Source organism: Schistocerca serialis, chromosome 1 (genome assembly GCF_023864345.2).
Source record: "Schistocerca serialis cubense isolate TAMUIC-IGC-003099 chromosome 1, iqSchSeri2.2, whole genome shotgun sequence".
Lineage (NCBI taxonomy): Eukaryota > Metazoa > Arthropoda > Insecta > Orthoptera > Acrididae > Schistocerca > Schistocerca serialis.
Window position 1 is genome coordinate 61,588,475 of NC_064638.1, and position 72,089 is coordinate 61,660,563.

The window sequence follows — 72,089 nt, forward strand, 5'->3', positions numbered from 1 at the left end:
ATATCCCCGCCATTTCTGTCTTAAGTCGTCAATGTGAGGGAGTGAGGGATGCAGCAAAGAAGAAATAGTGCATCGAAAATGAGATAGTCGTATCCCAAAAGAAATCCTGTCGTTTCCATATAAATGTTACTCGATTTAGAAGGAGAATTCATAGGACCCATTGTATTTCATAGAGACGTAATTCCTATGTCAATTCGTCAATGTGAGGGAGCGAGGAATGCAGTAAAGATGGAATAGCGCATCGAAAAGGAGACACTCGTTTCCGAAAAGACAATGCTTTCGTTTCCATAGAAACGTTACTCGATTTAGAAGGAGAAGTCATAGAACCCATAGTATTTCATATCCACGCAATTTCTGTGTTACTTCCTCAATGTGTGGGAGCGAAAGATGCAATAAAGAAGGAATTGTGCATCGGAAAGGAGATAGTAGTATCCCAAAAGAAAATCCTGTCGTTTCCAATGAAACGTTACTCGATTTCGAAGGAGAAGTCATAGAACCCATAGTATTTCATAGCGACGCTATTTCTGTGTTTATTCGTCATTGTGGAGGACCGAGGGATGCCGTAAAGAATGAACAGTGCATCGGAAAATAGATCCTCGTATCCTAAAAGCAATTCCTGTAGTTTCCATAGAAACGTTACTCGATTTAGAAGAAGAAGTCATAGAACCCATAGTATTTCATAGCGACGCAATTTCTGTGTTAATTCGTCAATGTGTGGGAGCGAGGAATGCAGTAAAGAAGAACTAGTGCATCGCAAAGGAGATACTCGTTTCTCAAAACAAAATCCTGTCGTTTCCATAGAAACGTTACACGATTTAGAAGGAGAAGTCATAGAACCCATAGTACTTCATAGCGACGCAATTTCAGTGTCGGTTCGTCATTGTGAGGACACGAGGAAAGCAGTAAAGATGGAATAGTGCATCGAAAAGAGACAATAGTATCCCAAAAGAAATTCCTGTCGTTTCCATAGAAACGTTACTCGATTTAGAGGGAGATATCATGGAACACATAGTATTTCAAAGCGACGCAATTTCTGTGTTAATTGGTAAATGAGAGGGAGCGATGAATGCAGTAAAGAAGAAATAGTGCATGGCAAAGGAGATACTCGAATAAAAAAGATAATGCTGTCGTTTCCATAGAAACGTTACTCTATTTAGAAGGAGAAGTCATTGAACCCATAGTATTTCATAGCGACGCAATCTCTGTGTTAATTCGTCAATGTGAGGGAGCGAGGGATGCAGTAAAGAAGGAATAGTGCATCGGAAAGGAGATAGTCGTATTCCAGAAGAAAATCCTATCGCTTCCATAGAAACGTTACTCGACTTAGAAGGAGAAGTCATAGAACCCATAGAATTTCAAAGCGACGCCATTTCTGTGTTAATTCGTCAGTGTGCGGGAGCGAGGGATGCAATAAAGAAGGAATAGTGCAGCGGAAAGGAGAAAGCCGGATCCCAAAAGAAAATCCTGTCGTTTCCATAGAAACGTTATTCGATTTAGAAGGAGATCTCATAGAAACATTAGTATTTCATAGCGCTGCAATCTCTGTGTTAATTCGTCAACGTGAGGGCGCGAGGGATGCAGTAAAGAAAGAATTGTGCATCTTAAAGGAGGTAGTCGTATCCCAAAAGAAATTCCTTTCGATTCCATAGATACATTACTCGATTTAGAAGGAGAAGTCATAGAACGCATAGTTTTCCATTGCGACGCAATTTCTTTGTTAATTCGTCAATGTGGGGGTGCGAGGGATGCAGTAATGAAGGAATAGTACATCGCAAAGGAGATAGTCGTATCCCAAAAGAAAATCCTGTCGCTTCCATAGAAACGTTACTCGATTTAGAAGGAGAAGTCATAGAACCCATAGTATTTCATAGTGACGCGATTTCTGTGTAAATTCGTCAATGTGAAAGAGCGACGGATGCAGTAATGAAGGAGTAGTGCATCGGAGACGAGATTCTCGTTTCCCAACAGAATTTCCTGTCGTTTCCTTAGGAACGTTACTCGTTTTAGATGGAGATGTCATAGAACACTTAGTATTTCATAGCGACGCAATTTCTGTGTTAATTCGTCAATGTGAGGGAACGAATGTTGCAGTAAAGAAGGAATAGTGCATCGGAAAGGAGAAAGTCGTATCCCAAAAGAAAATCATGTCGTTTAAATAGAAACGTTAGTCGATTTAGAATTAGATGTCATAGAACCCATTGTATTTCATAGCGACGCAATTTCTGTGTTAATTTGTCAATGTGAGGGATCGAGGGATGCAGTAAAGAAGGAATAGTGCATCGGAAAGTAGATACTCGTATCCCAAAAGAAAATCCAGTCGTTTCCATAGAAACGTTATTCGCTTTTGAAGGAGATGTCATAGAACCCATAGCATTTCATAGCCCCGCAATATGTGTGTTAAGTCGTCAGATTGAGAGAGTGAGGGATGCAGTAAAGAAGGAATAGTGCATCGGAAAGGGGATACTCGCATCCCAAAAGAAAATCCTGTCGTTTCCATAGTAACGTTACTCGATTTAGAAGGAGATGTCAAAGAACCAATAGTATTTCATAGCGACACAATTTCTGTGTTAATTCGTCAATGTGAGGGAGCGAGGGATGCAGTAAAGACGGAATAGTGCATCGGAAAGGTGATACTCACTTCCCAAAAGAAAAACCTGTCACATCCATAGATACGTTACTCGATTTAGAAGGAGATGTCAAGGAACACATAGTATTCATAGCGACGCAATTTGTGTGTTAAATCGTCAATGTGAGGTAGAGAGGGATGCAGTAAAGATGGAATAGTGCATCGGAAAGGAGATACGCGTATCCCAAAAGAAAATCCTATCGTTTCCATTGAAACATTGCTCGATTTAGAAGGAGATGTCACAGAACCCATAGTATATCATAGCGACGCAATTTCAGTGTTAATTCGTCAATGTGAGAGAGCGGAGGATGCAGTAAAGAAGGAATAGTGCATCGGAAAGGAGGTAGTCGTATCCCAACAGAAAATTCTCTCGTTTCCACAGAAACGTTATTCGATTTAGAAAGAGATGTCATATAACACATAGTATTTCATAGCGACGCAATTTCTGTGTAAATTCGTCAATGTGAGGGAACGAGGGATGCAGTTATGATTGAAAAGTGCATCGGAAAAGAGATACTCGTATCCCAAAGGAAAATCCTGTCGTTGACTTTGAATTGTAACTCGATTCTGAAGGAGATGTCATAGAACCCATAGTATTTCATAGCGACGCAATATCTGTGTTAATTCGTCCATGTGAGGGCGCGAGGGATGCAGAAAAGATAGGAATAATGCATCGGAAATGGGAGAGTCGATTCCCGAAAAGAAAATCCTGTCGTTTCCATACAAACGTTACTCGATTTAGAAGGAGATGTGATAGAACCCATAGTATTTCATAGGTACGCAAATTCTGTGTTAAATCGTCAATGTGAGGGAGCGAGGGATGCAATAAAGAAGGAATAGTGCATCGAATAGGACATACTCGTATCCCAAAAGAATATCCTGTCGTTGCCTTTGAAATGTTACTCGATTGTGAAGGAGATGTCATAGAACCCATAGTATTTCATAGCGCCGCAATTTCTGTGATAATTCGGCAATGTGAGGGAGCGAGAGATGCGGTAAAGAAGGAATAGTGCATCGGAAAGGAGATACTCATATCCCTTATGAAAATCCTGCCGTTACCATAGAAACGTTACTCGATTTAGAAGGAGATGTCATAGAACCCATAGTATTTCATAGCGACGCAATTTCTGTGTTAATTCGTCAATGTGAGGGAGCGAGCGATGCAGTAAAGAAGGAATAGTGCATCGGAAAGGAGATACACGTATCCCAAAAGAAAATCTCGTCGTTTCCATAGAAACGTTACTCGATTTAGAAGGAGACGTCATAGAACTCGTAATATTTCATAGCGGCGCAATATCAGTGTTAATCCGTCAATGTGAGGGAGCGACGGATACAGTAAAGAAGGAATAGTGAATCGGAAAGGAGATGCTCGTATCCCAAAAGAAAATACTGTCGTATCCATAGAAACGTTACTCGATATAGAAAGAGAAGACATAGAACACATAGTATTTCATAGCAACGTAATTTCTGTGTTAATTCGTCATTGTGAGGGAGCGGGGGATGCAGTAAAGCAGGAATAGTGCATCGGAAAGGGTAAACTCATATCCCTAAAGAAAATCCAGTCGTTTCCAGAGAAACGTTACTCGATTTAGAAGGAGATGTCAAAGAACCCATTGTATTTCATGGCGACGCAATTTCTGTCTTAATTCGTCAATTTGTGGGAGCGAGGGATGCTGTAAAGAAGGAATAGTGCATCGGAAAGTAGGTAGTTGTATCCCAAAACAAAATCCTGTCGTTTCCATAGAAACGTTACTGGATTTTGAAGGCGATGTCATAGAACCAATAGTATTTCATAGCGACGCAATTTCTGTGTTAATTCGTCAATGTGAGGGAGCGAGGGATGCAGTATAGAAGGAATAGTGCATCGGAAAGGCGATACTCATATCCCAAACGAAAATACTGTCTCATCTATAGATACGTTACTCGATTTAGAAGGAGATGTCATAGAACACATAGTATTCATAGCGACGCATTTTCTGTGTTATATCGTCAATGTGAGGGAGAGAGGGATGCAGTAAAGAAGGAATAGTGCATCGGAAAGGAGATACTCGTATCCCAAAAAAAAATATTGTAGTTTCCATTGAAACATTGCTCGATTAGGAAGGAGATGTCACAGAACATATAGTAAATCATAGCGATGCAATTTCTGTGTTAATTCGTCAATGTGAGAGAGCGGAGGATGCATTAAAGAAGGAATAGTGCATCGGAAAGGAGATAGTCGTATCCCAAAAGAAAATCCTCTCGTTTCCACAGAAACGTTATTCGATTTAGAAAGAGATGTCATACAACACGTAGTATTTCACAGCGACGCAATTTCTGTGTTAATTCGTCAATGTAAGGGAGCGAGGGATGCAGTGAAGATGGAATACTGCATCGGAAAAGAGATACTCGTATCCCAAATGAAAATCCTGTTGTTACCATAGAAACGTTACTCGATTTAGAAGGAGAAGTCATAGACCCCATAGTATTTCATAGCGACGCAATTTCTGTGTGAATTCGTCAATGTGAGGGAGCGAGGGATGCAGTAAAGAAGGAATAGTGCAACGGAAAAGAAATACTCGCATCCCAAAGGAAAATCCCGTCGTAGCCATAGAAAAGTTGCTCGATTTAGCAGTAAGCATTGAACCCTTAGTATTTCAGAGCGACGTTACTCGATTTAGAAGGAGATGTCATAGAACCCATAGTATTCCATAGCGACGCAATTTCAGTGTTAATTAGCCAATGTGAGGGAGCGAGGTATGTAGTAAAGATGGAATAATGCATCGGAAAAGAAATACTCGCATCCCAAACGAAAATCCTGTCGTTGCCATAGAAACGTTGCACGATTTAGAAGGAGTACGCATTGAACCCATAGTATTTCATAGTAACCCAATTTCTGTGTTAATTCGTCAATATGAGGGAACGAGGGATGGAGTAAAGAAGGAATAGTGCATCGTAAAAAGATACTCGCCTTCCTAAAGAGGTTCCTGGCGTTGCCATAGTAACTTTACTCGATTTAGAAGGAGAAGTCATGGAACACATAGTATTTCATAGCGACGCAATTTCTGTGATAATTTGTCATTGTGAGGGAGCGGATGATGCAGTGAAAATGGAAAAGTGGATCGGAAAAGATATACTCGTATCCCAAAGGAAAATCCTGTCGTTTCCTTTGAAATGTTACTCGATTATGAAGGAGATATCATAGAACCCAAGTATTCCACAGCGACGCAATCTCTGTGTTAATTCGACAATGTGAGGGCGCGAGGGATGCAGAAAAGCAGGAACAATGCATCGGAAAGTGAGAGTCGAATCCCAAAATAAAATCCAGTCGTTTCCATACAAACGTTACTCGATTTAGAAGGAGTTGTGATAGAACCCATAGTATTTCATAGCGACGAAAATTCTGTATTAACTCGTCATTGTGAGGGAGCGAGGGATGCAATAATGAAGGAATAGTGCATCGGAAAGGACATACTCGTATCCCAAAAGAAAATCCTATCGTTTCCATAGAAACATTTCTCGATTTAGAAGGATATATCACAGATCCCATAGTATTTCATTGCGACGCAATTTCTGTGTGAATTCGTCAATGTGAGAGAACGAGGGATGCAGTAAAGGAGGAATAGTGCATCGGAAAGGAGATACTCGTATCCCAAAAGAAAAACCTGTCGTTTCCATAGAAACGTTATTCGATTTAGAAGGAGATGTCTTATAACCAATGGTATTTCATAGCGACTCAATTTCTGTGTTAATTCCTCAATGTGTGGGAGCGAGGGATGCATTAAAAAAGGAATAATGCATCGGAATGCAGATACTCGTATCCTAAAAGAAAATCCTGTCGTTTCCATAGAAACGTTACTCGATTTAGAACGAGATGTCATAGAACACATTGTATTTCATAGCGACGCAATTTCTGTGTTTAATCATCAATGTGATTGAGCGAGGGAAACAGTAACATAGGAATAGTGCATCGGAAAGGAGTTAGTTGTATCCCGAAAGAAATCCTGTCGTTTTCATAGAATCGTTTTTCGATTTAGAAGGAGATGTCATAACTTATAGTTTTTCATAGCGACGCAATTTCTGTGTTAATACGTCAATGAGAAGGATCGAGGGATGCAGAAAGGGAGGAATAATGCATCGGATAGGGGATAGTCGTATCCCAAAAGAAAATCTTGTCGTCTCCATAGTAAGGTTACTCGATTTAGAAGGAGATGTCATAACTTATAATTTTTCAAAGCGACACAATTTCTGAGTTAATTCGTCAATGTGAGGGTGTGAGGGATGCAGAAAAGAAGGAATAGTGCATCGGAAAGGGGATAGTCGTATCCCAAAAGAAAATCCTGTCGTCTCCATAGTAAGGTTACTCGATTTAGAAGGAGATGCCATAGAACACATAGTAATTCATAGCGACGCAATTTCTGTGTTAATTCGTCACGGTAAGGGAGCGAGAGATGCAGTAAAGAAGGAATAGTGCATCGTAAAGTAAATAACCGTATCCCCAAAGAAAATCATGTCGTTTCCATTGAAACGTTACTCGATTTAGAAGGAGATGTCATAGAACCCATAGTATTTCATAGCAACGCAATTTCTGTGTTAATCCGTCAATGTGAGGGAGCTAACGCTGCAGTAAAGAAGGACCAGCGCATCAGGAAGGACATACTCGTATCTCAAAAGAAAGCCTCGTCGTGTCCATAGAAACGTTACTTGATTTTGAAGGAGATGTCATAGAACACATAGTATTTCGTAGCGACGCAATATCTGTGTTAATCCGTCAATGTGAGGGAGCTAGTGCTGCAGTAAAGAAGGAACAGTGCATCAGGAAGGACATACTCGTATCCCAAAAGAAAATATCGTCGTGTCCATAGAAACGTTACTTGATTTAGAAGGAGATGTCATAGAACACATAGTATATCATAGCGACGCAATATCTGTGTTAATCCGACAATGTGAGGGAGAGCGGGATGCAGTAAAGAAGGAATTATGTATCGGAAAGGAGATACTCGTATCCCAAAAAAAATACTGTCGTTTCTGAGGAAACGTTACACGATTTAGAAGGAGAATTCATAGAACCCATAGTATTTCATAGCGACGCAATTTCTGTGTTAATTCGTCATTGTGAGGGAGCGGGGGATGCAGTATTGAAGGAATAGTGCATCGGAAAGAAGATACTCGTATCCCAAAAGAAACTCCTCTTGTTTCCATAGAAACGTCACTCGATTTAGAAGGAGATGTCATAGAACACATAGTATTTCATAGTGACGTAATTTCTGTGTTAATTCGTCAATGTGAGTGAGCGAGGGATGCAGTAAAGAAGCAATAGCGCATCGGAAAGGAGATAGTTGTATCCCAAAAGGAAATCCTGTAGTTTCCATAGAAACGTTACTCGATTTAGAAGGAGATGTCATAACTTATAGTTTTTCAAAGCGACGCAATTTCTGTGTTAATTCGTCAATGTGAGGGCGTGAGGGATGCAGAAAAAAAGGAATAGTGCATCGGAAAGGAGTTAGTTGTATCCCAAAAGGAAATCCTGTAGTTTCCATAGAAACGTTACTCGATTTAGAAGGAGATGTCATAACTTATAGTTATTTAAAGCGACTCAATTTCTGTGTTAATTCGTCAATGTGAGGGAGCGATGGGTGCAGTAAAGAAGGAGTAGTGCATCGGAGAGGGGATACTCGAATCCCAAAAGAAAATACCGCCGTTTCCGTAGAGACGTTACTCGATTTTGAAGGAGAAGTCATCGAACCCATTGTAATTCATAGCGACGCAATTTCTGTGTTAGTTCGGCAGTGTGAGAGAGCGAGCGATGCAGTAAAATAGGATCAGTGCATCGGAAAGGAGATATTCTTATCCCAATTGAAAATCCTGTCGTTTCCATAGAAACGTTACTCTATTTAGAGGGCGATGTCGTAGAACACATAGTATTACATAGCGACGAAATTTCTGTGTTAATTCGTCAATATGTGGGAGCGAGAGATGCAGTAAAGAATGAAGCGTGCTTCGGAAAGGAGATACTCGTATCCCTAAAGAAATTCCTGTCGTTTCCATAGAAACGTTACTCGATTAAAGAAGGAGATGTCATAGAACCCATAGTATTTTATAGCGACGCAATTTCTGTGTAAATTCGTAAATGTGAGGGATGCGAGGGATGCAGTATAGAAGGAATAGTATATTGGAAAATAGATACTCGTATCCCAAAAGATAATCCTGTCGTTTCCATAGAAACATTACTCGGTTTAGAAGGAGATGTCTTAGAATACATAGTATTTCATAGCGACGCAATCTCTGTGTTAATTCGTCAATGTGAGGGCGCGAGGGATGCAGAAAAGAAGGAATAGTGCATCGGAATGGGGAGAGTCAAATCCCAAAAGAAAATCCAGTCGTTTCCATACAAACGTTACTCGATTTAGAAGGAGATGAGATAGAAACCATAGTATTTCATCGCGTCGCTAATTCTGTGTTAAATCGTCAATGTGAGGGAGCGAAGGATGCAGTAAAGCAGGAATAGTGCATCGGAAAGGACATACTCGTATCCCAAAAGAAAATCCTATCGTTTCCGTAGAAATATTACTCGATTTAGAAGGATATTTCACAGAACCCATAGTATTTCACTGCGACGCAATTTCTGTGTGAATTCGTGAATGTGAGAGAACGAGGGATGCAGTAAAGGAGGAATAGTGCATCGGAAAGGAGATACTCGTATCCCAAAAGAAAAACCTGTCGTTTCCACAGAAACGTTATTCGATCTAGAAGGAGACGTCATATAACCCATAGTCTTTCATAGCGACGCAATTTCTGTGTTAATTCGTCAATGTGAGGGAGCGAGGGATGCACTAAAAAAAGGAATAATGCATCGGAATGGAGTTACACGTATCCCAAAAGAAAATCCTGTCGTTTCCATAGAAACGTTACTCGATTTAGAAGGAGATGTCATAGAACACATAGTATTACATAGCGACGAAATTTCTGTGTTAATTCGTCAATATGTGGGAGCGAGAGATGCAGTAAAGAAGGAAGCGTGCTTCGGAAAGGAGATACTCGTATCCCTAAAGAAATTCCTGTCGTTTCCATAGAAACGTTACTCGATTCAGAAGGAGATTTCATAGAACCCATAGTATTTTATAGCGACGCAATTTCTGTGTTAATTCGCCAATGTGAGGGAGCGTGCGATGCAGTAAAGACGGAATAGTGCATCGGAAAGGAGATACTCGTATCGCTAAGAAAAATCCAGTCGTTTCCATAGAAACGTTACTCGATTTAGAAGGAGATGTCATAGAACCCATAGTATTTCATAGCGACGCTAATTCTGTGTTAAATCGCCAATTTGAACAAGCGAGGGATGAAGTAAGGAACGAATAGTGCATCGGAAAGGAGATACTCGTATCCCAAAAGAATATCCTGTCGTTTCCATAGAAACGTTAATCGATTTAGAAGGAGATGTCATAGAACCAATATTAATTAATAGCGACGCAATTTCTGTGTTAATTCGTCAATGTGAGGGAGTGAGGGATGCAGTAGAGAATGAATTGTGCATCGGAAAGGAGATACCCGTATCCTAAAAGAAAATCCTTTCGTTTCCATAGAAACGTTACGCGATTTGAGTGGAGAAGTCATAGAACTAATAGTATTTCATAGCGACGCAATTTCTGCGTTAAATCATCAATGTGAGGAAGCGAGGGAAGCAGTAAAGCAGGAATAAAGCATCAGAAAGGAGATACTCGTATCCCAAAAGGAAATCCTGTCGTTTCCATAGAAACGTTACTCGATATAGAGGGCGATGTCATAGAACACATAGTATTTCATAGCGACGCAATTTCTATGTTAAATCTTCAATGCTAGGGAGCTTGAGATGCAGTAAAGAAGGACAGTGCATAGGATAGGAGAAACTCGTATCCCTAATGAAAAACCTGTCTTCTCCACAGAAACGTTATCCGATTTAGAAGACGATGTCATAGAACCCATAGTATTTCGAAGCGACGCAATTTCTGTGTTAATTTGTCAATGTGAGGTAGCGAGGGATGCAGTAAAAAAAGGAATAATGCATCGGAATAGAGATACTCGTATCCCAAAAGAAAATCCTGTCGTTTCCATAGAAACGTTACTCGATTTAGAAGGAGATGTCATAGAACCCATAGAACTTCATAGCGACGCAATTTCTGTGTTTAATCGTCAATGTGAGGAAGCGAGGGAAGCAGTAAAGAAGGAATAGTACATCGGAAAGGAAATACTCGTATCCCAAAAGAAAATCCTGTCGCTTCCATGGAAACGTTACTCGATTTAGATGGAGATGTCATAGAACACATAGTGATACATAGCGACGAAATTTCGGTGTTAATTCGTTAATGTGTGTGAGCGAGAGATGTAATAAAGAAGGAATGGTGCATCGGAAAGGAAATACTCGTATCCCTAAAGAAAATCCTGTCGTTTTCATAGAAACGTTACTCGATTTAGAAGGAGATGTCATAGAACACATGGTATTACATAGCGACACAATTTCTGTGTTAATTCGGCAATTTGAGAGAGCGAGGGATGCAGTAAAGGAGGAATAGTGCATCGGAAAGGAGATACTCGTATCCCAAATGAGAATACTGTCGCATCCATAGAAACGTTACTCGATTTAGAAGGAGAATTCATAGAACTCATAGTATTTCATTGCGACGCAATTTCTGTGTTCATTCGTGACTGTGAGTGGGTGGGGGATCCAGTAAAGAAGGAATAGTGCATCGGAAATGAGATACTCGTATCCCAAAAGAATATCCTGTCGCTTCCATAGAAACGTTATTCGATTTAGAAGAAGACGTCATACAACACATAGTATTACATAGCGCCTCTAATTCTGTGTTAAATCGTCAATGTGAGGGAGCGAGGGATGCAGTAAAGAAGGAATAGTGAATCGGAAAGGACATACTCGTATCCCAAAAGGAAATCCTATCGTTTCCATAGAAACATTACTCGATTTAGAGGTATATAACACAGAACCCATAGTATTTGATAGCGACGCAATTTCTGTGTGAATTCGACAATGTGATAGAACGAGGGATGCAGTAAAGGAGGAATAGTGCATCGGAAAGGAGGTACTCGTATCCCAAAAGAAAAGCCTGTCGTTTCCACAGAAACGTTATCCGATTTCGAAGGAGACGTCATAGAACCCATAGTATTACATAGCGACGCAATTTCTGTGTAAATTCGCCAGTGTGAGTAAGCGAGGGAAGCAGCAAAGAAGGAATAGTGCATCGGAAAGGGGATACTCGAATCCCAAAAGAAAATCCTGTCGTTTCCGTAGAGACGTTACTCGATTTTGACGGAGAAGTCATAGAACCAATTGTAATTCATAGCGACGCAATTTCTGTGTTAATTCGGCAGTGTGAGAGAGCGAGTGATGCAGTAAAATAGGATTAGTGCATCGGAAGGGAGATACTCGTATCCCAATTGAAAATCCTGTCGTTTCCATAGAAACGTTACTCTATTTAGAGGTCGATGTCGTAGAACACATAGTATTACATAGCGACGAAATTTCTGTGTTAATTCGTCAATATGTGGGAGCGAGAGATGCAGTAAAGAAGGAGGCGTGCTTCGGAAAGGAGATACTCGTATCCCTAAAGAAATTCCTGTCGTTTCCATAGAAACGTTACTCGATTTAGAACGAGATGTCATAGAACCCATAGTATTTTATAGCGACGCAATTTCTGTGTAAATTCGTAAATGTGAGGGATGCGAGGGATGCAGTATAGAAGGAATAGAATATTGGAAAATAGATACTCGTATCCCAAAAGAAAATCCTGTCGTTTCCATAGAAAGGTTACTCGGTTTAGAAGGAGATGTCTTAGAATACATAGTATTTCATAGCGACGCAATCTCTGTGTTAATTCGTTAATGTGAGGGCGCGAGGGATGCAGAAAAGAAGGAATAGTGCATCGGAATGGGGAGAGTCAAATCCCAAAAGAAAATCCAGTCGTTTCCATACAAACGTTACTCGATTTAGAAGGAGATGTGATAGAAACCATAGTATTTCTTCGCGTCGCTAATTCTGTGTTAAATCGTCAATGTAAGGGAGCGAAGGATGCAGTAAAGCAGGAATAGTGCATCGGAAAGGACATACTCGTATCCCAAAAGAAAATCCTATCGTTTCCGTAGAAATATTACTCGATTTAGAAGGATACTTCACAGAACCCATAGTATTTCACTGCGACGCAATTTCTGTGTGAATTCGTGAATGTGAGAGAACGAGGGATGCAGTAAAGGAGGAATAGTGCATCGGAAAGGAGATACTCGTATCCCAAAAGAAAAACCTGTCGTTTCCACAGAAACGTTATTCGATTTAGAAGGAGATGTCATATAATCCATAGTCTTTCATAGCGACGCAATTTCTGTGTTAATTCGTCAATGTGAGGGAGCGAGCGATGCACTAAAAAAAGGAATAATGCATCGGAATGGAGATACACGTATCCCAAAAGAAAATCCTGTCGTTTCCATAGAAACGTTACTCGATTTAGAAGGAGATGTCATAGAACACATAGTATTACATAGCGACGAAATTTCTGTGTTAATTCGTCAATATGTGGGAGCGAGAGATGCAGTAAAGAAGGAAGCGTGATTCGGAAAGGAGATACTCGTATCCCTAAAGACATTCCTGTCGTTTCCATAGAAACGTTACCCGATTTAGAAGGAGATGTCATAGAACCAATAGTAATTCATAGCGACGCAATTTCTGTGTTAATTCGTCAATGTGAGTGAGTGAGGGATGCAGTAGGGAATGAATTGTGCATCGGAAAGGAGATACCCGCATCCTAAAAGAAAATCCTGTCGTTTCCATAGAAACGCTACTCGATTTAGAAGGAGATGTCATAGAACACATAGTATTACATAGCGACGAAATTTCTGTGTTAATTCGTCAATATCTGGGAGCGAGAGATGCAGTAAAGAAGGAAGCGTGCTTCGGAAAGGAGATACTCGTATCCCTAAAGAAATTCCTGTCGTTTCCATAGAAACGTTACTCGATTTAGAAGGAGTTGTCATAGAACCCATAGTATTTTATAGCGACGCAATTTCTGTGTAAATTCGTAAATGTGAGGGATGCGAGGGATGCAGTATAGAAGGAATAGTATATTGGAAAATAGATACTCGCATCCCAAAAAGAAAATCCTGTCGTTTCCATAGAAACGTTACTCGGTTTAGAAGGAGATGTCTTAGAATCCATAGTATTTCATAGCGACGCAATCTCTGTGTTAATTCGTCAATGTGAGGGCGCGAGGGATGCAGAAAAGAAGGAATAGTGCATCGGAATGGGGAGAGTCAAATCCCAAAAGAAAATCCAGTCGTTTCCATACAAACGTTACTCGATTTAGAAGGAGATGTGATAGAAACCATAGTATTTCTTCGCGTCGCTAATTCTCTGTTAAATCGTCAATGTGAGGGAGCGAAGGATGCAGTAAAGCAGGAATAGTGCATCGGAAAAGACATACTCGTATCCCAAAAGAAAATCCTATCGTTTCCGTAGAAATATTACTCGATTTAGAAGGATATTTCATAGAACCCATAGTATTTCACTGCGACGCAATTTCTGTGTGAATTCGTGAATGTGAGAGAACGAGGGATGCAGTAAAGGAGGAATAGTGCATCGGAAAGGAGGTACTCGTAACCCAAAAGAAAAGCCTGTCGTTTCCACAGAAACGCTATCCGATTTCGAAGGAGACGTCATAGAACCCATAGTATTCCATAGCGACGCAATTTCTGTGTAAATTCGCCAGTGTGAGTAAGCGAGGGAAGCAGCAAAGAAGGAATAGTGCATCGGAAAGGAGATACTCGTATCCCAAAAGAAAATCCTGTGCTTCCATAGAAACGTTACTCGATTTAGATGGAGATGTCATAGATCACATTATATTACACAGCAACGAAATTTCTGTGTTAATTCGACAATGTGTGGGAGCGAGAGATGTAGTAAAGAAGGAATTGTGCATCGGAAAGGAGATACCCGTATCCTAAAAGAAAATCCTGTCGTTTCCATAGAAACGTTACGCGATTTGAGCGGAGAAGTCATAGAACTAATAGTATTTCATAGCGACGCAATTTCTGTGTTAAATCATCAATGTGAGGAAGCGAGGGAAGCAGTAGAGCAGGAATAGTGCATCAGAAAGGAGATACTCGTATCCCAAAAGGAAATCATGTCGTTTCCATAGAAACGTTACTCGATATAGAGGGCGATGTCATAGAACACATAGTATTTCATAGCGACGCAATTTCTATTTTAAATCTTCAATGTGAGGGAGCTTTAGATGCAGTAAAGAAGGAATAGTGCATCGGAAAGGAGATACTCGTATCCCAAATGAAAAACCTGTCTTCTCCACAGAAACGTTATCCGATTTAGAAGGCGATGTCATAGAACCCATAGTATTTCGAAGGGACGCAATTTCTGTGTTAATTTGTCAATGTGAGGGATCGAGGGTGCAGTAAAAAAAGGAATAATGCATCGGAATGGAGATACTCGTATCCCAAAAGAAAATCCTGTCGTTTCGATAGAAACGTTACTCGATTTAGAAGGAGATGTCATAGAACCCATAGAACTTCATAGCGACGCAATATATGTGTTAAATCGTAAATGTGAGGAAGCGAGGGAAGCAGAAAAGAAGGAATACTACATCGGAATGAAGATACTCGTATACCAAAAGAAAATCCTGTCGCTTCCATAGAAACGTTAAACGATTTAGATGGAGATGTCATAGAACACATGGTGTTACATAGCGACGAAATTTCTGTGTTAATTCGTCAATGTGTGTGGGCGAGAGATGTAGTAAAGAAGGAATGGTGCATCGGAAAGGAGATACTCGTGTCCCTTATGAAAATTCTGTCGTTTCCATAGAAACGTTACTCGATTTAGAAGGAGAATTCATAGAACTCATAGTATTTCATTGCGACGCAATTTTTGTGTTCATTCGTCATTGTGAGGGGGTGGGGGATGCAGTAAAGAAGGAATAGTGCATCGGAAAGTAGATAATCGTATCCCAAATGAAAATGCTGTCCCTTACATAGAAATGTTACTCGATTTAGAAGGAGACTTCATTGAACTCATAGAATGTCATAGCGACGCAATTTCTGTGTTAATTCGTCAATGTGCGGGAGCGAGGGATGCAGTAGAGAATGAATAGTGCATCGGAAAGGAGATACCCGTATCCCAAAAAAAACTCCTGTCCTTTCCATGGACACGTTACGCGATTTGAGCGGAGAGGTCAGGGAACCCATAGCACTTCATAGCGACGCAATTTCTGTGTTAAATCGTCAATGAGAGGAAGCGAGGGAAGCAGTAATGAAGGAATTGTGCATCGGAGCGGAGATACTCGAATCCCAAAAGAAAATCCTGTCGTTTCCATAGAAACGTTAATCGATTTAGAAGGAGATGTCATAGAACCAATAGTAATTCATAGCGACGCAATTTCTGTGTTAATTGGTCAATGTGAGGGAGCGAGGGATGCAGTAAAATAAGGAATAATGCATCGGAATGGAGATACACGTATCCCCAAAGAAAATCCTGTCGTTTCCATTGAAACGTTACTCGATTTAGAAGGAGATGTCATAGAACCCATAGAACTTCATAGCGACGCAATTTCTGTGTTAAATCGTCTATGTGAGGAAGCGAGGGAAGCAGTAAAGGAGGAATAGTGCATCGGAAAGGAGATACTCGTATTCCAAAAGGAAATCCTGTCGTTACCATAGAAACGTTACCCGATTTAGAAGGAGAAGTCATAGAACTCATAGTATTTCATATCGACGCAATTTATGTGTTAAATCGTCAATGTGAGGGAGTGAGAGATGCAGTAGAGATTGAATAGTGCATCAAAAAGGAGATACCCGTATCCTAAAAGAAAATCCTGTCGTTTCCATAGAAACGTTACGCGATTTGAGCGGAGATATCATAGAACCCTTAGTATTTCATAGCGACGCAATTTCTGTGTTACATCGTCAATGTGAGGAAGCAAGGGAAGCAGTAAAGAAGGAATAGTCCATCAGAAAGGAGATACTCGTACCCCAAAAGAAAATCCTATCGCTTCCATAGAAACGTTACTCGGTTTTGAAGGAGATGTCATAGAACACATAGTATTACATAGCGACGAAATTTCTGTGTTAATGCGTCGATGTGTGGGAGCGAGAGATGCAGTAAAGAGGGAATAGTGCATCGGAAAGGAGATACTCGAATCCCAAAAGAAAATCCTGTCGTTTCCATTGAAACGTTACTCGATTTAGAAGGAGATGTCAAAGAACCCATACTTTTTTATAGTGACGTAATTTCTGTGTTATTTCGTCAATGTGAGGGAGCGAGGGATGCAATAAAGAAGGAGTAGTGCATCGGTATGGAGATACTCGTATCCAAAAGAAAATCCTGTCAATTCCATAGAAACATTACTCGATTTAGGAGGAGATGTTATAGAACCCATAGTATTGCATAGCGACGTAATTTCTGTGTTAATTCGTCAATGTGAGGGAGCGAGGAATGCAGTAAAGGAGGAATAGTGCATCGGAAAGGAGATACTCGTATCCCAAAAGAAAATCCTGTCGTTTCCATAGAAACGTTACTCGATATACATGGCGATGTCATACAACACATAGTATTTCATAGCGACGCATTTACTATGTTAAATCTTCAATGTGAGGGAGCGAGAGATGCACTAAAGAAGGAATAGTGCATCGGAACGGAGATACTCGTATCCCTAAAGAAAATCCTGTCGTTTCCATAGAAACGTTACTCGATTTAGAAGGAGATGTCGAAGAACCAATAGTATTTCATAGCGACGCAATTTCTGTGCTAATTCGCCAATGTGAGGGAGCGAGGGATGCAGTAAAAAAAGGAATAAAGCATCGGAATTGAGATACTCGTATTCCAAAGGAAAATCCTAGGAAAATCCTGTCGTTACCATACAAACGTTACTCGATTTAGAAGGAGAAGACATAGAACTCATAGTATTTCATAGCGACGCCATTTCTGTGTTAATTCGTCAATGTGAGGGAGTAGCGGATGCAGTAGAGAAATAATTGTGCATCGGGAAGGAGATACCCGTATCCTAAAAGAAAATCCTGTCGTTTCCATTGAAACGTTACGCGATTTGAGCCGAGAAGTCATAGAACTGATAGTATTTCATAGCGACGCAATTTCTGTGTGAATTCGACAATGTGAGAGAATGAGGGATGCAGTAAAGGAGGAATAGTGCATCGGAAAGGAGATACCCGTATCCTAAATGAAAATCCTGTCGTTTCCATTGAAACGTTACGCGATTTGAGCGGAGAAGTCATAGAACTAATAGTATTTCAGAGCGACGCAATTTCTGTGTGAATTCGACAATGTGAGAAAATGAGGGATGCAGTAAAGGAGGAATAGTACATCGGAGAGGAGATACTCGTATCCCAAAAGAAAATCCTGTCGTTACCATACAAACGTTACCTGATTTAGAAGGAGAAGTCATAAAACTCATAGTATTTCATACCGACGCAATTTATGTGTTAAATTGTCAATGTCAGGGAGTGAAGGATGCAGTAGAGATTGAATAGTGCATCGGAAAGGAGATACCCGTATCCCAAAAAAAATTCTGTCGTTTCCATGGAAACGTTACTCGATATAGAGGGCGATGTCAAAGAACCCATAGTATTTCATAGCGACGCAATTTCTGTGTTAATTTGTCAATGTGAGGTAGCGAGCGATGCAGTAAAGAAGGAACAGTGCATCGGAAAGGAGATACTCGCACCCCAAACGAAAATCTCATCGTATCCATAGAAACGTTACTCGATTTAGAAGGAGATGTCATAGAACACAATGTATTTCATAGCGACGGCATATCTGTGTTAATCGGTCAATGTGACGGAGCGAGGGATGCAGTAAGGAAGGAATAGTGAATCGGAAAGGAGATACTCGTATCCCAAAAGAAAATGCTATCGTTTCCATAGAAACGTTACTCGATTTAGGAGGAGAATTTATAGAACTCATAGTATTTCATAACGACGCAATTTCTGTGTTAATTCGTCATTGTCAGGGAGTGGGGGATGCAGTAAAGAAGGAATAGTGCATCGGAAATGAGTTACTCGTTTCCAAAATCAAAATCCTGTCGTTTCCATAGAAACGTTACTCGATTTAGAAGGAGATATCATAGAACCCATTGTTTTTTATAGTGACGTAATTTCTGTGTTAATTCGTCAATGTGAGGGAGCGAGGGATGCAGTAAAGAAGGACTAGTGCATCGGAAAGGAGATACTCGTATCCAAACAGAAAATCCTGTCGTTTCCATAGAAACATTACTCGATTTAGGAGGAGATGTTATAGAACCCATAGTATTTCATAGCGACGTAATTTCTGTGTTAATTCGTCAATGTGAGGGAGCGAGGAATGCAGTAAAGAAGGAATAGTGCATCGGAAAGGAGATACTCGTATCCCAAAAGAAAATCCCGTCGTTTCCATAGAAACGTTACTCGATATAGAGGGCGATATCATAGAACACATAGTATTTCATAGCGACGCAATTTCTATGAAAAATCTTCATAGTGAGGAAGCGAGATATGCAGTAAAGAAGGAATAGTGCATCGGAAAGGAGATACTCGTGTCCCTAAAGTAAATTCTGTCGTTTCCATAAAAACGTTACTCGATTTAGAAGCAGATGTCAAAGAACCTATCGTATTTCATAGCGACGCTATTTCTGTGTTAATTCGGCAATGTGAGGGAGCGAGCCATGCAGTAAAGAAGGAATAGTGCATCGGAAAGGAGATACTCGTATCCCTAAAGAAAATCTCGTCGTTTCCATAGAAACGTTACTCGATTTAGAATGAGATGTCATAGAAAACGTTGTGACTCAAAGCGACGCAATATCTGGGGTAATCCGTCAATTTGATTGAGCGACGGGTGCAGTAAAGAAGGAATAGTGGATCGGAAAGGAGATACTCGTATCCCAAAAGAAAAATCTGTCGTTTCCACAGAAACGTTATCTGATTTAGAAGGAGATGTCATAGAACCCATAGAACTTCATAGCGACGCAATTTCTGTGTTAAATCGTCTATGTGAGGAGGCGAGGGAAGCAGTAAAGGAGGAATAGTGCATCCGAAAGGAGATTCTCGTATCCCAAAAGAGGATCCTGTCACTTCCATAGAAACGTTACTCGATTTAGATGGAGATGTCATAGAACACATAGTATTACATAGCGGCGCAATTTCTCTGTTAATTCGTCAATGTGAGAGAGCGAGGGATACAGTGAAGGAGGAATAGTGCATCGGAAAGGAGATACTCGTATCCCAAGTGAAAATACTGTCGCTTCCATAGAAACGTTACTCGATTTAGAAGGAGAATTCATAGAACTCATAGTATTTGATTGCGACGCAATTTCTGTGTTAATTCGTCATTGTGAGGGAGTGGGGGATGCAGTAAAGAAGGAATAGTGCATCGGAAATGGGATACTCGTATCCAAAAAGAAAATTGTGTCGTTTCCATAGAAACGTTACTCGATTTAGAAGGAGATGTCATAGAACCCATAGTATTACATAGCGACGCAATTTCTGTGTTAATTCCTCAATGTGAGAGAGCGAAGGATGCAGTAAAGAAGGAATAGTGCATCAGAAAGGAGATACTCGTATCCCAAAAGAAAATCCTGTCGTTTCCATAGAAACGTTACTCGATATAGAGGGCGATATCATAGAACACATAGTATTTCATAGCGACGCAATTTCTATCTAAAATCTTCATAGTGAGGAAGCGAGAGATGCAGTAAAGGAGGAATAGTGCATCGGAAAGGAGATACTCGTGTCCCTAAAGAAAATCCTGTCGTTTCCATAGAAACGTTACTCGATTTAGAAGCAGATGTCATAGAACCTATCGTATTTCATAGCGACGCTATTTCTGTGTTAATTCGGCAATGTGAGGGTGCGAGCGATGCAGTAAAGAAGGACAAGTGCATCGGAAAGGAGATACTCGTATCCCTAAACAAAATCTCGTCGTTTCCATAGATACGTTACTCGATTTAGAATGAGATGTCATAGAAAACGTTGTGATTCAAAGCGACGCAATATCTTTGGTAATCCGTCAATTTGATTGAGCGACGTGTGCAGTAAAGAAGGTATAGTGAATCGGAAAGGAGATACTCGTATCCCAATAGAAAATCCTGTCGTTTCCATCGAAACGTTACTCGATTTAGAGGGTGGTGTCATAGAACACATTGTATTTCATACCTGCGCAATTTCTATGTTTAATCGTCAATGTGAGGGCGCGAGGTATATAATAAATAAAATAAAATAAAATATTAAATATTTTATCTGTATGATAGTGATTGGTTGTAATTAATATTTGCTTATCTGGAACGTGGACGTTTAATTATTCGGTATCAGACGCTTGACAATGGCTTTTTCGTAAATGCAATGTTATTCGTAGTTGACCGTGAAATGAGACTCAAATAATCGGACTTCGTATTTAAATCGTTTCCAAAGACTGCTGCGGTAGGTGCGGACTCAAATCTAAATTCTCAATATTAGACTAATTTTGCCAGCCATGTCAATACGTCGTACAGAGGTGACTGTCTACTAAACATAAAAAGTTTACACAGATATATTCAACCAATAAGCCTACAGTTAAATAATTCTGCTTACTTTCATAAATATAAATTCTTTACAGAATCGAGTGCCTAGTAAGTTTGCAACTCGCAGTGTTCTTATATAACATCAAATATGGCGGTGTGCCAGTCAATGAAATATACGTGCTTCCCGCACCACTTATCCAAGCTCTCTTTTTCTTAATGAAACATAAGCATATCGTAATTGTGTTTTTTGTTTTATCAGCGACATAGCGCTGCAGCTCTGTGCCATAGGCTTTATTTATATGTCAGAGATTAATCATTTAATTAAGATTTCGCGTTTCCGAGGAAACTCACGCACGGCATGCAAATGTGCCTTTATATTGCCCCCTGAATTGCGAGGCGAAACGACACACCTGCAGGCGAGCAATTTCGTTGTGACAAAAGGCATTGTTTATTACAGGTCAGACGTGACCCGTCGAGTAATTGGTCCTTATGCAGTTCGTTTTCGATATTCCGTGGAAGCTTGGTTGCAGAACCTCGGGCGGTACATAGCTGGCGTCGATCCTTGGACAGTCCAGGTAAGTGTGTCCGTCACATTTCGAGAACATTCCATTCCCTGAAGTTCCAACCAAAATTCTTCCACTCGTCGTGTTGTTTTCTGGACAGGCACGTTGTGACCATTTAATCCAGTTAACATCTTGAAGTTAGATACTGTAGTAATGTCACTAGACGATGCACCAATTACGCACTTCACATTTTCAGTTTTTTTTTGCTAAATATAGCTCACCTAAATGTTCGTAGTTACTTATCAAAGAAATCGTTCATCGCGTTTACAAAAGTACGATGCATGATGAATGTCATTAACAGTTTCTTTCACATAAGTTTCTGCGTAGTTGCAGACTTAGTAATGTACGTTAATGTCCGTGAAAAGTGGTTCACTACGCTTTTTTTTTTTATATTTTGGCACTCGTTATTGTTCAAATTTTCACATACTAACAGTTACATTATACATCAGTTAAAAAAAACATAATTAATCATACATATACACGTCACATATTTTCTTAGCATAAACATAATACAGTTACACATAAACATGTTTACATCATCATTACATAGCTATAAATTATTACATTGTGTCACATTTGATTACATGAATTGCAGATATTTACGTCCTCTTTAACGGTTTTGCTGGGATTTTATCGATTTTTTTTTTTTTGGGATGTCATCTGAAATTAAGATAGGTTAGACACAAAATTCACTACATCAGTAGGCAAGACCAGGCGTTTTCACTACTCAATAAATATTCAAAATAATAAGAGACGGAAAACTGTTCGATTCCTCGCGTTTTGTGCGTGTGTGTATAGTGTCTGTGTGGCCTTGGCTACTGGTAGATGCTTTTCTTGCTGATAGATGTGCGTCTAATCTATTTCTCGAAGTAAAAGATCGCTTCACAGATGACGTCTGTCGGTTCGTCAGGTGTCATACCAAGTCAGTGGTACCTACAGTCACAAATGTTCCGTGAAAAATTAATATATCCTTCACTGCTACGTAATCATAAATTTTACTTTAATATTCAGTCTTCTCGGTGGTGCCGCGGCGTTGAAAGAAAAGTTCTTCTGTCTTCAACTGCGTCACTGGAACCGCTGAAATGAAAATTTCTATACTACTTATTATCTGTGTTGTAGCAAACAGAGTTTTGCGAGTTGCTTAGCAATGTTTTTATGTGTATGACTTTGACATTATTTAGCATGAAATGCTCTAAGATCTCGGTGTGCGTATAGCCCAATAATTTTGTTAGTTCTGGGACGTTGTTACAGATACGCACCAGGATGCGGGATGTTAACAGTTATATAAGGTCCTTCATATAGCAGACGCCACTTAGCATTGCGTCGTTTGAGTGCTACAGAGTTATGATAAGTACGAAGTAGTACAAGCATTCCTACCTTGAATTTTTGTTTTCTTTTTATTATGTTTGTGTGATGTTTGTTTCGTATCTGTGCGTGATGTGCCAGTGTAGTCAATACTTCTTTTATTTTCTGTTCAGGTGTCATTTCCTTGTCTGACAACTGAGGTAATGGTTCTATCCATTGATCGTTCTGTTTGCAACTGAACATGATCTCGTTAGGTGTGTAATTTGTATTGTAAATATTTAAGTTATTGTGTACGTCTTCGAAAAGACTTAGGTAGGACACCCAATTTGTATGTTTTGATGAAATATAGGTCCTCATGAATCGGTTTAGTTCTCGGAAAAGTCTTTCAGTCGCGTTACAATGTGGACTAAACTTTGAAATAAATATACTTTTAATGTTATTGTCCTTCAAGAAATTTCTCCATTTGTACCCAGAGTAGTATGCTGCATTATCTGACAGAATTGTTTTAGGTTTTCCCACGTGCGTCAGGTAATCACTTGAGAATCTTCGTATTATAGCATTTGCAGTGGCGGATTTTAAAGCATAAAGTTTTACATGTTTAGAAAATATATCGTAAAAAGCTAAGATATATTTGACACCTCCAGAGCTTGCTGGATGCGATCCACTGATGTCAGTATATAGAATTTCCAGGGGTTTACTCGGTGAAATAGAATGTAAATCTGTTTTTGTGGATAAATTCTGAGGTTTTGATTTTTGACATATGACACATGTTTTCAGTTCCCTGTAAATTTTTCTTCTCATATTGCTAAAATAACAGTATGTGCTGAGCTTTGCCAAACACTTTTTCGTCCCATAATGACCCCAAACTAAGTGTGTGTGCCAAATCAGATTACGTTCAAACTCTTTGGGAATGCATACACACCAGTTAGTAGCATTTGGATGTCGGCGATAAAATAACACATCATTGTGTAACTTGTAATACCTAGTCAAAGGATGATTGTGTTTTTCTACCAGTAATGTTATTATCTTATACCAGTGAGGATCAGATTTTTGTAATTTAGCCATGTTTCTGCACATATCAATATAATATTGGTGATACTGCTTGTCTTGCATTAAGAGAATCCTGTAGTCATTTATATTTTCTAGTCACTGTTGGTTTCATTCATACCTTGTGGAAGTCTAGACAAAGCGTCGGCAATGGTGTTGTCCTTACCTTTTATGTACTTAATTTCAAAAGAGTAGTTCTGAAGTGTAACTGCCCATCGTGATAGTCTAGGATGTACAAGTTTACAGGTTAACAAAAATGTCAGGGCCTGGTGATCGGTATAAATAACTGTATGTTTTCCAAATAAATAATAATTGAATTTCTTGAATGCCCAGACTATGGAAAGTGTTTCTAACTCAGTAGTGGAGTATGTACGCTCACATTCAGTTAGAGTACGACTTGCAAACCCAATAATTCTTATCTGTTCCTTTTCTTTATTCTTTACAACTTGAAATAAGCAACAGCCGAAGACAGTACGTGAAGCGTCACAAGTCATACAAAAATCTAAATTGAAATCTGGATGGCTCAATATGTTTGCATTCACTAAAGCATGTTTAATTGTATTAAAGTCATTCTGGCACTGTTCCGACCAGATCCAAACTTGATTCTTTCTGAGTAGATTTAGCAGATGTTTACTGTTCAAAAATGGTTGTGGTAAAAAACGTCTGAAAAATGAACATAGCCCAAGGAATGATTTTAACTGCTTTTAGTTCGAGGGCTAGGAAAGTTTCTGATAGCATCTAATTTACTGGGATCAGGACGTATGCCCTGTGAATTAATGATATGTCCTAAATATTTTATCTCACTGCAAACAAATTTTGATTTTCTAAGATTGGCTGTGACTCCAGCTTGTGCAAATTTTTATAAAATTTTTTGAAGTATGTCAACGTGTTCATTCCAAGACTGTGTAGCTATCAGTATATCATCTACATAGTGTGTGACTGTCTCAACTAAATCATCGCCAAGTACGGTACCCAGGGCTGTAATGAATACCCCAGAACTGACATTCAATCCGAAGGGTAGAACACAAAACTGATAGGTTCGCCCCCCGAACATAAATGCAGTATATTTCCGAGAATCAGGAGTGATAACTACTTGCCAAAATGAATTAGCGAGATCTATTGTGGAAAAATATTTTGCATCTAGAAACTTCTGTAATTGCTCTTCTAAATTTTCAGGTTTTGTGTGAACCGGTAAAATTATTTCATTAATTGCCCGTGCGTCTAACACTAGCCTAATGCTACCATTTGATTTTTTGACAACAAGTAGAGGACTACAGTAAGGTGAGGTGGATGGTTCAATGACCTTTTAGTCTAACATTTGTTTTAATTCTTGCCACACAGCAGGTCGTTGAGATAACGGTACGTTATATGTCTTGTGGTAGAAGATCTTGTGAGGCTTAACTTCAATCTTGTACACATACGTGTTGATAACACCTAATCGTTTGGTAAAAACTTGTAAATATTTGGATAACACTTCCTGTAGTTTTATACGTTCATGTACACTGAGAGCTGTAGCTTCATTTATCTTATGATCAAGCAATGTTTTCAAGTCCATTAGCTCTGTGTCAGATGAGTGTGTGTGCGTGTCTTGAATGTCATTGTCAAGTACTAACTGAACCTTGTACCCTGTACAGTGTTTGTCATGCTTTAGAGTTCTCCTGTCCAAATCAATAATAATTACACTGCCTTTATCATTTAAAATGCATTTACCTTTGGAGAAGTCTATAATGCAGTCCTTCTCGCTCATAATATCTATTCCTAATATGCAATTTGTCACAAGGTTTTGTACAACCAGGAATGGCCATTGTACGGTTCCATTCCCTATTTTAATGTTCACAAAAACTTGCTTCGTAACTCTACATGACTTATTACCTAGAGCAGTAGTTATTTTACAGTTTTGGGCAGGAAACTCAGGCACAGGCTCCAATTCACACATCTTTTTATAGAAATTAAAAGACAAAACGCTCACAGCTGCACCTGTATCTAAGATAATAGTAGTTGGAATCCCACCTACTACACCAGTAGAAGATGCTAAAACAATTTCATTTGTGTTTGAACGACATTGTGTACTGTCTTTCAAAAGTTCATCTGATATATTGTCATTGTGGTTGTATCTTATAAATAGAACAGGTAGTTTTTGTTTAGAATTATTAGGCATATCAATATTTTGTTGTTCAATTGTGGTGTCAAATAACTGATTAACATTGAAGTCGCCCCCCAAGAATTCTTCAGCGACGATCCGGGGCATAGAAGTGACTGTTTCTAGTTTGTTGGATTAGCATTTGTATTAGGTACTGACACAGATTGAGGTTGTGTATCAGGTGTCATTTCTATTATATTCACATTCGGATATTGCCTGTTGTGACTCCAAACTTTTGCGGTTGTTTTTGCTGTTGCGCATTATAACTTACCTGTCGGTCGTAAGGTATACTCCAATTTTGTCCTGGTGGCTGCTGTGGTAAAGCAGTGTTTGAATGAAAGTATTGATCGCTACGAGTCCAGCCTTGATGCTGTCTTGGATCGTAGTTATTATTATTTCTATTTCTGTTTGTGTTTTTGTTGTTACATTTGTATCCGTTGTTACCGTTGTTGTTATTACTGCGGTGCCTTTTGTATGGATTGCCGCATGGAGTGTTATTACTGTTGTAACTGTTGTTCGTATTGGAATACGTGTGTTGATTTTGATTTCCGTATTGAGACGGCATGTGAGTTTGCTGTTTTTGCTGTACCGCGTATCCAACTGTGGGCGCGCCAGAATCGAGTTGGCAAGCCTGCATGTTTTGCATACCACTAGTATAAACATTGTGGCTGCTGTTTTGCCGCGCGAAGCGCTGATCTTCTAGTAACATGTCGACCGAATCTAAAGCTGTTAAAAAATAATCTGGATCGTCATCCGGAATATGTAAGAGTTTTTCTTTAATGTTGAAAGGCAATTTGGCCTTCAACGCACGGAGTACATCACGTGTTGCGACTGGTTCGTCTAAAAAATGTCCCATGTTCAAGTATTTTTCAAAATATCTGCGTAAGTTACTATTTTTACTGTTAAAAGTTTCAGGTTCTAAAATTTGTCTCCTGAGTCGCTCCTGGACGGATTGCGACCAGAATTTGTTCAGAAAGGCATGCTCAAACTCACTGTACGTGGTACATACGTCAGCTTGACTGTATGCCCAGACAGCTGCATCGCCTTGGATGTAACCGATAATATATGAAATCTTTTTCCGGTCACTCCAAGTGCGTGGAAATGCGTTACTAAAAGATTTAAGAAAAATCACCGGATGAATGGTTCGTTTTTCTGGGATAAAAGCCTGAAATTGCCTGTGTTTTATTAAGCTTTCTTCTTACTTTGCATTATGATATGGATTTCTTCCACTGTAATTACTGCAATGTTCAGCTGGCGAGTAATTACGATAATGTTGCTGTGGTTTACCATGATAATAGCTTGTGTTTGTGGTTGCACGTCGTGGTATGTGTTGTAGTCGTGGTGTGTTTTGTTCTTGTGTGTTTTTCGTGTGCGGTATGTGTGCGTCATACTCGAATGTATATTGCTTTCTGAACTGTACATTTTGACTGATATCTTCGTTACATTCAGACTGTGGTTGATCGGTGAATTGTCTCATGGGTGCAGTGACGGATTGTACTGCGTCACTAATCAGCTGTTTGTTATTAGTGATGTATTCTGCTACGGAGTCGTGCACAGTTGTTGGTAAATTTTCACGTATGCATCTATCAAAATGTTTGTCTTTGTTCTCTACCCAATCATGAAATTCTTTATTAATATTTTGAAAATGAGCTGTGGCATCAGATTGTAAGATGTCAGTCAGGTGTTGTTCAACATCGTCAAATTTATTCTGCACGTCAGTAATTCGTTTTTCAAGGTTGTCGTGTACTGAAGGATATGTTTGAATTTGTTCAGTAAGAGCTTCACACGGGACATTAAGGTTTTTTACTTGTGTCTGTAAAAGTGCTACGTCATTTGTAGTCTTTTCTTGTATCGTATTAAGCTTGGAAAATTTCGTACTGAGCTCAGTCATCTGTTTGGTCTGTGTGGCGTCTATAAGTTCTACACGTTTTTATAAAGTGTCATTACCTGTCTTGATTGCTATGAGATCAGATTTAATTTCGTCATTTTGTGTCTTTAACTGTGTCTTTAAGGTTGCCATGTTTTCCGCGTTCTGTTTCATTAGCATTTGTAACATGATGGCAACGTTTACTGTTTGCGAGGTCTCTGCCCCCGTCGCGTCATTAGACGTGACGTCATGTATTAACATGGGCTCTGACTGAGACTTTGAAATTTTTGTGGTGGACGGCCTATTGTCAAAATTTCCGTTAACACTTGCGTCAATATTTGATGAATCGTCACTACCGGTTGCTGTCGTAAAGTCATTTTCTAACACTTGTCTCCCGTCCGAGTCGGATTGCGTCTGAATAGTACGTCTTTGTTGCCGGCCGAAGTGGCCGTGCGGTTAAAGACGCTGCAGTCTGGAACCGCAAGCCCGCTACGGTCGCAGGTTCGAATCCTGCCTCGGGCATGGATGTTTGTGATGTCCTTAGGTTAGTTAGGTTTAACTAGTTCTAAGTTCTAGGGGACTAATGACCTCAGCAGTTGAGTCCCATAGTGCTCAGAGCCATTTTTTTGAGCATGGCTTTGCTGTTCCATCTTTGCGTATTGTTTTCTAGTTATGACCATGCCACACGTGGTATATGTTTCCAGAAAATAACGTTTGACACTGGTTTTAAAATAAAATGCAGTTGAGCATGAATCACTCGTAGCAACAATGGCTGTTTGTTAATTTAGAAATGTAAACTGAATATGGGATTATTGTTAATGGCTGCTGTCCGTGTTACAACGTATCGTACAGAAGTCGGCCATATTGTACACTCGTGTATTGGTATTGTTGCAGAAGTTATTGTTTAAGGAAAAGTACTGAGAATGAAATTTATCACTGAAAACTGCTACGCGCAAAAAAAATACTACAGAATCTACTGAAGAGCTAATACACTGAATTATGCGTCTGGTCAAGCCTGCCAATGCAAAGATGCTGCGTATTACCTTATTTTGCTGGAAGCTTCATTGCGTCTTCCCACAAAATTTTATAATTGGCAAATATCTTCAGATTATTGTTATTTCTCATATAGTCAAGTCCAGGTCAAGAAAGTTGATTTTTCACATGAAACAAAGAGAACAATGTAACAAATAACAAAATAACAAGTCCGACACGCAGTCGCCCATATAAAATATATAAAATAAAATAAAATAAAATATAAATTATTTTATCTGTATGATAGTGATTGGTTGTAATTAATATTTGCTTATCTGGAACGTGGACGTTTAATTATTCGGTATCAGACGCTTGACAATGGCTTTTTCGTAAATGCAATGTTATTCGTAGTTGACCGTGAAATGAGACTCAAATAATCGGACTTCGTATTTAAATCGTTTCCAAAGAGTGCTGCGGTAGGTGCGGACTCAAATCTAAATTCTCAATATTAGACTAATTTTGCCAGCCATGTCAATACGTCGTACAGAGGTGACTGTCTACTAAACATAAAAAGTTTACCCAGTTAGTTAAATCAGATATATTCAACCAATAAGCCTACAGTTAAATAATTCTACTTACTTTCATAAATATAAATTCTTTACAGACTCGAGTGCCTAGTAAGATTGCAACTCGCAGTGTTCTTATATAACATCAAATATGGCGGTGTGCCAGTCAATGAAATATACGTGCTTCCCGCACCACTTATCCAAGCTCTCTTTTTCTTAATGAAACATAAGAGTATCGTAATTGTGTTTTTTGTTTTATCAGCGACATAGCGCTGCAACTCTGTGCCATAGGCTTTACTTATATGTCAGAGATTAATCATTTAATTAAGATTTCGCGTTTCCGAGAATACTCACGCACGGCATGCAAATGTGCCTTTATAGAGGGATGCAGTAAAGAAGGAATAGTGCATCGGAAAGGAGATACTCGTATCCCAAAATACAGTCGTTTCCGTAAATACGTTACTCGATTTAGAAGGAGAATTCATAGAACCCATAGTATTTCATAGCAACGCAATTTCTGTGTTAATCCGTCATTGTGAGGGAGCGGGGGATGCAGTAAAGAAGGAATAGTGCATCGGAAATGAGATACTCGTATCCGAAAAGAAAATCCTGCCGTTTCCATAGAAACGTTACTCGATTTAGAAGGAGATGTCATAGAACCCATAGTATTTTATAGTGACGTAATTTCTGTGTTAATTCGTCAATGTGAGTGAGCGAGGGATGCAGTAAAGAAGGAATAGTGCATCGGAAGGGAGATACTCGTATCCCAAAAGAAAATCCTGTCGTTACCATTGGAACGTTACTCGATTTAGAAGGAGAAGTCATGGAACTCATAGTATTTCATAGCGACGCAATTTCTGTGTTAATTCGTCAATGTGAGGGAGCGAGGGATGCAGTAGACAATGAATAGTGCATCGGAAAGGAGGTACCCGTATCCCAAAAGAAAATCCTGTCGTTTCCATAAAAACGTTACGCGATTTGAGCGGAGAAGTCATACAATACATAGTATTTCATAGCGACGCAATATCTGTGTTAAATCGTCAATGAGAGGAAGCGAGGGAAGCAGTAAAGAAGGAATAGTGCATCGGAAAGGAGATACTCGTATCCCAAAAGAAAATCCTGTCGCTTCCATTGAAACGTTGCTCGATTTAGAAGGGGATGTCATAGAACACATAGTATTACATAGCGATGAAATTTCTGTGTTAATTCGTCAATGTGTGGGAGCGAGAGATGCAGTAAAGAAGGAAGCGTGCATCGGAATGGAGATACTCGTATCCCTAAAGAAAATCTCGTCGTTTCCATAGAAACGTTACTCGATTTAGAAGGAGATATCATAGAAAACGTAGTATTTCAAAGCGAAGCAATATCTGTGTTAATCCATCATTTTGAGGGAGTGACGGATGCAGTACAGAATGAATAGTGCATCGGAAAGGAGGTACCTGTGTCCCAAAAAACAATCCTGTCGTTTCCATAGAAACGATACTCGATATAGAAGAAGATGTCATAGAACCCATAGTATTTCATAGCAACGCAATTTATGTGTTAATTCGTCATTGTGAGGAAGCGGGGGATGCAGTAAAGATGGAATAGTGCATCGGAAATGAGATACTCTTCTCCCAAAAGAAAATCCTGTCGTTTCCATAGAAACGTTACTCGATTTAGAAGGAGTTGTCATAGAACACATAGTATTTAATAGTGACGTATTTTCTGTGTTAATTTGTCAATGTGAGGGAGCGACGGATGCAGTAAAGAAGGAATAGTGCATCGGAAAGGAGATACTCGTATCCCAAAAGAAAATCCTGTAGTTTCCATAGTAACGTTACTCGATTTAGAAGGAGATGTCATAGAAGACATAGTATTTCATAGCGACGCAATTTCTGCGTTTAATCGTCAATATGAGGGAGCGAGGGATGTAGTAAAGAAGGAATAGTGCATCGGAAAGGAAATACTCGTATCCCATAAGAAAATCCTGTCGTTTCCATAGAAATGTTACTCGATTTAGATGGAGATGTCATAGAACCCATAGTATTTCATAGCGACGCGTTTTCGGTGTTAATTCGTCAATGTTAGGGAGCGTGGGATGCAGTAAAGTAGCAATAGTGCATCCGAAATGAGATACTCGTATCCCAAAAGAAAATCCTGTCGTTTCCATAGCAACGTTAGGTGATTTGAGAGGAGAAGTCATAGGACCCATAGTATTTCATAGAGACGCATTTTCTGTGTTAATTCGTCAATGTAAAGGAGCGAGAGATGTAGTAAAGAAGGAATAGTGCATCGGAAAGGAAATACACGTATCCCGAATGAAAATCATGTCGTTTCCATAGAAACGTTACTCGATTTAGAAGGAGATGTCATAGAACCCGTAGTATTTCATAGCGACGCAATTTCAGTGTTAATCCGTCAATGTGAAGGAGCGAGCGCTGCAGTAAAGAAGGAATAGAGCATCGGGAAGGAGGTACTCGTATCCCAAAAGAAAATCTCGTCGTGTCCATAGAAACGTTCCTCGATTTAGAAGGAGATGTCATAGAACACATAGTATTTCCTAGCGACGCAATATCTGTGTTACTCCGTCTATGTGAGGGAGAGAGGGATGCAGTAAAGAAGGATTGGTGAATCGGAAAGGAGATACTCGTACCCCAAAAACGATACTGTCGTTTCCGAGGAAACGTTACTCGATTTAGAAGGAGAATTCATTCAACCCATAGTATTTCAATGCGACGCAATTTCTGTGTTAATTTTCATTGTGACGGAGCGGGGGATGCAGTATAGAAGGAATAGTGCATAGGAAAGAGGATAGTCGTTTCCCAAAAGAAAATCCTGTCGTCTCCATAGTAACGTTACTCGATTTGGAACGAGATGTCGTAGAACCCATTGTATTTCCTAGCGACGCAATTTCTGTGTTAATTCGTCAATGTGAGAGAGCGTGGGATGCAGTAAAGGAGGAATAGTGCTTTGGAAAGGAGATACACGTATCCCAAAAGAAAATCCTGTCGTTTCCATAGAAACGTTACTCGATTTAGAAGGAGTTGTCATAGAACACATAGTATTTCATAGTGACGTATTTTCTGTGTTAATTCGTCAATATGAGGGAGTGAGGGATGCAGTAAAGAAGGAATACAGCATCGGAAAGGAGGTACTCGTATCCCTAAAGAAAATCCTCTCGTTTCCATAGAAACGTAACTCGGTTTTGAGGGCGATGTCATAGAACACATTGTATTTAATACCGACGCAATTTCTATGTTTAATCGACAATGAGAGGGAGCGAGGGATAGAGTAAAGAAGGGATATTGCATCGGAAAGGAGATACTCGTATCCTGAAAGAAGATCCTGTCGTTTCCATAGTAACCTTACTCGATTTAGAAGGTGATATCATAGCACACATAGTATTACATAGCGACGCAATTTCTGTGTTAATTCCTCAATGTGAGGGAGCGAGGGATGCTGTTAAGAAGGAATAGTGCATCGGATAGGTGATACTCGTATCCCAACAGAAAATCCATTCGTTTCCATAGAAACGTTACTCGGTTTAGAAGGAGATGTCGTAGAACCCATAGTATTTCATAGCGTCGCAATTTCTGTGTAAAATCGTCAATGTGAGGGAGCGAGGGATGCAGTAAAGAAGGAATAATGCATCGGAAAGGAGATACCCGTATCCCAAAAGAAAATCCTGTCGTCTCCATAGAAACATTACTCGATTTAGAAGGAGTTGTCACAGAACCCATAGTATTTCATAGCGACGCAATTTCTGTGTTAATTCGTCAATGTGAAAGTGCGGGGGATGCAGTAAAGGAGGAATAGTGCATCGGAAAGGAGATTCTCGTAACCCAAAAGAAAATCCTGTCGTTTTCATAGAAACGTTACTCGATTCGAGAGGAGATGTCATAGAACCCATAGTATTTCATAGCTACGCAATTTCTGTGTAAATTCGTCAATGTGAGGGAGCGAGTATGCAGTAAAGACGGAGTAGTGCACGGAAAGGAGATAGTCGTATCCCAAAAGAAAATCTTGTCGTCTCCACAGAAACGTAATTCGATTTAGAGGGAGATGTCATATAACACATAGTATTTCATAGCGACGCATTTTCTGTGTTAATTCGTCAATGTGAGGGTGCGACGGATGCAGTAAAGAAGGAATCGTGCATCGGAATGGAGATACTCGTATCCCAAAAGAAAATCCTGTCGTTTCCATAGTAACGTTACTCGATTTAGAAGGAGATGTCATAGAACCCATAGTATTTCATAGCGACGCAATTTCCTTGTTAGTTCGTCAATGTGAGGGAGCGAGGGATGCAGTAATGAAGGAATAGTGCATCGGAATGGAAATACACGTATCCCTAACGAAAATCATGTCGTTTCCATTGCAACGTTACTCGATTTAGAAGAAGGTGTCACAGAACCCATAGTATTTCAATGTGCCGCAATTTCTGTGTTAATTCGACAATGTGAGGGAGCGAGCGCTGCAGTAAAGAAGGAATAGTGCATCGGAAAGGAGATACTCGTATCCCAAAAGATAATCTCGTCGTGTCCATAAAAATGTTACTTGATTTAGAAGGAGATGTCACTGAACGCATAGTATTTCATAGCGACGCAATATCTGTGTTAATCCGTCAATGTGAGGGAGAGAGGGATTCAGTATAGAAGGAATAGTGCATCGGATAGGGGATAGTCGTATACCAAAAGAAAATCCTGTCGTCTCTTTAGAAACGTTACTCGATTTAGAAGGAGATGTCATAGAACCCATAGTATTTCATAGCGACGCAATTTCTGTGTTAATTCGTCAATGTGAGGGAGCGAGGGATGCAGTAAAGAAGGAATAGTGTATCGGAAAGGAGATACTCGTACCCCAAAAGAAAATCTCGTCGTTTCCTTAGAAACGTTACTGGATTTAGAAGGAGATGTCATTGAACCCATAGTATTTTTATAGCGACGCAATTTCTGTGTTAATTCGCAAATGTGAGGGAGCGAGGGATGAAGTAAAGAAGGAACAGTGCATCGGAAAGAAGATACTCGTTTCCCAAAGGAAAATCCTGTCGTTTCCATAGAAACGTTACTCGATTTAGAAGGAGATGTCATAACTTAAAGTTTATCATAACGACGCAATTTCTGTGTTAATTCGTCAATGTGAGAGAGCGTGGGATGCAGTAAAGGAGGAATAGTGCTTTGGAAAGGAGATACACGTATCCCAAAAGAAAATCCTGTCGTTTCTATAGAAACGTTACTCGATTTAGAAGGAGATGTCATAGAACCTATAGCATTTCATAGCGACGAATTTTCTGTGTTAATTCGTCATTGTGAGGGAGCGAGGGATGCAGAAAAGAAGGAATAGTGCATCGGAAAGGGGATAGCCGTATCCCAAAAGAAAATCCTGTCGTTTCCATAGTAACCTTACTCGATTTAGAAGCTGATATCATAGTACCCATAGTATTACATTGCGACGCAATTTCTGTCTTAATTCCTCAATGTGAGGGAGCGAGGGATGCTGTTAAGAAGGAATAGTGCATCGGATAGGTGATACTCGTGTCCCAAAAGAAAATCCTTTCGTTTCCATAGAAACGTTACTCGGTTTAGAAGGAGATGTCGTAGAACCCACAGTATTTCATAGCGTCGCAATTTCTGTGTAAAATCGTCAATGTGAGGGAGCGGGGGATGCAGTAAAGACGGAGTAGTGCACGGAAAGGAGATAGTCGTATCCCAAAAGAAAATCGTGTCGTCTCCACAGAAACGTAATTCGATTTAGAGGGAGATGTCATATAACACATAGTATTTCATAGCGACGCAATTTCTGTGTTAATTCGTCAATGTGAATGAGCGGGGGATGCAGAAAAGGAGGAATAGTGCATCGGAAAGGAGATACTCGTAACCCAAAAGAAAATCCTGTCGTTTTCATAGAAACGTTACTCGATTCGAGAGGAGAAGTCATAGAACCCATAGTATTTCATAGCTACGCAATTTCTGTGTAAATTCGTCAATGTGAGGGAGCGGGGGATGCAGTAAAGACGGAGTAGTGCACGGAAAGGAGATAGTCGTATCCCAAAAGAAAATCGTGTCGTCTCCACAGAAACGTAATTCGATTTAGAGGGAGATGTCATATAACACATAGTATTTCATAGCGACGCAATTTCTGTGTTAATTCGCCAATGTGAGGGAGCGAGGGGTGCAGTAAAGAAGGAATAGTGCATCCGAAAAAGATACTCGTATCCCAAAAGAAAGTCCTTTCGTTTCCATAGAAACGTTACTCGATTTTGAAGTAGTTGTCATAGAACCCATAGAATTTCGTAGCGACGCAATTTCTGAGTTAATTCGTTAATGTGAGGGAGCGAGGGATGCAGTCAAGAAGGAATAGTGCATCGGAAAGGAGATACTCGTATCCCAAAAGAAACTCCTGTCGTATCCATAGAAACGTTACTCGATTTAGTAGGAGATGTCATAGAACCCATAGTATTTCATAGCGACGCAAATTCTGTGTTAATTCGTCAATGTGAAGGAGCGAGGGATGCAGTAAAGAAGGAATAGTGCATCGGAAAGGAGATACTCGTATCCCAAAAGAAACTCCTGTCGTTTCCATAGAAACGTTACTCGATTGTGAAGGAGATGTCATAGAACCCATAGTATTTCATAGCGACGCTATTTCTGTTGTAATTCGTCAATGTGAGGGAGCGAGGCATGCAGTAAAGAAGGAATAGTACATCGGAAAAGAGATACTCGTATCCCAAAAAAAATCCTTTCGTTGCCGTAGAAACGCTACTCGATTGGGATGGGGAATCCATGGAACACATAGTATTTCATAGCGACCCAATTTCTTAGTTAATTCGTCAGGGTGAGGGAGCGAGGATGCAGAAAAGGAAGAATAGTGCATCGGAACAGAGATGTTCGCCTTGTATTGTAATTGGTATTTTCGTCCTATGAAAGCATTGAGTACCCTTGGAAAGGCATTCACCTATCTGTCTATTAAATGATCAACTTATAAGATGAGACATATTCTTTGAAAGACATTTGTTTTGTATAATTTACATAACTGTAAAGATGCGCATCTAGCACGGACGCTAATACATCGATTGCGCAGTCAAAGAAACATTTTTACAGAAGTTGAACTGTCGTTCCGCTTCGATATAAATAAAAGATGACAGTAAGGAAAAAAAAGAAAAACTTTTGTAGATCTTCAGATTTTAATCTACGTCTGCTTGTAATGTGAAAACGTAAAGGAGGTCGACTTTAAGTTAAAAAAAGTGAGCGGTCTTGCCAGCGTGCGGACAACATTATTAATTAATAAAATTAATGTATTTTATGTTCGAATCTGTAAATCAGCAAGCTATTGTTATCGGAGGTGTTGAACAGTGCAATAATTGTGACTTTTCATGTCATCAGTCGCGCCTTGTAGCAGTGACAGCAGCAGCTACCACCACCTGATGATGTCGAGCAGTTGTATCGAAGATATATTGTACGATTTACACAATACGATCCGGCGGCAAACCCGAGAAGCGTATTTGCTGCAGTGCAAGAATTGTCTTTAACGAAAGGAGAAAAGTAATGACTGTAATTTGTGACAAAAACGTGTACCAAGGAAACTGCACAGGACAGGCTGAAATCTGATCGCACCATACTGTTAGAAAAGTACTTATGTAAGTTATATTGTTTATAAATATGCCCTAATTTGCTAGTGAGAATTGTTTGAATATATGTAGTGTTTACCTGACTTCTTATTCTGTTCTTTTCCTTTATACCTTTTTATCCTCCATGCCATATTATTTTTATAAATGTCAAACAGCCTTTACTACAGCAGAGAATACTGCGGCATCCCGGTCGTAGACAGAAGGCCGCTCCTTGCTTCTATACAACTCATAGCTGCCCCATTTATTAATGATTTCATTTGCAAATGCAATTTCTTTTACTATTCGTTGTTAAAGGTCCCTTAGGTAATTATAAAATTCATACTGATTATGTAAAGCAATCCGGGTTGTTCTCTTCCAAATAATAGAAGTCTTTGCGTAATCAAAAGCTAGCCTTCTTCTGACAACGATCAGGAGCCGACCAGAAGACGGACGTCTTCGACCGCTTTCGTGTGTCCTGTGGCAAAGCTGTGCCAAACTGGGAACACAGCATTCTAGTATGAAATACAGATTTAAACTGAAAGAATTGAGATATATTTAATAGTAATAATTTTTTTTATCATACTAGATGTGGCGCCCGAACAGGGACCTGATAAAAATTTTTTAATCTGTTCTGTTATTGTTTCATGACATCATCTTGTGGACATCGGGAAGCCGTAAAGGAAGTACTGAACGAAACCGTGGAAGTATTAAAAAAAAATTTCGAAAAATAACAGCAGTGCGCAAAACGGCTGATGTAAGTACGGTTTTCATTACGCATAAAATCTCGCGTCTTGTATAAAAAAAAAAAAGAAAAAGAAAAAAACTGATTTCCGGAATTTCTTTCCTTACTGCTTCATTTTACCCCATCGCTTTTATTTCCTTGCAGAATTGCTTATTTACGTAGTTAGAATTCATTTCTGATCATCTCTTCATGCGAAGTTTATTTGTTAGTATTATCAGCATCTTCATTGTTGCTACGGTTAAGAACAGAAGATGGATGCCATAATAGCAGGATTCAGTGTCTAGTAGGTGTTTGTCACTTATTTTCAAAGTTAGGTGCCATCTTGTCTTCTACCCGGTATGGCTCTGCAATTGTCACCTACCGCGGTGTGACGTTTGACTATCAGCGCTCGCATCTGAGAGTTGACGATCGGCGTGCCGCGAAATATTTCTTTGAGCAGTTACGTCACAAACTTGAAAATAAACATGGCAGATGACAAAGGAAAGCCGACAAACAGTCTGGATGACGGTGATGGCACAGTTGTCAAGTCATACCCACTACGTTCGCGAACGGGAACAGGCAGACCCGATTCGCGAATGGAGAGAACGATAGACGATGATGGTGAGCGTGACGTATCGTCACAGCAATCATCGTCACAGCAAGCGGGAGAAAATTTGATGGTTGAAATGATGAGAATTTTTTTTTCAAGAAAGAGAACAGGAGAAACTGGAAAGGGGAGCTTATAAATTACAAGAACAACGTGATGCAGAACAGGAGAAACTGGAAAGGGAAGCTTATAAATTACAGAAACGACGTGATAGAGAACAGGAGAAACGGGAAAGGGAAGCTTATAAATAACAAAAACAACGAGATGGAAAAGAAAGGGAACAAAAAGAAAGGGAAAAGGAACGGGAGACAGAGCGAAAATGGTTTGACCTAAATACCATGATTGGTACAATGAAAAATAGGTTAGATAATATTGATGCCAGCTTAGAGGCCAGAATAAGGACAGTCACGGTGGAATATATCTCGGAATTAAGTACTAAAGTTAATGAAAGGATAGAAGGTATTCTGCAGAAGGTAGATGCATGTGAGAGCACAGTAGGTAACGTGCACAAAGACATTAAGGTACAAATCGAAAATTGCCAGGCAGTTACAACAGAAGTTTCAAAAAAGTCCGTTGAGGTCGGAACTAAAGTAAACAAGCTTGCAGACCATGTCGTCACTCTGCAAGGCCAGGTCAATGACCTGACACAGGCGCTATCCGAAATAAACATTGAAAAGAGGGTGAATGATGCTGCAGCCAACGTACGTTCCAAGATAGGAAAAGAATTTGTAGAATGGGTCGAGACTAAGGAACAGTACATAGAAAACAAGGTTCAACACGACTTAAAAGAAGCCGTTAAGTCAGCCACAGTTGAAGTTTTAGCTGCTCCAGGTACATCAGGAGATACGATTCTCACTGAATTAGGAGAGATTCGTAGAGGTTTTCACCGAGATCTTCCGGAGTGGAAGCGACACCTCACTGAGGAAATCGAGCAGTTGAAACAACAAGTCAATGATTTTCCTAATGACAATAGAAGTGAGCATTTACACTTGCTTTCTTCAGAACATGAATACAATAATAATCCCGTGTCTCGTGTAGAATTCTCTCCACTTGTACATGGACATAGCAGTAAGAATCCGTTAGTACGCAACCAGAATGATCAAGTAACTCTTGTCGAGCTAATGAAAGAAGAAAGCGTTCTCAAGCACCGCGTGTTCCAGCCTTTTCTGCCAGAAAAACGCAACATCCACCCAATGGTTTTTCTGAAGTCATTTAATGGTGTTTTTCCTGAGAGCTGGGACGACAAGCAACGTATGCGCTTTATAGTAGGTTACATTCAAGGAGAGGGTTCTGTCTGGGGAACAGAAGTAATTGACAGATGTAATAATTACGCTGACTTCGAAAAGCAATTGCTGAACAAATTCTGGAGTTCAGGTATACAACAACGCCTTAGAAAGGAAGTATATAATGCTGAACCGTTTAACACGAGAAGTGCTGGTCTCCGTAGGTACTTCGAGAAATACCTGCGAAAAATACAGTATTGGGACACGCCCATTTCCACGAAGGACGTAATTATGATCCTTAAGTCAAAGCTATCGGTACCAATCAGGAAGAAGTTAGTAAATGTCAGTGACGACGACACGGAGGCTTTTCTGTCAGTACTTGACAACCTTGACATGATTCAAGAAGACGTGCGTGCTAGTGCGCGGAGTAATTGTAATCTTGGCCCGCACACTACACAGCCGCACGGTGTAGGCGCAGACTCAGGTATGTCATACCAACCCAACAACAGTAAAGGACACGACGTTCCGTGCGATAATAACAACTACTATCGCCGTAACGGGAAGCAGAAACATAAATTCCAGGATCAAAATAGGTACCACCCCCATATACCAGACAACACAACAGCAATACAGTAATTCACCAGTTAATTACAATGATCGCTATCACTACAATAACGATCGCCAAAATAATAATAATTTCAATGGAAAGGGACGTTGTATTAACACCAACAGTCAACAGCAGTATGGTAACCAGCCTAGATTCCAGCACTGTTCTCAAGGGAGAAATGCTCCAGATCCTTCCAAACAATACAAACAACAGTATGATCCAAACTTTAGGAATAGTCCTCCACCTTTTACTAACTATCAAAGCCAAAATCACGAACCTCAAAACTCTCGCATCTACTATGCCCGAGCAAACCCGCCAACACACACCATCTCGACTGAAATTCCGGCAAATAGCTCGCAACTTAGGTGGAATACGGAAGCAAACTTCGTACCGAGCGTACCGCCCGGTACTTCAAAAGTAATTGTGAGCGAAATTCAATCTAATGAGCATGCGGAAAACTAAAAACACACTTCGACTAGTTTCACACCTTCAGAACTAATCTCCAGCCAAAAGGAAAGCAACGAATGGACTGATCCTATCCCCAAGATACCAGTTCCAGAAGTCAACCTAGATAATAAGTTAAGACAAGCCCTGGTCTCTCTCACAACTCATGCAAATTTAAGAAAAAAGGCATTTGACAAGCATGTCAATAAAGTTCTGTCGTATCGTTCGAACGAGCGTTTTCTTCTGAGGACATACTTCAAACCATCTCTCATCTTACGTAAAATTCGTAAGTAGCAACACCTATACGAAGGACAGTTTGTTATATTCAGGAAGCCACATAGTGGTTGTTACGTGTTGGGAGATCCAGTTAGTGGACGAATAAAATGACTTTACCACCATGTAGACCTAAAGAAGTACCATGAAAAACATTTAAAAAATATCATTTATTATGTTAAGCTGCAACTTGAAACAAGAGTGTGATCTGTTTAGAAAGTACGTGAGTCAACAGCATGTACATGTATTCTGCAGGTGACGTAATCATTTGAGTGAGGTGGACACAAAGTAATGATGGAGCTTGAAAGATATGAACTGATTGAAGAAGGTACTCTACGTATTTGGAAAATAAGATTTGCTTTAGTTTTAAGGTAATTTTAAGTTTCTTGAGCAAGAGAAGACTGCAGTCTCTGAATTGAGTAAGGGATGTGCCAAAGTGCCAGCTGCTGTTTTAGTTTTAAGTTATGGCAAATCTCCTTTTTACCAAGCAGTAAAGGTTTTCTTTAAATCCCTCATTCAGACCAGAATGTCCGTATATGTGAAGTATTAACCTAAGTTAAGCTTTCAAAGGATTGATATTTTAAGTCGCTAGAACCATGTACGATGCATAACTGATACATTGTAATCTGTAGATTACACCGAGTATAAGCAGTAACATATAGTTAGTGTACAAAGAAATGAATAATGGTACCCGAAACTGGAGAACAACTTTAATTTATTTATTACTATGAGTCAACCAGTTAAGAAATTTGCATTTATAATAAGAATTAGGTCCTGTATTGCAGAAACTTAGAGAGACAATTCCTATGTCACGAGTATTATACAGAAACCTTCGATATTAAGACACCTAGTTGAGGACTGAGATAATCTGCTTATATTCTTCTGCTATGTCCGCATGCCGTGATTTTGAGATATATTGAAGATGCTTTGGAAGCGGATTTGTGCGACATTTTAATACTGAAGTCAAGTTATGCCACGTAGATGACACTAAAAACGGTGGAGCCGAAGAATGAATTTGCTCAACTGATTATTTCACCTATTATCTATCTTCGTATCCTTTATTTCCTTGCACTATCTTATTGTATTTTTCTTCTTTAGCATTTTTACCTTTCTAACCTACCCGGTAGGGGAAGAAATTAGGAAATTGGTTCAAAATACTTGACGTGTGTGTATTGACGATCGTGGCTCGTTGGTTAATGCGTATCTGCAGTTACTTATCGAAACGTGATGTAATTCTGATTTGCTGTGAGCAAAAGCATCCTAGGAAATAGGAATAATTTTCCCGATTTCTGTTAGATGAAGTTTTGAACTTGAACTGTTCGGCACGCCAAAGTGGGTATATTTTACTGATTATTGATGTAACCGAATAAATGAACAAAGAAAAAAAAGGGCTGTTATAGAACAATAAGAAAAGGAAAAGAATCAGATTTAAAATATATATAAAATCAAACGTGCTTCAGAAGCACCATTCAGGAGGGCAAACACGTTTTTCGTTAGGTCTTGGACAGCATTAAAAAAAAAACTATGTATATTTTGTAAATGATCCTTTTATGATAAGTAATTTTAGCATTACCTGTACTACTCTGTGGTATAGAGACACCTATATGGACACGTATGGATTGCTGCGTGTGACTCAGTGACAAAATAAAGGACACGTGTGTAAAATCGTAATTTGACACATGTATGAACACGGAAAACTAGTTATCTCTTGTGTGAATCAAAACTGTAATAAACTTATGGACACGTGTGATGATCCGCGTGTGAGGTAGCATTTCAAGTATTCTCACGCTGTAACGACGATACAGTGACTATCAGTGAAAGGATAGACAAGCTATTGTACTCACTGAAATAGGTGACAGTAGTCATTTTCATCGATGACTGTTCTTCGTCGCTGGTGCAGTCAATTTACCGTCCAGGTTGACCATGTCGCCTTGACGAGCTGCTCCAGTACCCACGATTCAACAAAATGCACAAGTTACAACAAAAAAAAAAAGGTTGGCAGCCCCATAACTATCTGCCTCGTGCAGGACGCGGACTGCCAACGCTTTCAAACCGCCAGTTCGTTACCACGTGACAGTGAAGCACTGTGGCAACATTCAATGACTGCTCGCCGGCCCGTACTCAACAATAAGTATTCCTTTCCATAACGGGCGCAAGCGTGCTCAAGATTTGAGATGAAAATGGACATAAAAAATAAGAAACGTGGATAAACTACGCACGATTTTACTATATTTACATTAGAAGGACACTAATGATGACTTTTCCTTAACTATGAAAATTGCTATGGCAATATTGCTAAATACATTGCTTAAGAAAGACCTGTACAAGACGAAACGTGTTTTGCTAATATTTGCTAACGAAAGAATATAAAACCTAGACACAAAATATGAATAATATATAATGTATATGTACATAGTCTATGTAGTAATTTTTATTGTCTTAAGTTCTTACTCTATATTCCCTTAGATTAAGATGCTAGTTAATGAGCAAGTCCTAATACAGATGTATTTTCTGTATTTTCATGTGCTGAAACATGAATTGGAATGAGATTAAGACAGCCACCAAACTGACTCATTCGCCATTGAACCAGTCATCTACTTTCCTGTTTCCCGACATGACCCGATGGATCGCCGAGTCAAGAAATATCACTTCCCCCTTCACATAGTGAAATTCCCAGTGTTTTCCACCAGAATGTGAAAAGGTGATCCCCAGTTTTAGTCCAGTGAAAAGTGAAAAGTGATGAAAGAATTCCGCTGTGAAAATTATCCGAGTTCATGGGAAATACTACCAACAACAAAGTGAAGAGTGATGTCGCTACGAGAAACACTGATAAAAGTTTTATGTTCTGTTCACAATTGGCGGAAATGCACCAATACTGTAATAGAATTTTTTTTCTTATTGTCAATATTTATGTATATTTGTATCTGTATGTGTATTTAATTTGTACTTGTATCTATGTTAGTATTTCAATGTTTCAATTGACTGAATGAGAGTAATTCTTGAGAACACGCAAAAAAAAAAAAAGACAAAAGGAACCTATGTTAAATCCTTGAACACTTATGATGGCATCATGCCACAACCAAGTTTGTTAATGATCAAGCAACTGTGAGTAGCTTTGACGACTTAGTGTGAAACGTATATATTAGTATGTGCCTTATGTTATGTTTGTTTTGCTCCCTACAAGGAGAGATCCTTAAATACTTCATTCACTAAGTACGTGAATCCAATAATATTACGACTGCGCGTGAGTTGTAACGATCTTTTAGACTCATTACTCCTCACGCGGGAAGCGATGTAATATTATTGGTATTTCCGTCCTATGAAAGCTTTGAGTACCCTTGGAAAGGCATTCACCTATCTGTATATTAAATGATTAACTTATAAGATGAGACATATTCTTTGAAAGACATTTGTTTTGTATGATTTACATAACTCCAAAGATGCGCATCTAGCGCGGACGCTAATACATCGATTGCGCAGTCAAAGAAACATTTTAACAGAAGTTGAACTGTCGTTCCGCTTCGATATAAATAAAAGATGACAGTAAGGAAAAAAAAAACTTTTGTAGATCTTCAGATTTTAATCTACGTCTGCTTGTAATGTGAAAACGTAAAGGAGGTCGACTTTAAGTTAAAAAAAGTGAGCGGTCTTGCCAGCGTGCGGACAACATTATTAATTAATAAAATTAATGTATTTTATGTTCGAATCTGTAAATCAGCAAGCTATTGTTATCGGAGGTGTTCAACAGTGCAATAATTGTGACTTTTCATGTCATCAGTCGCGCTTGTAGCAGTGACAGCAGCAGCTACCACCACCTGATGATGTCGAGCAGTTGTATCGAAGATATATTGTACGATTTACACAATACGATCCGGCGGCAAACCCGAGAAGCGTATTTGCTGCAGTGCAAGAATTGTCTTTAACGAAAGGAGAAAAGTAATGACTGTAATTTGTGACAAAAACGTGTACCAAGGAAACTGCACAGGACAGGCTGAAATCTGATCGCACCATACTGTTAGATAAGTACTTATGTAAGTTATATTGTTTATAAATATGCCCTAATTTGCTAGTGAGAATTGTTTGAATTTATTTAGTGCTTACCTGACTTCTTATTCTGTTCTTTTCCTTTATACCTTTTTATCCTCCATGCCATATTATTTTTATAAATGTCAAACAGCCTTTACTACAGCAGAGAATACTGCGGCATCCCGGTCGTAGACAGAAGGCCGCTCCGTGCTTCTATACAACTCATAGCTGCCCCATTTATTAATGATTTCATTTGCAAATGCAATTTCTTTTACTATACGTTGTTAAAGGTCCCTTAGGTAATTATTAAATTCATACTGATTATGTAAAGCAATCCGGGTTGTTCTCTTCCAAATAATAGAAGTCTTTGCGTAATCAAAAACTAGCCTCCTTCTGACAACGATCAGGAGCCGACCAGAAGACGGACGTCTTCGACCGCTTTCGTGTGTCCTGTGGCAAAGCTTTGCCAAACTGGGAACACGGCACTCTAGGATGAAATACAGATTTAAATTGAAAGAATTGAGATATATTTAATAGTAATAATTTTTTTATCATACTAGATGCCTAAATGAAAATCCTGCCGTTGCCAAAGAAACGTTACTCCTTTTTGAAGGAGAAGGCATAGAACCCAGAGTATTTCGTAGCGACACAATTTCTGTGTTAATTCGTCAATGTGAGGGAGCGAGGGATGCAGTAAAGAAGAAATAGAGCAACGGAAAGGAGATACTCATATCCCAAATGAATATCCCGTCGTTTCCATTGAAACGTTACTCGATTTAGAAGGAGAAGTCTTAGAACTGATAGTATTTCATAGCGAAGTTATATCTGTGTTAATTCGTCAATATGACGGGGCGAGGGATGCAGTAACAAAGGAATAGTGCATCGGAAAGGAGATACTCGTATCCCAAAAGAAAATTCTGTCCTTTCCATAGAAACGTTACGCGATTTGAGAGCAGAAGTCATAGATACCATAGTATTTCATAGCGACGCAATTTCTAAGTTAATTCGTCAATGTGAGGGAGCGAGAGATGCAGTAAAGAAGTAATAGTGCATCGGAAAGGAGATACTCGTATCCCTAAAGAAAATCCTGTCGTTTCCACAGAAACGTTACTCAAATTACACGGAGATGTCATAGATCACATAGTATTTCATAGCGGCGCAATTTCTGTGTTAATTCGTTAATGTGAGGGAGCGAGCGATGCAGTAAAGAAGGAATAGTGCATCGGAAAGGAGATACGCGTATCCCAAAAGAAGATCTCGTCGTCTCCATAGAAACGTTACTCAATTTAGAAGGAGATATCATAGATCACATAGTATTTCATAGCGACACTATATCTGTGTCAATCCGTCTATGTGAGAGAGCGAGGGTTGCAGTAAAGAAGGAATAGTGAATCAGAAAGGAGATACTCGTATCCCAAAAGAAAATACTGTCGTTTCCATAGAAACGTTACTCCATTTAGAAGGAGAATTCATAGAACCCATAGTATTTCATAGCGACGCAATTCCTGTGTTAATTCTTCATTGTGAGGGAGCGGGGGATGCAGTAAAGAAGGAATAGTTCATCGGAAAGGAGACAATCGTATACCAAAAGAAAATCCTGTCGTTACAATAGGAACGTTACTCGATTTAGAAGGAGATGTTACAGAACCCATAGAATTTCATAGCGACGCAATTTCTGTGTTAATTCGTCAACGTGAGGGAGCGAGGGATGCAGTAAAGAAGGAATAGTGCATCGGAAAAGAGATAGTGGTATCCCAAAAGAAAATGCAGTCGTTTCCACAGAAACGTTACTCGATTTAGAAGGATGTGTCATAGAACCCTTGGTATTTAATAACGACGCAATTTCTGTGTTTAATCGTTAATGTGAGGGAGCGAGGGATGCAGTGAAGAAGGAATAGTGCATCGGAAAGCAGTTAGTTGTATCCCAAAAGAAAATCCTGTCGTTTCCATAGAAACGTTACTCGATTTAGAAGGAGATGTCATAGAACACATAGTATTTCATAGCGACGCCATTTCGGTGTTACTTCGTCAATTTGAGGGAGCAAGAGATGCAGTAAAGAGGGACTAGTGCAACGGAAAGGAGATCCTCGTATCCCAAAAGAAAATCCTGTCGATTCCTTAGATACGCACTGGACTCGCATTCGGGAGGACGACGGTTCAATCCCGCGTACGGCCATCTTGATTTAGGTTTTCCGTGATTTCCCTAAATCACTCCAGGCAATTGCCGGGATGGTTCCTCTGAAAGGGCACGGCCGACTTCCTTCCCCATCCTCCCCTAATCCGATGAGACCGATGACCACTCTGTTTGGTCTCCTTCCCCAAACACCAACCAACCTTACATACGTTACTCGATTTAGAAGGAGATGTCATAGAACCCATAGTATTTCATAGCGAAGCAATTTCTGTGTTAATTCGTCAGTGAGAGGGAGCGAGAGATGCAGTAAAGAAGAAATAGTGCATCGGAAAGGAGATACTTGTTTCCCTAAAGAAAATCCTGTCGTTTCCACAGAAACGTTATTCGATTTAGAAGGAGACGTCATGGAACACACAGTATTTCATAGCGACGTAATATCTTTGTTAATCCGTCAACGTGAGGGAGCGAGGGAAGCAGGAAAGAAGGAATAGTGAATCGGAAAGGAGATACCCGTATCCCAAAAGAAAATACTGTCGTTTCCATAGAAACATTACTCGATTTAGAAGGAGAATTCATAGAACCCATAGTATTTCATAGCGATGCAATTTCAGTGTTAGTTCGTCATCGTGTGGGAGCGGGGGATGCAGTAGTGATGGAATAGTGAATCGGAAAGGAGATACTCGTATCCCAAAAGAAGATCTCGTCGTTTCCATAGACACGTTACTCGATTTAGAAGGTGATGTCATAGAACCCATAGTAATTAATAGCGACGCAATTTCAGTGTTGATTCGTCAATGTGAGGGAGCGAAGGATGCAGTAGAGAAGGAACAGTGCATCGGAAAAGAGATACTCGTATCCCAAAAGAAAATCCTCTCGTATCCATAGAAATGTTACTCGGTTTGGAAGGAGATGTCATAGAAACAAGGTATTTAATAACGACGCAATTTCTGTGTTTAATCGTCAATGTGAGGGAGCGAGGGATGCAGTAAAGAGGAAATAGTGCATCGGAAAGGTGTTAGTTGTATCCCAAAAGAAAATCCTGTCGTTTCTATAGAAACGTTACTTGATCTAGAAGGAGATGTCATGGAACACATTGTACTTCATAGCGACGCAATTTCTGTGTTAGTTCGTCAATGTTAGGGAGCGAGAGATGCAGCAAAGAAGGTATACTGCATCGGAAAGGAGATACTCGTATCCCAAAAGAAAATCCAGTCGTTTCCATAGAAACGTTACTCGATTTAGAAGATGTCATAGAACGCATAGTTTTTCATAGCGACGAAATTTCTGTGTTAATGCGTCAATGTGAGGGAGCGAGCGATGCAGTAAGGAAGGAAAACTGCATCGGAAAGGAGATACTCGTATCCCAAAAGAAAATCTCGTCGTTTCCATAGAAACGTTACTCGATTTAGAAGGTGATGTCATAGAACACATAGTAATTAATAGCGACGCAATTTCTGTTTTGATTCCTCAATGTGAGGGAGCGAAGGATGCAGTAGAGAAGGAACAGTGCATCGGAAAAGAGATACTTGTATCCCAAACGAAAATCCTGTCGGTTCCATAGAAACGTTACTCGATTTAGAAGGAGATGTCATAGAACCCATAGTATTTCAGAGCGACGCAATTTCTGTGTTCATTCGTCAATATGAGGGAGCGAGCGATGCAGTAATGAAGGAATGGTGCATCGGAAAGGAGTCACTCGTATCCCAAAAGAAAATCTCGTCGTTTCCATAGAAACGTTGCTGGATTTAGAAGGAGATGTCATAGAACCCATAGTATTTCATAGCGACGCAATTTCTGTGTTAATTCGTCAATGTGAGGGAGCGAGAGATGCAGTAAAGAAGGAATTGTGCATCGGAAAAAGGTACACGTCTCCCAAAAGAAAATCCTGTCGTTTCCATAGAAACGTTACCCGATTTAGAAGGACACGTCATAGATCCCATAGTATTTCATAGCGACGCAATTTCTGTGTTAATTCGTCAATGTGAGGGAGCGAGAGATGCAGTAAAGAAGGAACAGTGCATCGGAAAGGAGATACTCGTATGCCTAAAGAAAATCCTGTCGTTTCCATAGAGACGTTACACGATTTAGAAGGAGATGTCGTAGTGATATGTTGGCAAATGAGCCAACACCTTGTAGATAGAGGAGGCCGAAATGCACGCTATCTAATGCAGAGGATCGTGAATTCTGGAACAGGATAAGTAGTGAATGCTAATAAGAAAAGTATGCAGCTCCTCGAATACTTAACTTTTATTCCTTCACGTGACTACAGCATTCTTGATGAGACATTTCATACGATAACTATCAACTATGTAAGACTAATGGCGCCCTGCTAGGTCGTAGCCATGGACTTAGCTGAAGGCTATTCTAACTGTCTCTCGGCAAATGAGAGTAAGGCTTCGTCAGTCTAGTCGCTAGCAATGTCGTCCGTACAACTGGGGATAGTGCTAGTCCGTATCTCGAGACCTGCCTTGTGGTGGCGCTCGGTCTGCGATCACACAGTGGCGACACGCGGGTCCGACATGTACTAAATGGGCCGCGGCCGATTTAAGCTACCACCTAGCAAGTGTGGTGTCTAGCGGTGACGCCACACATAGAACCCATAGTATTTCATAGCGACGCAATTTCTGCGCTAATTCGTCAATGTGAGGGAGCGAGCGATGCAGTAAAGAAGGAATAGTGTATCGGAAAGGATATACTCGTATCCCAAAAGAAAATCTCGTCGTTTCCATAGAAACGTTACTCGATTTAGAAGGAGATGTCATAGAACACATAGTATTTAATAGCGACGCAATATCTGTGTTAATCCGTCAAAGTAAGGAAGCGAGGGATGCAGTAAAGAAGGAATAGTGAATTGGAAGGGAGATACTCGTATCCCAAAAGAAAATACATTCGTTCCCATTGAAACGTTTTTCGATTTAGAAGGAGAATTCATAGAACCCATAGTATTTCATAGCGACGCAATTTCTGTGTTAATTCGTCTTGTGAGGGAGCGGGGGATGCAGTAAAGAAGGAATAGTGCATCGGAAAGGAGATACTCGTATCCCAAAAGAAAGTCCTGTCGTTTCCATAGAAACGTTACTTGATTTAGAAGGAGATGTCATAGAACACATAGTATTTCATATGGCGTAATTTCTGTGTTAATTCGTCAATGTGATTGGGCGAGCGATGCAGTATAGAAGAAATAGTGCATCGAAAGGAGATACTCGTATCCCAAAAGAAAATCCTGTCGTTTACATCGAAACGTTACTCGATTTAGAAGGAGATGTCATAGAACCCATAGTATTTCATAACGACCCAATTTCTGTGTTAAATCGTCAATGTGAGGGAGCGAGGGATGCAGTAAAGAAGGAATAATGCATCGGAAAGGAGATACTCGTATCACAAAAGCGAATCCTGTCGCTTCCATAGGGACGTTACTCGATTTGGAGGGAGATGTCAGAGAAACCATAGTATATCATAGCGACGCAATTTCTGTGTTAATTCGTCAATGTGAGGGAACGTGGGACGCAGTAAAGATGAAATAGAGCATCGGAAAGGATATACCCATATCCCAAAAGAGAATCCTGTCGTTTCCATAGAAACGTTACTCGATTTAGAAGGAGAAGTCATAGAAATCATAGTATACCATAACGACGCCATTTCTGTATTAATTCGTCAATGTGAGAGAGCGAGGGTTGCAGTAAAGAGGGAATAGTGCATCGGAAAGGAGTTAGTTGTATCCCAAAAGAAAATACTGTCATTTCCATTGAAACGTTATTTGATGTAGAAGGAGATGTCATAGAACCGATGGTTTTTCATAGCAACGCGAATTCTGATTTAATTCGTCAATGTGAGAGAGCGAGGGATGCAGAAAAGAAGGAATAGTGCATCGGAAAGGGGCATAGTCGTATCCCAAAAGAAAATCCTCTCGTTTCCATAGTACGTTACTAGATATAGGGGATATCATAGAACCCATAGTATTTCATAGCGACGCAATTTCTGTGTTAAATCGTCAATGTGAGGGAGCGAGGGATGCAGTAAAGAAGGAATAGTGCATCTGAAAGGAGATACTCGTTTCCCAAAAGAAAATCCTGTCGTTTCCATAGAAACATTACTCGATTTAGAAGGAGAAGTCACAGAACCCATAGTACTTCATAGCGACGCAATTTCTGTGGTAATTCGTCAGTGTGAGGGAGCGGGGGATGCAGTAAAGAAGGAATAGTGCATCGGAATGGAGATAGTCGGATCCCAAAAGAAAATCCTGTAGTTTCCACAGAAACGTTATACGATTTAGAGGGAGATGTCATATAACCACAGTATTTCATAGCGACGTAATTTCTACGTTAATTCGTCAATGTGAGAGAGCGAGGGAGGCAGTAAAGAAAGAATAGTGCATCGGAAAGGAGATACTCGTAACCCAAAAGAAAATCCGATCGTTTCCATAGAAACTTTACTCGATTAAGAAGGAGAGGTCACAGAACACATAGTATTTCATAGCGACGCAATTTCAGCGGTAATTCGTCAATGTGAGAGTGCGAGGTATGCAGTAAAGGAAGAATAGTGCATCGGAATGGGTATACTCGAATCCCAAAAGAAAATCTTGTCGCCTCCATAGAAACGTTACTCGATTTGAGAGGAGGAGTCGTAGAACCCATAGAGTTTAATAGCGACGCAATTTCTGTGTTAATTCGTCAATTTGAGGGAGCGGGGGATGCAGTAATGTAGGAATAGTGCATCTTAAGGGAAATAGTCGTATCCCAAAAGAAAAACCTGTAGTTTCCACAGAAACGTTATACGATTTAGATGGAGATGTCATATAACCATAGTATTTCATAGCGACGCAATTTCAGTGTTAATTCGTGAATATGAGGGAGCGAGAGATGAAGTAAAGAAGAAATAGTGCATCGGAATGGAGATACACGTAACCCTAAAGGAAATCTCGTCGTATCTATAAAAACGTTACTCGATTTAGAAGGAGATGTCATAGAACACATAATCTTTCATAGCGACGCAATATCTGTGTTAATTCGTCAATGTGAGGGAGCGAGGGATGCAGTGAAGAAGAAATAGAGCAACGGAAAGGAGATACTCATATCCCAAAAGAGAATCCTGTCGTTTCCATAGAAACGTTATTCGATTTAGAAGGAGAAGTCACTGATATCATAGTATATCATAGCGACGCAATTTCTGTGTTAATTCGTCAATGTGAGGGAGAGAGGGATGCAGTAAAGAAGGAATAGTGCATCGGAAAGGAGTTAGTTGTATCCCAAAAGAAAATACTGTCGTTTCCATAGAAACGTTACTCGATGTAGATGGAGATGTCATAGAACCTATAGTTTTTCATAGCGACGAGATTTCTGTTTAATTCGTCAATGTGAGAGAGCGAGGGATGCAGAAAAGAAGGAATAGTGCATCGGAAAGGGGATAGTCGTATCCCAAAGGATAATCCTCTCGTTTCCATAGCAACGTTACTCGATTTAGGGGATATCATAGAATCCATAGTATTTAAAAGCGGCGCAATTTCTGTGTTAAATCGTCAATGTGAGTGAGCGAGGGATGCAGTAAAGAAGGAATTGTTCATCGGATAGGAGATACTCGTTTCCCAAAAGAAAATCCTATCGTTTCCATAGAAACGTTACTCGATTTAGAAGGAGATGACGTAGAACCCATAATATTTCATAGCGAAGCAATTTCTGTGTTAATTCGTTAATGTGAGGAAGCGATCGATGCAGTAAAGAACGAATAGTGCATCGGAAAGGAGATTCTCGTATCCCAAAAGAAAATCTCGTCGTATCTATAGAAATGTTACTCGATTTAGAAGGAGATGTCACAGAACACATATTCTTTCATAGCGACGCAATATCTGTGTTAATTCGTCAATGTGAGGGAGCGAGGGATGCAGTAAAGGAAAAATAGAGCATCGGAAAGGTGCTACTCATATCCCAAAAGAAAATCCTGTCGTTTCCATAGAAACGTTACTAGATTTAGAGGGAGAAGACATAGAAATCATAGTACATGATAGCGATGCAATTTCTGTGTTAATTCGACAATGTGAGGGAGCGAGGGATGCAGTAAAGAAGGAATAGTGCATCGGAAAGGAGTTAGTTGTATCCCAAAAGAAAATCCTGTCGTTTCCATCGAAACGTTACTCGATGTAGCTGGAGATGTCATAGAACCAATAGTTTTTCATAGCGACGCGATTTCTGTGTTAATTCGTCAATGTGGGAGAGCGAGGGAAGCAGAAAAGAAGGAATAGTGCATCGGAAAGGAGTTAGTTGCATCACAAAAGAAAATCCTGTCGTTTCCACAGAAACGTTACTCGATTTAGATGGAGATCTTATAGAACCTATAGTTTTTCATAGCGACGCAATTTCTAAGTTAATTCGTCAATGTGAGGGAACGAGGGATGCAGAAAAGAAGGAATAGTGCATCGGAAAGGGGATAGTCGTATCCCAAAAGAAATTCCTGTCGTTTCCATAGTAAAGTTGCTCGATATAGGAGATGTCATAGAATACATAGTATTTCATAGGGACGCAATTTCTGTGTTAAATCGTCAATGTGATGGAGCGAGGGATGCAGTAAGGTAAGAATAGTGCATCGGAAATGAGATACTCGTATCCCAAATAAAATCCTGTCGTTCCATAGAAACGTTACTCGATTTAGAAGGAGATGCCATGGAACCCATAGTATTTCATAGCGACGCAATTTCTTTGTTAATTCGTCAATGTGATGGAGCGAGGGATGCAGTAAAGAAGGAATGGTGCATCGGGAAGGAGATAATCGTATCCCAAAAGAAAATACAGTCGTTACCATAGAAACGTTACTCGATTTAGAAGGAGAAGTCACAGAACACGTAGTATTTCATAGCGACACAATTTCTGTGTTAATTCGTCAGTGTGAGGGAGCGAGGGTTGCAGTAAAGAAAGAATAGTGCACCGGAAAAGAGATATCCGTATCCCAAAAGAAAATCCTGTCGTTTTCATAGAAACGTTACTCGATTTAGAAGGAGATGTCATAGAACACATAGTATATCATAGCGACGCAATTTCTGCGTTAATCTGTCAATGTGAGGGAGCGAGGGTTGCAGTAAAGAAGGAATAGCGTATCGGAAAGGAGATACTCGTATCCCAAAAGAAAATCCTGTCGTTTCCGTAGAATCGTTACACGATTTAGAGGGCGATCTTATAGAACACATAGTATTTCATAGCGACGCAATTTCTGTGTTAAATCGTCAATGTGAGGGAGCGAGGGATGCAGTAAAAATGGAATAGTGCATCGGAAAGGAGATACTCGTTTCCTAAAAGAAAATCTCGTCGCTTCAATAGAAACGTTAATCGATTTAGAAAGATATGTATTAGAACTCAAAGTACAGGGTGATTCAAAAAGAATACCACAACTTTAAAAATGTGTATTTAAGGAAAGAAACATAATATAACCTTCTGTCATACATCATTACTAAGAGTATTTAAAAAGGTTTTTTTCACTCAAAAACAAGTTCAGTGATGTTCAATATGGACCCCACCAGACACGAGCAATATCAACCCGATACTCCAACTCGTTCCACACTCTCTGTAGCATATCAGGCGTAACAGTTTGGATAGCTGCTGTTATTTCTCGTTTCAAATCATCAATGGTGGCTGGGAGAAGTGGAAGAAACACCATATCCTTAACATACCCCCATAAGAAATAATCGCGGGGGGTGAGATCAGGGCTTCTTGGAGGCCAGTGATGAAGTGCTCTGTCACGGGCTGCCTGGCGGCCGATCCATCGCCTCAGGTAGTTGACGTTCAGGTAGTTACGGACAGATAAGTGCCAATGTGGTGGCGCTTCATCCTGCTGAAATATGAATTGTTGTGCTTCTTGTTCGAGCTGAGGGAACAGCCAATTCTCTAACATCTCCAGATACTGTAGTCCAGTTACAGTACACCTTCGAAGAAAAAGGGGCCAAAAACTTTATTGGCTAAATGGCGAACAAATGTACAACTAAATGAAACTTTATAGCTTCCTTAATTCGCCGACAGATAGTGCTTAGCTCTGCCTTTTGTCGTTGCAGAGTTATAAATTCCTAAAGTTGTGGTATTTATTTTGAATCACCCTTTATTTCATAGTGACGTAATTTCTGTGTAATTCGTCAATGTGAGGGTGTGAAGGATGCAGTAAAGAAGGGATAGTGCATGGAAAGGAGATACTCGTATCCCAATAGAAAATCCTGTCGTTTCCATAGAAATGTTACTCGATTTAGAAGATGTCATAGAACCGATAGTATTTCATAGCGACGCAATTTCTGTGTTAATGCGTCAATGTGAGGGAGCGAGCGATGCAGTAGAGAAGGAATAGTGCATCGGGAAGGAGATACTAGTATCCCAAAAGAAAATCTCGTCGTTTCCATAGAAACGTTACTCGATTTAGAAGGAGATGTCATAGAATCCATAGTAATTCATAGCGACGCAATTTCTGAGTTAATTCGTCAATGTGAGGCCGCGAGGGATGCAGTAACGAAGAATTAGTTTATCGGAAAGGAGATACTTGTATACCAAAAGAAAATCCTGTCGTTTCCATAGAAACGTTACGCGATTTGAGAAGAGAAAACATAGAACCCATAGTATTTCATAGCGACGCAATTTCTGTGTTAATTCGTCAATATGAGGGAGCGAGAGATGAAGTAAAGAAGAAATAGTGCATCGAAATGGAGATACTCGTATCCCTAAAGGAAATCTCGTCGTATCTATAAAAACGTTACTCTATTTAGAAGAAGATGTCATAGAACACATAATCTTTCATAGCGACGCATTATCTGTGTTAATTCGTCAATGTGAGGGATCGAGGGATGCAGTGAAGAAGAAATAGAGCAACGGAAAGGAGATACTCATATCCCAAAAGAGAATCCAGTCGTTTCCATAGAAACGTTATTCGATTTAGAAGAAGTCACTGAAATCATAGTATATCATAGCGACACAATTTCTGTGTTAATTCGTCAATGTGAGGGAGCGAGGGATGCAGTAAAGAAGGAATAGTGCATCGGAAAGGAGTTAGTTGTATCCCAAAAGAAAATACTGTCGTTTCCATAGAAACGTTACTCGATGTAGATGGAGATGTCATAGAACCTATAGTTTTTCATAGCGACGCGATTTCTGTTTAATTCGTCAATGTGAGAGAGCGAGGGATGCAGAAAAGAAGGAATAGTGCATCGGAAAGGGGATAGTCGTATCCCAAAGGATAATCCTCTCGTTTCCATAGTAACGTTACTCGATTTAGGTGATGTCATAGAACATATAGTATTTCATAGCGGCGCAATTTCTGTGTTAAATCGTCAATGTGAGGGAGCGAGGGATGCAGTAAAGAAGGAATTGTTCATCGGATAGGAGATACTCGTTTCCCAAAAGAAAATCCTATCGTTTCCATAGAAACGGTACTCGATTTAGAAGGAGATGACGTAGAACCCATAATATTTCATAGCGAAGCAATTTCTGTGATAAATCGTCAATGTGAGGGAGCGAGGGATGCAGTAAGGAATGAATAGTGCATCGGAAAGGAGATACTCGTATCCCAAATAAAATCCTGTCTGTTCCATAGAAACGTTACTCGATTTAGGAGGAGAAGTCATAGAAATCATAGTACATCATAGCGATGCAATTTCTGTGTTAATTAGTCAATGTGAGGGAGCGAGGAATGCAGTAAAGAAGGCATAGTGCATCGGAAAGGAGATAGTTGTATCCCAAAAAAAAATCCTGTCGTTTCCATCGAAACGTTACTCGATGTAGCTGGAGATGTCATAGAAGCAATAGTTTTTCATAGCCACGCGATTTCTGTGTTAATTCGTCAATGTGGGAGAGCGAGGGAAGCAGAAAAGAAGGAATAGTGCATCGGAAAGGAGTTACTTGCATCACAAAAGAAAATCCTGTCGTTTCCACAGAAACGTTACTCGATTTAGATGGAGATCTTATAGAACCTATAGTTTTTCATAGCGACGCAATTTCTAAATAATTCGTAGATGTGAGGGAACGAGGGATGCAGAAAAGAAGGAATAGTGCATCGGAAAGGGGATAGTCGTATCCCAAAAGAAAATCCTGTCGTTTCCATAGTAAAGTTACTCGATTTAGGAGATGTCATAGAATCCATAGTATTTCATAGCGACGCTATTTCTGTGATAAATCGTGAATGTGAGGGAGCGAGGGATGCAGTAAGGAAAGAGTAGTGCATCGGAAAGGAGATACTCGTATCCCAAATAAAATCCTGTCTGTTCCATAGAAACGTTACTCCATTTAGAAGGAGATGTAATAGAACTTATAGTTTTACATAGCGACGGAATTTCTGTGTTGATTCGTCAATGTGAGGGAGCGAGGGATGCAGAAAAGAAGGAAGAGGAGGAATAGTGAATCAGAAAGGGGATAGTAGTATCTTAAAAGAAAATCCTTTCGTTTCCATAGTAACGTTACTCGATTTAGGAGGAGATGTCTTAGAACCCCTTAGTATTTCATAGCGACGCAATTTCTGTGTTAATTCGTCAATGCGAGGGAGCGAGGGATGCCGTAAAGAAGAAATAGAGCATCGGAAAAGAGATACTCATATCCCAAATGAATATCCTGTCGTTTCCATAGAAACGTTACTCGATTTTGAAGGAGGAGTCAGGGAACTAATAATACATCATAGCTACGCAATTTCTGTGTTAATTAGTCAATGTGCGGGAGCGAGGGATGCAGTAAAGAAGGAATAGTGCATCGGAAAGGAGTTACTTGTATCCCAAAAGAAAAACCTGTTGTTTCCATGGAAACGTTACTCGATTTCAATGGAGATGTCATAGAACCTATAGTTTTTCATAGCGACGCAATTTCTGTCTTAATTCGTCAATGTGAGGGAGCGAGGGATGGAGAAAGGAAGGAATAGTGCATCATAAAGGGAATAGTCGTGTCCCAAAAGAAAATCCTGTCGTTTCCATAGAAATGTTACTTGATTTTGTAGGAGATGCCATAGAACCTATAGTTTTTCATAGCGACGCAGTTTCTTATTTGATTCGTCAATGTGGGGGAGCGTGAGATGCAGAAAAGGAGGAAACGAAGGAATAGTGAATAGGAAAGTGGATAGTCGTATCCGAAAAGAAAATCCTTTCGTTTCCATAGTAATGTTACTCGATTTAGAAGGAGATGTCATAGAACACATAGTATTTCATAGCGACGTAATTTCTGTGTAAATTCGTCAATGTGAGGGAGCGAGGGATGCTGTTAAGAAGGGATAGTGCATCGGAAAGGAGATACTCTTATCCCAAAAGAAAATCCTGTCGTTTCCATAGAAATGTTACTCCATTTAGACGGAGATGCCATAGAACCCTTAGTATTTCATAGCGACGCAATTTCTGTGTTAAAACGTCAATGTGAGGGAGCGACGGATGCAGTAAAGAAGGAATAGTGCATCGGAAAGGAGATACTTGTATCCCAAAAGAAAATCCTGTCATTTCCGTAGAAACATTACTCGATATAGAAGGAGATGTCACAGAACCCATAGTATTTCATAGCGACGCAATTTCTGTGGTAATTCGTCAATGTGAGAGTGCGAGCGATGCAGTAAAGGAGGTATAGCTCATCGGAATGGAGATACTCGTAGCCCAAAAGAAATTCCTGCCGTTTCCATAGAAACGTTACTCGATTTGAGACGAGAAGTCATAGAACCCATAGTATTTTATAGCGACGCAATTTCTGTGTAATTTCGTCAATGTGAGGGAGCGAAGGATGCAGTAAAGAGAGAATAGCGCATCGGAAAGGAGATAGTCGTATGCCAAAAGATAATCCTCTGGTTTCCACAGAAACGTTATACGATTTAGAAGGAGATGTCATATAACCATAATTTTTAATAGCGACTTAATTTCTGTGTTAATTTGTCTATGTGAGGGAGCGAGGGATGCAGTAAAGAAGGAATAGTGCATCGGAAAGGAGATACTCGTATCCCTAAAGAAAATCCTGTCGTCTCCACAGAAACGGTACTCGATTTAGAAGATGTCATAGAACCCATAGTGTTTCATAGCGACGCAATTTCTGTGTTAACTCGTCAATGTGAGGGAGCGAGGGATGCAGTAAAGAAGGACTACTGCATCGGAAAGGAGATACTCATATTCAAAAAGTGAGTCCTGTCGTTTCCATAGATACGTTACTCGATTTAGCAGGAGATGTCATAGAACCCATAGTATTACATTGTTGTTGTTTTTGTGGTCTTCAGTCCTGAGACTGGTTTGATGCAGCTCGCCATGCTACCCTATCCTGTGCAAGCTTTTTCATCTCCCAGTACCTACTGCAGCCTACATCCTTCTGAATCTGCTTAGTGTATTCATCTCTTGGTCTCCCTCTACGATTTTTACCCTTCACGCTGCCCTCCAATACTAAATTGGTGAGCCCTTGATGCCTCAGAACATGTCCTACCAACCGATCCCTTCTTCTGGTCAAGTTGTGCCACAAACTTCTCTTCTCCCCAATCCTATTCAATACTTCCTCATTAGTTATGTGATCTACCCATCTAATCTTCAGCATTCTTCTGTAGCACCACATTTCGAAAGCTTCTATTCTCTTCTTGTCCAAACTATTTATCGTCCATGTTTCACTTCCATACATGGCTACACTCCATACGAATACTTTCAGAAATGACTTCCTGACACTTAAATCAATACTGGATGTTAACAAATTTCTCTTCTTCAGAAACGCTTTCCTTGCCATTGCCAGCCTACATTTTATATCCTCTCTACTTCGACCATCATCAGTTATATTGCTCCCCAAATAGCAAAACTCCTTTACTACTTTAACTGCCTCATTTCCTAATCTAATTCCCTCAGCATCACCCGACTTAATTAGACTACATTCCATTATCCTTGTTTTGCTTTTGTTGATGTTCATCTTATATCCTCCTTTCAAGACACTGTCCATTCCATTCAACTGCTCCTCCAAGTCCTTTGCTGTCTCTGACAGAATTACAATGTCATCGGCGAACCTCAAAGTTTTTATTTCTTCTCCATGAATTTTAATACCTACTCCGAATTTTTCTTTTGTTTCCATTACTGTTTGCTCAATATACAGATTGAACAACATCGGGGAGAGGCTACAACCCTGTCTTACTCCCTTCCCAACCACTGCTTCCCTTTCATGTCCCTCGACTCTTATAACTGCCATCTGGTTTCTGTACAAATTGTAAATAGCCTTTCGCTCCCTGTATTTTACCCCTGCCACCTTTAGAAATTGAAAGAGAGTATTCCAGTCAACATTGTCAAAAGCTTTCTCTATGTCTACAAATGCTAGAAACGTAGGTTTGCCTTTCCTTAATCTTTCTTCTAAGATAAGTCGTAAGGTCAGTATTGCCTCACGTGTTCCAGTGTTTCTACGGAATCCAAACTGATCTTCCCCGAGGTTGGCTTCTACTAGTTTTTCCATTCGTCTGTAAAGAATTCGTGTTAGTATTTTGCAGCTGTGACTTATTAAGGTGATAGTTTGGTAATTTTCACATCTGTCAACACCTGCTTTCTTTGGGATTGGAATTATTATATTCTTCTTGAAGTCTGAGGGTATTTCGCCTGTTTCATACATCTTGCTCACCAGATGGTAGAGTTTTGTCAGGACTGGCTCTCCCACGCCCGTCAGTAGTTCCAATGGAATATTGTCTACTCCGGGGGCCTTGTTTCGACTCAGGTCTTTCAGTGCTCTGTCAAACTCTTCACGCAGTATCACATCTCCCATTTCATCTTCATCTACATCCTCTTCCATTTCCATAATATTGTCCTCAAGTACATAGCCCTTGTATAGACCCTCTATATACTCCTTCCACCTTTCTGCTTTCCCTTCTTTGCTTAGAACTGGGTTACCATCTGAGCTCTTGATATTCATACAAGTCGTTCTCTTATCTCCAAAAGTCTCTTTAATTTTCCTGAAGGCGGTATCTATCTTACCCCTAGTGAGATAGGCCTCTACATCCTTACATTTGTCCTCTAGCCATCCCTGCTTAGCCATTTTGCACTTCCTGTCGATCTCATTTTTGAGACGTTTGTATTCCTTTTTGCCCGTTTCACTTACTGCATTTTTATATTTTCTCCTTTCATCAATTAAATTCAATATTTCTTCTGTTACCCAAGGATTTCTACTAGCCCTCGTCTTTTTACCTAATTGATCCTGTGCTGCCTTCACTACTTCATCCCTCAAAGCTACCCATTCTTCTTCTACTGTATTTATTTCCCCCATTCCTGTCAATTGCTCCCTTATGCTCTCCCTGAATCTCTGTACAACCTCTGGTTCTTTTAGTTTATCCAGGTCCCATCTCCCTAAATTACCACCTTTTTGCAGTTTCTTCAGTTTTAATCTACAGGTCTTAACCAATAGATTGTGGTCAGAGTCCACGTCTGCCCCTGGAAATGTCTTACAATTTAAAACCTGGTTCCTAAATCTCTGTCTTACCATTATATAATCTATCTGATACCTTTTAGTATCTCCAGGGTTCTTCCATGTATACAACCTTCTTTCATGATTCTTAAACCAAGTGTTAGTTATGATTATGTTGTGCTCTGTGCAAAATTCGACCAGGCGGCTTCCTCTTTCATTTCTGTCCCCCAATCCATATTCACCTACTATGTTTCCTTCTCTCCCTTTTCCTACACTCGAATTCCAGTCACCCATGACTATTAAATTTTCAGTATTACATAGCGACGCAATATCTGTGATAATCCGTCAATGTGAGGGAGCGAGGGATACAGGAAAGGAGGAATAGTGAATCGCAAAGGAGATACTCGTATCCCAAAAGAAAAACTGTCGTTTCCATAGAAGCGCTACTCGATTTAGAAGGAGATGTCATAGAACCCATTGCATTACATAGCGGCACAATATCTGTGATAATCCGTCAACGTGAGGGAGCGAGGAATGCAGTAAAGAAGGACTAGTGAATCGGAAAGGAGATACGCGTATCCCAAAAGAAAAACTGTCGTTTCCATAGAAAAGATACTTGATTCAGAAGGAGAAGTCATAGAACACATAGTATTTCATAGCGACGCAATTTCTGTGTTAATTCGTCATTCTAAGGGAGCGAGGGATGCAGTAAAGAAGGATTAGTGCATCGGAAAGGAGTTACTCGTATCCCAAAAAAAAAATCCTGTCGTTTCCATAGAAACGTTACTCGATTTAGAAGGAGATGTCACAGAACCCACAGTATTTCATAAAGACCTAAATTCTGTGTTAATTTGTCAATGTGAGGGAGCGAGGGTGGCAGTAAAATAGGAATAGTGCATCGGAAAGGAGATACTCGTATCCCAAAAGAAAATCCTGTCGTTTTCATAGAAACGTTACTCGATTTAGAAGGAGATGACATAGAACCCATAGTATTTCATAGCGACGCAATTTCTGTGTTAGTTCGTCAATGTGCGGGAGCGAGGGATGCAGAGAAGGAGGAATAGTGCACCGGAATGGGGACTGTCGTATCCCAAAAGAAAATCATGTCGCTTCCGTAGTAACGTTACTCGATTTAGAAGTAGATGTCATAGAAACCATAGTATTTCATAGCGACGCAATTTCTGTGTTAATTCGTCAATGTGAGGGAGCGAGGGATGCAGTAGAGAAGGAATAGTGCATCGGAAAGGAGATACACGTATCCCAAAAGAAAATCCTGTCGTTTCCATAGAAACGTTACTCGATTTACAAGGAGATGTCATAGAACCCATAGTATTTCATAGCGTCGCAATTTCTGTGTTAATTCGTCAATGTCAGGGAGCGAGCGATGCAGTAAAGAAGAAATAGTGCATCGGAATGGAGATACTCGTATCCCAAACGAAAATCTCGTCGTTTCCATAGAAACGTTACTCGATTTAGAAGGAGATGTCTTAGAACACATAGTATTTCATAGCGACTCAATATCTGTGTTAATTCGTCAATGTGAGGGAGCGAGGTATGCAGTAAAGAAGGAATAGTGCATCGGATAGGGGATACTCGTGTCCCAAAAGAGAATCCTGTCGTTTCCTTAGAAACGTTACTCGATTTAGGAGGAGATGTCATAGAACCCATAGTATTTCATAGCGACCCAATTTCTGTGATAAATTGTCAGTGTGAGAGAGCGTGCGATGCAGTAAAGACGGAACAGTGCATCGGAAAGGAGATACTCGTATCCCAGAAGAAATTCCTGTCGCTTACATAGAAACGTTACTCGATTTACATGGTAATAACATAGAACCCATAGTACCTTATAGCGACGCAATTTCTGTGTCAATTCGTCAATGTGAGGGAGCGAGGGATGCAGAAGAGAAGGAGTAGTGCATCGGAAAGGGGATTGTCGTATCCCAAAAGAAAATCCTGTCGTTTCCATAGTAACGTTACGCGATTTAGAAGGGGTTGTCATAGAACCCATAGTATTACATAGCGACGCAATTTCTGTGATAATTCGTCAATGGGAGGGAGCGAGGGATGCAGTAAAGGAGGAATAGTGCATCGGAAAGGAGATACTCGTATCCCAAAAGAGAATTCCGTCGTATCCATAGAAACGTTACTCGATTTAGAAGGAGATATGATAGAATTAATAGAATTTCGTAGCGACGCAATTTTTGTGTTAATTCGTCAATGTGTGAGGGCGAGGGATGCAGTAAAGGAGGAATAGTGCATCGGAAAGGAGATACTCATATCCCAAAAGAAAATCCTGTCGTATCCATAGAAACGTTACTCGATTTAGAAGGAGATGTCATAGAACTAATAGAATTTCGTAGCGACGCAATTTCTGTGTTAACTCGGCAATGTCAGGGTGCGAGTGATGCAGTAAAGATGGAATAGTGCGTCGGTGAGGAGATACTCGTATCCCAAAAGAAAATCCTGTCGTTTCCATAGAAACGGTACTAGATTTAGAAGGAGATGTCATAGAACCCGTAGTGTTTCATAGCGACGCAATTTCTGTGTTAATTCGTCAATATGAGGGAGCGAGTGATGCCGTAAAGAAGGAATAGTGCATCGGAACGGAGATACTCATATCCCAAAAGAATATCCTGTCGTTTCCATAGGAACGTTACTCGATTTACAAGGAGATGTCATTGAACTAATAGAATGTCGTAGCGACGCAATTTCTGTGTTAACTCGTCAATGTCTGGGTGCGAGGGATGCAGTAAGGAAGGAATAGTGCATCGGAAAGGAGATACTCGTATCCCAAAAGAAAATCCTGTCGTCTCCATAGAAACGGTACTCGATTTAGAAGATGTCATAGAACCCATAGTGTTTCATAGCGACGCAATTTCTGTGTTAACTCGTCAATGTGAGGGAGCGAGGGATGCAGTAAGGAAGGACTAGTGCATCGGAAAGGAGGTACTCATATCCAAAAAGAGAGTCCTGTCGTTTCCATAGAAACGTTACTCGATTTAGCAGGAGATGTCATAGAACCCATAGTATTACATAGCGACGAAATATCTGTGATAATCCGTCAATGTGAGGGAGCGAGGGATACAGGAAAGAAGGAATAGTGAATCGGAAAGGAGATACTCGTATCGCAAAAGAAAAACTGCCGTTTCCTTAGAAACGTTACACGATTTAGGAGTAGATGTCATAGAACCCATAGTATTTCATAGCGACGCAATTTCTGTGATAAATTGTCAATGTGAGGGAGCGTGGGATGCAGTAAAGAACGAATAGTGCATCGGAAAGGAGATACTCCTATCCCAAATGAAAATCCTGTCGTTTTCATCGAAACTTTACTCGATTTAGAGGGCGATGTCATAGAACACATAGTATTTTATTTCGACGCAATTTCTATGTTAAATCGTCTATGTGAGGGAGCGAGGAATGCAGTAAAGGGGGAATACGGCATCGGAAAGAGATACTCTAATCCAAAAAGAAAATCCTGTCGATTCCATAGAAACGGTACTCGATTTAGAAGGAGATGTCATAGAGCCCATAGTATTTCATAGCGACGCAATTTCTGTGTCAATTCGTCAATGTGAGGGAGCGAGGGATGCAGTAAAGTAGGGATAGTGCATCGGATAGGGGATACTCGTATCCCAAAAGAGAATCCTGACGTTTCCTTAGAAACGTTACTCGATTTAGGAGTAGATGTCATAGAACCCATAGTATTTCATAGCGACGCAATTTCTGTGATAAATTGTCAATGTGAGGGAGCGTGGGATGCAGTAAGGAAGGAACAGTGCTTCGGAAAGGAGATACTCGTATCCCAAAAGAAAATCCTGTCGCTTCTATAGAAACGTTACTCGATTTACATGGTGATGTCATAGAACTCATAGTATTTCATAGCGACGCAATTTCTGTGTTAATTCATCAATGTGAGGGAGCGAGGGATGCAGTAAAGCAGGAATAGTGCATCGGAAGGAAGATACTCGTATCCCAAAAGAAAATCCTGTCGTTTCCATGGAAACGTTACGCGATTAAAGAGGAGAAGCCATAGAACCCATAGTATTTCATAGCGACGCAATTTCTGTGTCAATTCGTTAATGTGAGGGAGCGAGAGATGCAGAAAAGGTGGATTAATGCATCGGAAAGGGGATTGTCGTATCCCAAAAGAAAATCCTGTCGTTTCCATAGTAACGTTACTCGATTTAGAAGGAGATGTCATAGAACACATAGTATTTCATAGCGACACAATTTCTGTGTTAATTCGTCAAAGTGAGGCAGCTAGGGATGCAGTAAAGAAGGAATAGTGAATCGGAAAGGAGATACTCGTATCCCAAAAGTTAATCCTGTCGTTTACATAAAAACGTTACTCCTTTTGTAAGGAGATGTCATAGAACCCATTGTATTTAATAGCGACACAATGTCTGTGTTAAATCGTGAATGTGAGGGAGCGAGGGATGCAGCAGAGAAGGAATAGTGCATCGGAAAGGAGATACTCGTATCCCAAGAGACAATCCTCTTGTTTTCATAGAAACGTTACCCGATTTAGAAGGCGATGTCATAGAACACATAGTATTTCATAGCGACGCAATTTCTATGATAAATCGTGAGTGAGCGAGAGATGCAGTAAAGAAGGAATACTGCATCAGAACGGAGATCCTCGTATCCCAACAGAAAATCTGGTCGTTTTCATAGAAACGTTACTCGATTTTGAAGGAGATGTCATAGAACACATAGTATTTCATAGCGACGCAATATCTGTGATAATCCGTCAATTTGAGGGAGCGAGGGATGCAGTAAAGCTGGAATAGTGCATCGGAAAGGAAATACTCGTATCCCAAAAGAAAATCCTGTCGTTTCCATAGAGACGTTACTCGATTTAGAAGGAGATGTCATAGAACTAATAGAATTTCGTAGCGACGCAATTTCTGTGATAATTCGTCAATGTGTGGGAGCGAGGGATGCAGTAAAGGAGGAATAGTGCATCGGAAAGGAGATACTCATATCCCAAGAGAGTGACCTGTCGAATCCATTGAAACGTTACTCGATTTAGAAGGAGAAGTCATAGAACCCATAGTATTTCATAGCGAAGCAAATTCTGTGTTAATTCGTCAGTGTGAGTTAGCGAGGGATGCAGTAGAGAAGGAATAGTGCATCGGAAAGGAGATACTCGTATCCCAAAAGAAAATCCTGTCGTTTCCATAGGAACGTTACTCGATTTAGAAGGAGATGTCATATAACCCATAGTATTTCATAGCGACGTAATTTCTGTGTTAATTCGTCAAATTGAGGGAGCGAGGGATGCAGTATAAGAATAATAGTGCATCGGAAAAGAGATACACGGCTCCGAAAAGAAACTCCTGTCGTTGCCATAAAGACGTTACTCGATTTAGAAGGAGAAGGCATTGAACCCATAGTATTTCGTATCGACGAATGTTCTGTGTTATTTCGTCAATGTGAGGGAGCAAGGAATGCAGTAGAGAAGCAATAGGGCATCGGAAAGAGTTACTCGGCTCCCAAAAGAAAATCCTTTCGTTGCCGTAGATATGTTACTCGATTGGGATTGGGAATCCATGGAACACATAGTATTTCATAGCGCCGCAATTTCAGTGTTATTTCGTCAGGGTGAGGGAGCGAGGATGCAGACAAAAATCATTAGTGCATCGGAAAAGAGATGTTCGCCTCCCGAAAGAAAGTCCTGTCGTTGCCATAGAAACGTTACTCGATTTAGAAGGAGAAGGCATAGAACACATAGTATTTCATAGCGACGCAATTTCTGTGTTAATTCTTAAATGGGAGGGAGCGAGGGATGCTATAACGAAGGAATAGTGCATCGGAAAGAAAATACTCGTATCCCAAAAGAAAATCCTGTCGTTTCCATAGAAACGTTACTCGATTTTGAAGTAGATGTCATAGAACACATAGTATTTCATAGCGACGCAATGTCTGTGATAATCCGGCATTGTGAGGGAGCGAGGGATGCAGTAAAGAAGGAATAGTGAATCGGAAAGGAGATACTCTGACCCCAAAAGAAAATACTGTCGTTTCCATAAAATCGTTACTCGATTTACAAGGAGAAATCATAGAACCCATTGTAATTCATAGCGACGCAATTTCTGTGTTGATTCGTCATTGTGGCGGAGCAGGGGATGCAGTAAAGAAGGAATAGTGCATCGGAAAGGAGATACTTCCATCAGAAGAGAAAATCCTGTCGTTTCCATAGAAATGTTACTCGATTTGAGAGAAGAAGTCATAGAACACCTAGTATTTCATAGCGACGCAATTTCTGTGTTAATTCGTCAATGTGAGGGAACGAGGGATGCAGTAAAGAAGGAACAGTGCATCGGAAAGGAGATACTCGTATCCCACAAGAAAATCCTGTCGCTTCCACAGAAACGTTACTCGATTTAAATGGAGATGTCATAGAACCCATAGTATTTCATAGCGACGAAGTTTCTGTGTTCATTCGTCAATGTGAGGGAGCGAGGGATGCAGTAAAGAAGGAATAGTGCATCGGAAAGGAGATACTCGTATCCCAAAGGAATATCCTGTCGCTTCCTCAGAAACGTTACTCGATTTGAGAGAGAGAAGTCATAGAACCCATAGTATTTCATAGCGACGCTATATCTGTGTTAATTCGACAATGTGAGGGTGCGAGGGATGCAGCAAAGTAGAAATAGTGCATCGGAAAGGAGATACTCGTATCCCAAAAGAAAATCTCGTCGTTTCCATAGAAACGTTACACGATTTTGAAGGAGATGTCATAGGCCACTTTGTATTTCATATCGACGCAATATCAGCGATAATCCGTCAATGTGAGGGAGCGAGGGATGCAGTAAAGAAGGAATAGTGAATCGGAAAGGAGATACTCGTATCCCAAAAGAAAATACTGTCGTTTCCATAGAAACGTTACTCGATTTAGAAGGAGAACTCATAGAACCCATAGTACACTCATGGAAATTGAAATAAGAACACCCTGAATTCATTGTCCCAGGAAGGGGAAACTTTATTGACACATTCCTGGGATCAGATACATCACATGATCACACTGACTGAACCACAGGCACATAGACACAGGCAACAGAGCATGCACAATGTCGGCACTAGTACAGTGTATATCCACCTTTCGCAGCAATGCAGGTTTCTATTCTCCCATGGAGCAGATCGTAGAGATGCTGGATGTAGTCCTGTGGAACAGCTTGCCATGCCATTTCCACCTGGCGCCTCAGTTGGACCAGCGTTCGTGCTGGACGTGCAGAGCGCGTGAGACGACGCTTCATCCAGTCCCAAACATGCTCAATGGGGGACAGATCCGGAGATCTTGCTGGCCAGGGTAGTTGACTTACACCTTCTAGAGCACGTTGGGTGGCACGGGATACATGCGGACGTGCATTGTCCTGTTGGAACAGCAAGTTCGCTTGCCGGTCTAGGAATGGTAGAACGATGGGTTCGATGACGGTTTGGATGTACCGTGCACTATTCAGTGTCCCCTCGACGATCACCAGTGGTGTACGGCCAGTGTAGGAGATCGCTCCCCACACCATGATGCCGGGTGTTGGCCCTGTGTGCCTCGGTCGTATGCAGTCCTGATTGTGGCGCTCACCTGCACGGCGCCAAACACGCATACGACCATCATTGGCACCAAGGCGGAAGCGACTCTCATCGATGAAGACGACACGTCTCCATTCGTCCCTCCATTCACGCCTGTCGCGACACCACTGGATGCGGGCTGCACGATGTTGGGGCGTGAGCGGAAGACGGCCTAACGGTGTGCGGGACCGTAGCCCAGCATCATGGAGACGGTTGCTAATGGTCCTCGCCGATACCCCAGGAGCAACAGTGTCCCTAATTTGCTGGGAAGTGGCGGTGCGGTCCCCTACGGCACTGCGTAGGATCCTACGGTCTTGGCGTGCATCCGTGCGTCGCTGCGGTCCGGTCCCAGGTCGACGGGCATGTGCACCATCCGCCGACCACTGGCGACAACATCGATGTGCTCTGGAGACCTCACGCCCCACGTGTTGAGGAATTCGGCCGTACGTCCACCCGGCCTCCCGCATGCCCACTATACGCCCTCGCTCAAAGTCCGCCAAATGCACATACGATTCACGTCCACGCTTTCGCGGCATGCTACCAGTGTTAAAGACAGCGATGGAGCTCCGTATGCCACGGCAAACTGGCTGACACTGAAGGCGGCGGTGCACAAATGCTGCGCAGCTAGCGCCATTCGATGGCCAACACCGCGGTTCCTGGTGTGTCCGCTGTGCCGTGCGTGTGATCATTGCTTGTACAGCCCTCTCGCAGTGTCCGGAGCAAGTGTGGTGGGTCTGACACACCGGTGTCAATGTGTTCTTTTTTCCATTTCCAGGAGTGTATTTCATTGCGACGCAATTACTGTGCTAATTCTTAATTGTGAAGGAGGGGGGGTTGTAGAAAAGAAGGAATAGTGCATCGGAAAGGAGATACTCGTATCCCGAAAGAAAATCCTGTCGTTTCCATAGAAACGTTACTCGATTTAGAAGGAGATGTCATAGAACCCAGAGTATTTCATAGCGACGCAATTTCTGTGTATAATCGTCAATGTGAGGGAGCGAGAGATGCAGTAAAGAAGGAGTAGTGCATCGGAAAGGAGTTAGTTGTATCCCAAAGGAATATCCTGTCATTTCCATAGAAACGTTACTCGATTTAGAAGGAGATGTCATAGAACCCATGGCATTTCATAGCAACGCAATTTTTGTGTTAATTCGTCAATGTGAGGGAGCGAGGGATGCAGCATAGAAGAAATAGAGCAACGGAAAGTTGAAACTCATTCCCAAAAGAGAATCCTTTCGTTTCCATAGAAACGTTATCCGTTTTAGAAGGAGATGTTATAGAACCCATAGTATTTCATAGCGAAACAATTTCTGTGTTAATTCGTCAATGTAAGGGAGCGAGAGATGCAGTAGTGATGGAATAGTGCATCGGATAGGAGACACTCGTATCCCTAAAGAAAAGCCTGTCGTTTCCATGGAAACGTTACTCGATTTAGAAGGAGATATCATAGAACCTATGGTATTTCATAGCGACACAATTTCTGTGTTAATTCGTCAATGTGAGGAAGCGAGGGATGCAGTAAAGAAGGAACAGTGCATCGGAAAGGAGATACTCGTATTCCAAAAGAGAATCCTGTCGTTTCCATAGAAACGTTACTCGATTTAGAAGGAGATGTCATAGAACCCATAGCATTTCATAGCGAAACAATTTCTGTGTTAATTCGTCAATGCGAGGGGGAGAGAGGTGCAGTAATGGAAGAATAGTGCATCGGAATGGAGATACTCGTATCCCTAAAGAAAACCCTGTCGTTTCCATAGAAACGTTACTCGATTTAGAAGGAGATGTCATAGATCCTACAGTATTTCATAGCGACACAATTTATGTGTTAATTCGTCAAAGTGAGAGAGAGAGCGATGCAGTAAAGAAGGAATAGTGCATCAGAAAGGAGATACCCGTGTCCCAAAAGAAATTCTCGTCGTTTCCAAAGAAACGTTACTCGATTTAGAAGGAGAAGTCATAGGCCCCATAGTACTTCATAGCGTCGCTATATGTGTGTTAATCCGTCAATGTGAGGGAGCGAGGGATGCAGGAAAGAAGGAATAGTGAATCGGAAAGGAGACACTCGTATCATAAAAGAAAATACTGTCGTTTCCATAGAAACGTTACTCGAATTAGAAGGAGAATCCATAGAACCCACAATATTTCATAGCGATTCAATTTCGGTGTTAATTCGTCATTGTGAGGGAGCGATGGATGCAGTAAGGAAGGAATAGTGCATCGGAAAGGAGATACTCGTATCCCAAAAGATAATTCTGCCGTTTCCATAGAAATGTTACTCGATTTGAGAGGAGAAGTCATAGAGCCCATAGTATTTCAAAGAGACGCAATTTCTGTGTTAATTCGTCAATGTGAGGGAGCGGATGCAGTAAAGAAGGAATAATGCATCGGAAAGGATATAGTCGTATCCCAAAAGAAAATCCTGTCTTTTCCACAGAAACGCAACTCGATTTAGAAGGAGATGTCATAGAACCCGTAGTATTTCATAGCGACGCAATTTCTGTGTTAATTCGTCGTTGTGAGGCCCGGGGGATGCAGTATAGAGGGAATAGTGCATCTGAAAGTAGATACTCGTATCCAAAAAGAAAATCCTGTCGTTTCGATACAAACGTTACTCGATTTAGAAGGAGATGTCATAGAGCTCATAGTATTTCAGTGCGACAATAGTTCTGTGTTAATTCGTCAATGTGAGGGAGTGAGGGATGCAGCAAAGAAATAATATTGCATCGGAATGGAGATACTCGTATCCCAAAAGAAAATCCTGTCGTTTCCATAGAAACGTTACTCGATTTAGAAGGAGATGTCATAGAACACATAGTATTTCATAGCGACGCAATTTCTGTGTTAATCCGTCAATGTGACATAGCGAGGGATGCAGTAAAGAAGGAATAGTGAATCGGAAAGGAATACTCGTATCCCAAAAGAAAATACTGTCGTTTCCATAGGAACGTTACTCGATTTAGAAGGAGAATTCA